This window comes from Camarhynchus parvulus, chromosome 27 (assembly GCF_901933205.1).
Source record: "Camarhynchus parvulus chromosome 27, STF_HiC, whole genome shotgun sequence".
NCBI classification, from domain to species: domain Eukaryota; kingdom Metazoa; phylum Chordata; class Aves; order Passeriformes; family Thraupidae; genus Camarhynchus; species Camarhynchus parvulus.
The window spans coordinates 945,179-1,014,772 of NC_044597.1; the positions used below are offsets into that span (position 1 = coordinate 945,179).

The 69,594-nt window shown below is 53.6% G+C and overlaps 3 protein-coding genes across 3 annotated transcripts; all 3 read left to right on the forward strand.

Annotated features, from left to right (window-relative positions):
• The first annotated feature begins 876 nt into the window (after positions 1-876).
• On the forward strand, positions 877-39,793 carry SCN4A (sodium voltage-gated channel alpha subunit 4). The gene is made up of 25 exons (XM_030966347.1): positions 877-1,140; positions 2,437-2,555; positions 3,495-3,584; positions 4,982-5,110; positions 5,189-5,280; positions 7,197-7,523; positions 9,111-9,174; positions 10,300-10,441; positions 11,235-11,447; positions 13,581-13,736; positions 13,929-14,052; positions 15,143-15,381; positions 17,874-18,047; positions 18,936-19,292; positions 23,380-23,811; positions 28,505-28,634; positions 29,322-29,476; positions 31,789-31,962; positions 32,620-32,742; positions 32,967-33,245; positions 34,622-34,675; positions 36,100-36,237; positions 36,779-36,883; positions 37,568-37,838; positions 38,604-39,793. The coding sequence occupies exons 1-25, from the start codon at positions 877-879 to the stop codon at positions 39,791-39,793; spliced, it is 5,541 nt and encodes a 1,846-aa protein (XP_030822207.1).
• Positions 39,794-44,220: 4,427 nt separating this feature from the next.
• CD79B (CD79b molecule) lies at positions 44,221-50,147 on the forward strand. Its single transcript, XM_030966348.1, is given in 6 exon segments — positions 44,221-44,314; positions 46,124-46,165; positions 47,845-48,156; positions 49,274-49,392; positions 49,666-49,707; positions 50,049-50,147. Coding segments are annotated over 6 exon segments (708 nt in total).
• A 5,008-nt stretch (positions 50,148-55,155) lies between these two features.
• LOC115914058 (somatotropin) lies at positions 55,156-59,427 on the forward strand. Its single transcript, XM_030966408.1, has 5 exons — positions 55,156-55,201; positions 56,084-56,247; positions 56,993-57,109; positions 57,471-57,632; positions 59,177-59,427. Exons 1-5 carry the CDS (start codon positions 55,192-55,194, stop codon positions 59,375-59,377), a joined length of 654 nt encoding a protein of 217 aa, XP_030822268.1. The 5' UTR covers positions 55,156-55,191; the 3' UTR covers positions 59,378-59,427.
• Positions 59,428-69,594: the final 10,167 nt, after the last annotated feature.

Here is a 69,594-nt window from a genome sequence, read left to right on the forward strand (position 1 = left end):
CCACCACCCCCCAGGCAGCCTCTTCCCATGCCCCATCTTTCTGGGAAAACATTTCTCCTGATGTCCAGCAGAAACTTTCCCTGGTGCAGCTTAAGGTTTTGTCCCCTTGTCCTGTCACTGCTCCTGGCAGCACCCTCCTGTCAGGGAAGTGTGGAGGACCAGAAGGTCCCCCTGGGCCTCCTCCAGCCTGAGGCTTCCCAGCTCCAGATGGGATTGGGGGTCTGGGAGGAGCAGGACCACCCGGAGTGCTCCGTGATCCATGCACAATAACCTTCCCTGCAAGGTCAACATTTCTGCCATAAATGCATTTGCTAAAACCCCGCTGAGATCCTGCCACCAACTGCCCCTGAGATGTCCCCAGCTGGTGTTCCTAAAACCCCAAACACCCCTGAGATGCCACCAAACACCCCCTGAGATGTCCCCAAGTGGTGTTCCTAAACCCCAAACCCCCCTGAGATGCCCCCAGCTGCTGTTCCCAAACACCACCCCCTGAGATGCCCCCAAACACCACCGAGATCCCCCCAGCTGGTGTTCCTAAACCCTAAACCTCCCCGAGATGTCCCCAGGTGGTGTTCCTAAACCCCAAACACTCCTGAGACTCCTCCAAAGGCCCCCAAAATGTCCCCAGGTGGTCTTCCTAAAACCTTGCTGAGATCCTGCCACCAAACAGGAGATGAGATGCCACCAAGGGCCCCCAAGATGTCCCCAGGTGGTGTTCCTAAACCCCAAACACCCCCGAGATGCCCCCCAAACCCCCCAAGATGTCCCCAGGTGGTGTTCCCAAACCCCAAACACCCCTCCTAAGGCATCCCCAGTGTGCTGCAGCCCCTTGTCCCCGCAGGCCGGGCGCGGCGGGCCCGGGAGCAGAATGCGAGCATGGCCGGCCTGCCGCACATCCCGGGCCCCGAGAACCTGCGCCCCTTCACGCCCGCCTCGCTGGCCGCCATCGAGCAGCGCATGGCCGAGGCCGAGGCGCTCCGCATAAAGAGGCAGCAGGTGGAGATGCCCGAGGAAGAGGAGCTCAAGCCCAGCAGTGACCTGGAAGCTGGCAAGAACTTGCCCCTCATCTATGGTGACCCACCCCTGGAGCTCATCGGGACCCCCCTGGAGGACCTGGACCCTTTCTACAAGGACAAGAAGGTGAGGCATGGAGCTTTGCCCGTGGTAGGTGTTTTGCAGAGATAGCTAAAAACTCCACAACTTTGTGAAAGTTGTAAAGCCGGTATGTTTATTATTTCAGCGCTGGATGCACGTGGAGCTTACTCTCCTTAAAAGACATGCGTACCTCTGGGAACTTCAGGTCCCTTTTTATCTTCTTCTCAAATCCATATGCATACAATTTCACAATAGTTTATACATATTCATTTTTACGAATTTCGCGTGACATTTGCCGCTAGTTCTTCTTTATCAGAAAAAATTCCTAGGTCAGGTTGAGCTGCTCTCACATCAGACTCTTTGTCTCTTTTTATCCCTCTTTGTCTCTCCTCCTTTATCTCTGTCTTTCATTGAATTAGTTTCTTTGAGCTTAGGCTTTGCAGTCAGGCTACATAGCTATGTTTTCTAACCACAGACTCACAGATGTACATTTCACCTAAATCAAAATGGATTTCTACTCTGGAGAATTTCTACTCTGTCTCATAGGCTTGGCCTTAGGGGTAAGTCCCGAGTAAAAGACCCAAGGAGGGACCTCCTGTCCTTACCTGAGCCCATCCTAGTGATCCACTCTCGGTTTCTCTGAGTCAGGATTGAAGGCACTTGAGACAGTAATTCATGTTCAGACTCAGGTGTTTATTATTTCCTATCAGTAAAACAGTCTCACTGCTGTGAGTTCTGCAGCAAGGCACAAAATGGCCAACAATCTCCTGTTACAAGGTCTTTTAAGACTAAACTACCCAATTAAGAACTGACACCTGGATTATTTTCGCTTTTAACCCAATATCTGATCCCAATGCGGACTTTTCTGCCCAATTACAAAATGCCACCCAAACCCATGAAGAAGAAGCATGAAAAAGAAATCCAGGAGGACACCCTGTGCCCTCCATCTTGCTTCCATCCACAACATACTAAAAATCCCAAAACCTCAATTTCTCACCAAGTGATACACCTACACTGCTCTCTATAATCCATTTCACACTTTTGTGGATTCCAGTCTATCTTGAAGTCTGGGAAACTTTCTCCTTGAATGAGGGTCAAAGTCAGCGCTCCCCTAGGGGTCAGGGCACCCCAGAGCAGACAGGGAAATATTCCCAGTGCCCTGGATTTCCACAATCCACTAGCCCAGACTGCTGTGGTTGCTTCTCTCCCAAAGCAGAGAGCATCTCCAAGGTTTTGGAGCTCCAAACACACAGAGAAATCTCCCCTGCAAGGGCAGCCCTTGGTCCCTGGTGTTTGGGGGGTGTAGAAGGACTAACCCCTCCTCCCCTCTTTTCTCCACAGACGTTCATAGTCCTCAACAAGGGCAAGTCCATCTTCCGCTTCTCAGCCACCCCTGCCCTCTACATGCTGGGGCCCTTCAACCCCATCCGCAGAGGAGCCATCAAAGTCCTCATCCATTCATATCCTTGGTCTCTGGGGTGCTGCTCCATGGCCAGCTCAAACCCCAGTGTTCGGAGCCCAAACAGCCTCAGGAGAGGAGCAAGAGAAGGGGTTGATGGTGGGATGGTGTGGAAACCTCCTGGGCCCCCAGCACAGGCAGGACCTGCTGCCCTGAGCTTTACTCCAAGGAGCAGGTCCTTGATGGTCACTTTGGAGGCACCAAAACCTTGTTCTGGCTGGAGTGGAATCAGTTTGGATGGAGAAGGGAAGAAGCCCAAGGGGTGAAGCTTCCTAGGGAGAGGATGAAGGGTTTTGAGGTCTGGGGAGACTTGGAAAGGAAGGGAAATGTTCATGGGTCAGATCGGGTCCCACTGGGAAGGGGGTGAGCAGGGGAGCTCCAAGGAGGCTTTGGGAGAGGGAAGCAGAGCAACCAGGACAGAGAGGGAAAGGCAGGAAAGGAGCCCAAGAGCACGACGGGCATTGCAGGGTGGGTGGAAGTGATCCCAGCAGAGCTCTGGAGGAAGTGGGGAATCATGGCCATGAGGGAAGAGGAAAATAGGCAGAGGGGGCTAAGCCTAAGAGTTAGAGCTTTCTAGAAAGAGATAAAGGTTTTTGAGGTCTGGAGAGACTATGAAAAGAAGGGAAAGCTGTATCCAAAGGTGATGGAGAGGAAGGAGCACAGGGGACAGAAAGGGAGGAAGGGCCAGCACCACAGAGCTGGGAAGGAAGGAAAAGAGCAGAAAGGAAGGAAAGGGGCTGGGACCATGCATGGAAGCAAAGAGGAAAAGAGGGAAGTGTGAGCACAGGAAAGTGAGGCAGGAGAGCAGCAGGAGGAGCAGGGCAGGGTGAGGGACCAAGGCGGCAGCCAGGACAACAGGAACAGGGACTCTTGGCTTCCTGACCATGGGGAGGGGGGATCCAGGCACCATCCAGAGCATTTGTCCTTGACCAGGTTTTAAATTATTCAGCATGTTCATCATGATCACCATTTTAACCAACTGCGTGTTTATGACGATGAGCAACCCCCCGGCGTGGTCCAAGAACGTGGAGTGAGTGCTGAGACCTCCCCTGGCCACAGGGACAGCCCAGCCTGGCAATGTCCCTCAGGGGGGACAAGACCAAGGCTGAGAGAAGGGAGTGGGGATCCAGGCACCTTTCAGCACAGGGGAGGTGTCACTGGGAGGTGCTGGTGGCCCTCAGAAGGGACATCCACACTCTCCATAGGGCATTGAAGAGTGAGAATGTTTCAGAGCTGCCCAAATTCTGGTGGGGTTCCCATGTCTGGAGAGCTCTGAAGAGCAGGTTAGGCTGGGCTGGGTCAGCACTGTCAGTCTGGAGAGGCTGAGCTGATCCACCTGTCCAAGGACCATGGACAACCCAGGGGAGAAGGGAAATCCAGCATTTTCTGCTGTGGTTCTGCACGGTCAGGCCTCAGCAGGGAACATGGGGGTGGTGGGACATCAGCAGGGACAGAGGTGATGCAGAATGGTCACCAGAGGGGTTGGTACTTCAAGATGTCCTAGCCCACCTCACAAGGTGAGGAGTATTGGAATTTAGCAATATAGCCAGACGGGACGTGCCTTGGCTTGTCTGGCCCTGCTGCTGAACCAAATACCAGCAACTGTGGTGTTTCACCCCACAGACACTTTGGGCTGGCTGGATGTGTGGTGTTTCACCCCACAGACACTTTGGGCTGGCTGGGTGTGTGGTGTTTCACCCCACAGACACTTTTGGCTGGCTGGTGTGTGGTGTTTCACCCCACAGACACTTTGGGCTGGCTGGGTGCTGCAGCTGGGCCCGTGGGGACAAGTCCAGGCCTGCAGGAGCTCTGGTGGTGCTGGGATGGAGCTTCCCCCCATAACAGGGGCTGCTCCTCAGGTTTCCCTCTGGCAGAGAAGCTTTAAGGCCATGGTGAAGGAAAGGAGTCGGTTCTGATGAGGGTTTGGATCCAGAGCTTTATTCTGGCCCACAGGCCTCTGAATGCAGCACCAGCTCCAACAGAACTCCCTGAGCCCGTGGTTGCTGCTCCTTTAACCCCAGGAGAGGGGCAGGGAAGGGGTAGGGAGCCACCAACCAGGGACAGGAGGGGAGGGACAAAGGGACAAAGGACACCTGGATTGCCCAATGCCCCCCAGGGGTAGAGGGCATCCTTTGAATCTGCCAATCACTGGATGCCCTTCTGGAATGCCAGGACTGATAGACAGTGCTGGGAGGGGAAAGGAGAGGGGATTGACGCACCTGGGAGGGAATTATCAGGGGAGGGACCCAAGGTTCTGAGGTAAATCATGAAATCACAACGCAACAGAGGAGAAAACCTCTCCCAGTGCTGAAGCACCCCAAAAACCCATCAGGCCCCAGAGCCAGCTCCTCAAGACATTCCCCCTGGGACGGGTGGGCAAACCTTGGACCTGCGCAAGTGTGTCCCAGGTGACCAGTCCTGTTTCAGATACGCCTTCACTGGGATCTACACCTTCGAGTCTCTCATCAAGATCCTGTCCAGAGGCTTCTGCATCGATGACTTCACATTCCTGCGTGACCCGTGGAACTGGCTGGACTTCATGGTCATCTCCATGGCGTGAGTCCTGTGGGATGGGGAGGAGCGAGGATTGCTCTGGGCAGAGCCCCTGCAGCTCCTCCCTCTCCTGTCCCACAGCTACATCACCGAGTTCGTGGACCTGGGGAACATCTCTGCTCTCAGGACCTTCCGTGTCCTCCGTGCCTTGAAAACCATCACGGTGATACCAGGTGGGACTTAGAGGAGGGGCCTGGCCTCTGTGCCTTCCCCTGAGCTCAGGTATTCCCACCGTTCCCAGCAATTCCTGCTTCTTTGGGCAGCTCCAAGAGAAAACAGAGGAAATGAGGTAGTCCATAAATATTCCATGTAAATTCAGCTTTTGGGCCAGGTCCTGCTGATTTTACATCTTGAAATCAGCTGCACTCATCAGGTTGTTTGGCAGCCCCTGAAGAGGCAGATGTGATGTTTTTAAGGTTCCTTGGAGATGGATTAAGGGAATCCCAGTGGATTTATAGGTTTGATAAACCAAATCTCTCCATTTTTTAAGCTATTGACTCAGTTTTGTGTCCATTGTTGGCTGTCTGGTGCTGAGGCTGAGGTATTTAATAGGTATTGGTTTAACATCATCCAAAACATCCAGACTCATGTGAGGAGCACCTTATCAAATCCCTCTGATTGCTGATTTCCAAATTTGATACCATTTCAACACTGTGCTTTCAACACCTGGTACAAGCACAGAAATCTGAAGTGTGAGATTGAACTGAAAATGAAAATTCCTTCTGGTGAATAAATCCTTGTGGTGTCCCTACAGGCTCCAGATCATGAGGGTTCACATTTGAATGTTTTTTTCCTTCATCAAACAGGCTAAAAATTGCATTGAGCAAAATGTAAACTGCTGCTTCTTTCTGGAATGACATCCCCAAGGGCTCTGCAGAAATAGCAGTGGCAAAAATAAGCTGGTTTGGAACATCTGACCTTGGTCAGGCCCTTGGAGAACAGGATTTTACTTAAATAGTTTGGGGAGTGATGACCTGGCAGGAGGGCAGGGCTAAAAGTCATTTCCTTGGAGAATTTCTCCATGTGAGAAAGCTCTGGGCTCAGAGAAGTTCTAAAGATGAACATTGGGATTTCCCAGCACTGCCCATCATCCATGTAGACCTTGGCTGACAGGAACCCCATCCTCCATGGAAAGACCCCACTGAGGATCTGTGGATGAGCCTCCCTGAGGAGGGATCAGTGATGTTGTGGGGAGAGATGAGTTAATCCAGTGCAGGTGTCACTTTGTCACCTTCACTGGGGCACACCAGGGATTTGCCAGTTTGAAGGGATCAGGATGAGGGGTCTGGCAGGGCTCCCAACCCCCCAGGTGTGACCGTGTTCACAGGGGTCCAAGGATGAGGGAAGAGACAAGGATCTGACTCCATGTTTCAGAAGGCTTGATTTATTATTTTATGATATATATTATACTAAAACTATACTAAAAGAATAGAAGAAAGGATTTCATCAGAAGGCTAGCTAAGAATAGAATAGGAAGAAATGATAACAAAAGCTTGTGTCTCATACAGAGAGTCCAAGCCAACTGATTGTGGTTGGCCATTAATTAGAAACAACCACATGAGACCAATCACAGATGCACCTGTTGCATTCCACAGCAGCAGATAATCATTGTTTACATTTTGTTCCTGAGGCCTCTCAGCTTCTCAGGAGGAAAAATCCTAAGGAAAGGATTTTTCATAAAAGATGTCTGTCACACCCAGGGACAGCAGTTAGGCCACGGAGGCTTTTCTGGAGCTGGGAGAGGTGCACAGCATCAAACAGCTGGGCCAGCAAAGAGCTTCTCTAAGTCCCACTCTGAAATGCTTCACTCCACTGGCTTGGTACAAAAAAATGCCAGATTTAGGGAAAAAAAAGAAAATACAAAGGAATTGATGGCTGCCAGGCTGGGGTGGGCTTTGGTTTGGCTATCCCAAGGGTGGGATGGGGAAGTCACCAGCACCAACCCAAGGGTGACAGCCATGTGTGGGGACAGAGCTGGGCTGTGATGTGAGCACAGAGCTGGGGCTCACTCAGGAGTGACAGCCAGCACCTTTTGGGGACACCACAAGTAACCAAGGAGCAGCCAGCTCAGTGTTGGTGCCTCCCCCAGGGCTGAAGACCATCGTGGGGGCCCTGATCCAGTCGGTGAAGAAGCTCTCGGACGTGATGATCCTCACGGTTTTCTGCCTGAGCGTCTTCGCCCTCATCGGCCTCCAGCTCTTCATGGGCAACCTGCGGCAGAAGTGTGTGCGCTGGCCTCCCCCCAACAGCACCTTCCTGCAGGATCTGGGGCTGGACAACGACACCTTGGCCAACTCCACCTTCTACGACTTCATGGATGATTTCACCGGGAACTTCACCGGGAACTTCACTGGGAATTTCACCGGGAACTTCACCGGGAGCACCTTTGACTTTGAGGCCTACATCAGTGATGAAGGTAAAGCTCCTGCAGCCCTTTCTCCTCTGACCTCCACCCTGGTTTGCTCCTCAGTTTCCTGCTCCTCCTGGCCACGCCAAGGTTTGCTCACAGGGACCTTCCTGCCCAGGCTGTGCGCCCTCACCGAAGGGACAGATGGGATCAAATCCCCCTGGACAGGGACAGTGAGGTCCACTTGGGCAAGCTGAGCTCTTCCAGGAAGGTTTTACAGCAGGAAGGTTGGGATGGACCAGAGTCTCCACCTCTCTCACTTGCTGGTCAGGGCCAATGTGGCATCAGGGGGGTTACAGCAGAGAGACCAACCCCTTTGGGTTCCACCTGCTCCTCTGGAAAACCAGAGGAAAAGATGCAGGAATGACATTTTGAAGCCACTTTTCACTATCTGGATCCTTCCACAGTGCCCAATGAACCCTTTATGCAACACCACAAAAGCCACAGGAGGGGAGGGAGGGAGAGGTAGGACCAGCACAGCTCCCCAGGAAGGTCTACTCTTCTCTTTTCTTACCCCTTCTTTGAAAATTTTGCCCAAAGTTTGGTGGGTTTTTTGTTTGTTCTTTAGTTTTGAGTTTTTAAACTCCACAAGAATGTAAAAAACTAGCAAATCTGCCTGGTAGAGCTGCAGGGTGCCCCACAGATATGCCCCACATCTCATTCAGGACACTCAGCAGAGTTCAGAAGGCCGGGCTGGGTCTCAGCTGAGCTGCTTGGCCCAACAATCAGCTCCAGCATTCATTACAGGCAGGTTTTGGTAGGGAACAAGTTCCATCCATAGGATCTTGGATCTTCCATCCATGATGAGCTCCAAGCAAAGAGGAGCTGCCCGAGGCCACGAGTGCAGCAGAGCAGCTGCTGGGACCAGCCCAAACCCCTGGAATTGCACAAACAGGATATTTCCTCCCTGAGCCCCCACAGGATAAAGATAAACCCCATGGCAAGAAGGCAGGCAGGGCCAGGGAGGACCCAGGAAGGCCCAGAATCCTGGGAGGGCTGTGCTAGGTGATGTCCAGGACTGGATCCAGCTGCCCTCTGCCTCATCCAGGTGTGGGTGTCTGCAGGTGCTCCTGTGTCCCTGGCAGGTCACTGTGGTGGCACTGCTTGGCAGCTCCTCTGGAGCCCTCAGGAAGAGCTGTAAGGACCCCTGGGGTCCCCACCAGCCATGGGAGCAGCAGGAGGAGCTGCAGCCATGGAGCAGGAGCATTTCCCCAGGTTTTCCTGGGACTCCTGCCATGCCCCGTGCTTGGTGCTTCCTGCCAATGCCCCAGTTTCCCAGGAAAACAGCCCAGCCCTGATCCTTGGACCTCGTGTTGACCCATTCTCCAGGTGGCCAGGCCCTGGCCAGATCCAGAGGGATTTCCAGGCTTGGGAGGGACCTGGTTGGGTTGATGAAACAATCCCAGGAGCTCCCTGAGACAGAGCCAAGACATACAACAAAGTCAACAGAGAGTAGATAACCACGTGCCTGACTGGGATTCAAGGAATTTCCCTGACAGCAAGTTGCACCCAAGACTTTGAAATCAATGTTTGTGCTTATTTATTTATTTATTTCTTCATTAATTTTTATTCCTTATTCTTTCCCCACCTGCAAAGCCAATTACTACTTCCTGGAGGGAGCCCTGGATGCCCTGCTCTGTGGGAACAGCAGCGACGCTGGGTGGGTGAGACCCCCTCCCTCTGCACCCCTGGGAGGGCACAGGGAGCTGGCACAGCTCATGGGACCCCTGGGGCTTGGGATGGGGCTGGAAATGTGGCTCTGCAGGGGAACAGTCCAGGAACCCCAGTGGGGCAGCTTGGGGAGCACCCTGAGGGTATCAGCTGGATCACCCCAATGGTACCAGCTCGAGGGGACCAGTCTGGGCATCACAACTGTGTCAGCTTCAGCTGGAAACAGTTCAGGCACCCCAAATTTATATTATTTAAAATGAAATAGTACGTATCTATTAGTAGTAACGGGAGGAGATTAAGGTATTTTCATTAATTTTTTGCCTTAATTCACTGTAATCAATTTTTTTGTGTGTGACGGGGAAACTAATTTTATTATAAGAAAGAAAGAAAGAAAGAAAAGAAAGAAAAGAAAAGAAAAGAAAAGAAAAGAAAAGAAAAGAAAAGAAAAGAAAGAAAGAAAGAAAGAAAGAAAGAAAGAAAGAAAGAAAGAAAGAAAGAAAGAAAGAAAGAAAGAAAGAAAGAAAGAAAGAAAGAAAGAAAGAAATCCCCAACAAAACACCTCTCCCAAAGAAATCCCCAACCCTTAAATACCTCAGTGTACAACCCAATCCCAAGCAAAATGTGTTTTCCCACTTTAAATAAATACGTATACTTACAGCTTGAGGGGTTTCAGTCTGAGCCCCCTGCCTGTGTCAGCTTTGGGGGGTGTCAGCTCTCACACAGGGGCAGGTGCTGCCAGTCCAGGTGTCCGACCTGTCCCATCCTGGAGGGGAGGGTCCCCCTGCGCCCCCTCCCTCAGGGATGGGTTTGAGGGGAGGGTCCCCCTGCGCCCCCTCCCTCAGGGATGGGTTTGAGGGGAGGGTCCCCCTGCGCCCCCTCCCTCAGGGATGGGTTTGAGGGGAGGGTCCCCCTGCGCCCCCTCCCTCAGGGATGGGTTTGAGGGGAGGGTCCCCCTGCGCCCCCTCCCTCAGGGATGGGTTTGAGGGGAGGGTCCCCCTGCACCCCCTCCCTCAGGGATGGGTTTGAGGGGAGGGTCCCCCTGCACCCCCTCCCTCAGGGATGGGTTTGGCTGTGGGGCCCTGCCAGGGTCTCACCCCTGCTGCCCCCCTGGCAGGAAGTGCCCCGAGGGCTACACGTGCATGAAGGCCGGGAGGAACCCCAACTATGGCTACACCAGCTACGACACCTTCAGCTGGGCCTTCCTGGCCCTGTTCCGCCTCATGACCCAGGACTTCTGGGAGAACCTCTTCCAGCTGGTAGGCACCGCCCCTCCACCCCTGTGCCAGCCTTCCTCTTGTCTCTGTGCTGCCCCTGAGGTGAAAAGTCACTGACTGGAACCTCGTGGGTCCTTCTGAGGTGAAAAGTCACTGACTGGAACCTTGTGGGTCCTTCTGAGGTTTGTGGACCCAGCCAGGATCAGCGGGGGTGGGGATGGTCCCATTTACGGCTGCCCTAACATGGAAGACACTGCATTTCAGTGCAGTGTATTTCCCAGGGTGCTGCCAGCTCTAGCATGGAAATCAGGGATTTATAAGATTGTCCAGAGCACCTCTGGCTCATGCTGCGGGACAGGAGAAGGAGGAGAAGCCAGGTCACTTGTCCCCTCCTTGAGTTTTCCTCTAGGGAGACACCACAAAACCCAGCTGACCCCAGCTCCAGAGGCTGGCCAGGTAAAGGGATCCCACACCTGTGGCTCCCCCTGTCCTGTGGGAAGGTTTGCCCAGATGATCAGAGTCAGAAAAGGACCATGCTGTCCTGAAGGTGAGCCCTGAGAAGGTGAGGGCTGAGCAAAGCGAGTCAGTGATGGAATATTGGCCCCACCTCCATCACTCCCAGCCCTCAGGAACCTTGGGAACCAAGGCTTCTCTCTGCCTCCCTCCAGTCAGCCCAGTGCCAGAGCCTGCAGGAAGGTCCATTGGGCAATGACCAACCCTTGGAGAAGACAAGAGCAAAATATTTCCCTTCCTACCACAACTAGGAGGGGCAGCACCTTCTCTTGGGAGCGCCACCAAAGTGACATGGTGACATCTCTGCCACCTCTTCCCACAGACACTGCGGGCAGCAGGGAAAACCTACATGATCTTCTTCGTGGTGGTCATCTTCCTGGGCTCCTTCTACCTCATCAACCTCATCCTGGCCGTGGTGGCCATGGCTTATGCTGAGCAGAACGATGCCACTATGCTGGAGGAGCAGCAGAAGGAGGAGGAATTCCAGCAGCTCATGGAGCAGCTGAAGAAGCAGCAAGAGGAGCAGGAAAGGCTGGTGAGTTGGAAGCCAAAATGAGAGGTCTTGTGGATAGGGAGAGGAAATGGAGGTAGCAACAAGCGTGGTGTAAAATCCAAATAAAAACTCCATCTGGTCCATAGGAAGTAGAGAAAAAATGGAGTAACTATTTTGGGCATCACATCTGAATCAGAAAACTGAGATACTATCATGGGTGGGGACAAAAAAAGGCTGAAAAAATCAAATTTCCACATCCAAATCCCAGCCCAGGGTGTACTGGGAGGCAGCAGAAAGGAGCAGCGCAGGGATGTTTGAGAGGAGGTGGTGAGGGACATAAAAGGCCTCAGAAGTTCCAGAGGATCTCCTGCAGCACATCAGGAAGGCTGTCAGGAGCCCAGCTCAGTGTCACCAGGGCAAAAAAGGAGCACTCAGGGAAGATGGGGCAGCTCAGCTCAGTGTGTCAGCAAACCCTGGGCTTTGGAGGCACAACCAAGGGCTTGGGACACCCTGACTCTCACCAATGAGCTCCTGGTGCCCCTGTGGCAGCCAAGGAAACTGGAATGGTGGAAGTGTCCGTGCTCATTGCAGGAGGGTTGGAAACTGATGGTCTTTCTGTCCCTTTCCCACCCAAACCACCCTGGGATCCAATGAACACCAGGTGGGAAGGGACCTCCAGGATCATCTGTTCCAGCCCTGCTAGGCCAAAGCACAACCTGGACAGGAGATGTCCCATTGTGGTGCCAGGATTTTACCTTCACCCCTTTGCCATCCTTGGGAATGTTTTTCAGTATAACATCCCTATAAAAACACAGCCAAGAGCCCCTGGTGCTACAGCCCAGCCATTTTCCAGCTCTAACCATCCTTTTGGTCCATGTCAGCAACATCCACAGGAGACATCCCAGAAAATTTCTTTGTCTGGCAGGTCATCACCTCCCTCATGTGTAGAGAGGCACAAACCAATGTTTGACTCTCTCCAGACCTCTTATCTCTCTTCTCTTATCTGTGCAGAGCTACAGCATCCCTTGGGAAGTGGCCTGCTCCTCTCTGGCTGCTGCTCTTTGCAGGAAGGGTCTGAGCCAGCCCTGCCCGAGGGTCAGGCTGGTGCTGAGGCCCCTTTCCTGAGCAAATCCACCAGGGAAGTGCCCAAAGGCTTTGTTAAGGGATGCCTTCCTTTAGAATCACACAGAGAAAGCAAAAAGACTGAGGGAATTAAGCTGAGAGTGAGGGCAAAGCACCTACAAGAAATGGGGGCTTGGAACTATTTAATATCCCATGAGTAAAGGTGGAAAATGTCCTGGATTTCAGCAATGTGCTGTGAGAACACAAAATTTCCCAGTCTGCTGTGGGAATCTTCAATGCTACAAGGGAGTGTAATAAACTTCAAATTTTAGTAGTGTTGTTGAAAAGAAAAAAAAAAGGACAAAAAAAGACCAAAAAAAATTTTTTGCCTGCAAGGGAAATGTGATAATACAACATTTAGTGCAAGTGCAAAAATCCTGGAGCTCACATTTCAGCAAGAGCCTTGAGGATTTTGCTTCCTCATTATTGATGGGAATTCATTGCAAAGGGCAAAGTTTCCTGCTTGAAGAACCAAGGTTTGCTCAGTTTTATCCTCAGGAATTATTCTCCCTGACCAAACCTGAGCAGACCTAACTCAGCTGTGGAGAGCTGAGTGCAGGGGGTGCAAAGGAAAGGGAAAACTGTAATTTGTGTAATTTTGTGTAAAACTGTAATTCTTTTTTATTTATGATAACAGAAATGGATAGAGGTGGTGTGTAGTGGGAGGTCAGTAGTTTTGGTGATTATAAAATGGTGTTTGTTGTATTGGGTATGTTTGGTATTTGGGGTTGGTTTTTTGTTGTATGGTAACATTTTGTAAGGAAAAGGGAAAAGGAAAGGAGAAGGAGGAGGAGGAGGAGGGGGGGGGGGAAGGAAAAGGAAAAGGAAAAGGAAAAGGAAAAGCTTGGAAATCCAGGACAGCTTGGGTTGTAAGGGACATGAAAGCTCATCCAGTCCCCCCTGCCATGGGACACCTCCCACTAGCCCAGGCTGTTCCAAGCCTCCTCCATCCACCACTTCCAGGGAGGGAAGGAATTTTCCCAGCCCCTGGAGCCCCCAGCCACCATGGGATGTCCCCATGGCTGCAGGCACAGGGGTGACAGGGTTGTGCAGTTGCAGGAGCGCTCATCCAGCAGCAATTCCCTGCCCAGCAGCGTGGCCGGGAAGGGGCACGACTCAGATCTCAACAGTGACCAGGACAAGGCCAAGGACTGCAACGGGCAGGTGGTGCCCAAGATCACCCTGCAGAGATCCGACACCGTGGTTGATGTAGGTGCCAACTCTGCCCCTGCCATCCCTGAGGGGCCAGGCTTGTGCCCACCTCACCGTGGGTTGGCTCCTACAAGCCTTTTTTGGGTGCCCACCTTGCATTCAGAGGTCTCTTCAGACCATTCCCTGTTTTCTGCCTGCTTGGCCTTTCAGAGCATGGAATAACTGCATCCCTCCCTCCTCTCCTCCCAGTTCAACTCCACCCATGAGCCAGAGAAGCCAGACCTCAACCACCTCACTGTGGGCAACCAGGATGGGCCAGGGCTGGAGAAGAGGGTGGGAAGTGCCATCAGTGTCATCTCCAACGCTGTGGAAGGTATGTCCTGCTGGGTGAGGGTCAGTGCTGGAGGGCCTGGGTTGGTGACAGTGGCTGTCCCAAATTCCCAGCCCCACACAAGGGATGGCTCCAGCCCTGGGGTCTCCATATGGGGTCAGTGATGCTCAAGCCAGACTTTTCATCCCAGCTCACTGGGATGAAGCCTGGAGGCAATAATCCAATACCTCACACAAATTAAAGGGATTGCAGCTGGTCAGAGGAGTTTTCAGACCCAACTGGGAACTGCTGAGCAGCTTCCCAGGAGCTGCAGTGTCAGCTTCAGCAAAAAGCACCATGAACTCAGCAGTTCATGTCCCCTGTCCCCCCGAGAACAGACAAGAAACCCCCTGGTCAGCCCAGAGCAGCCCCCTTGGGTGTCCTGGCAATCTCAGGGTGGCAGGGACACCTCAAATTCTGCCCAGGGGCAGGGAGCAGGATTGGATCCACAGTTCCCTGGCTGATCTGCCTTTCCATCCCTCTCCAGTTTGGAGGGCCAGGTCTACATCATCTCCATGCCTAGGCATGGGAAGGCTCCTCCTTTTAGCCCCTGAATTTTTTGGGTGCCACAATACAAAAAAAAATCTAGAAGATCTAAAGCTTTTTAAAAGTGTCCAAAGGAGGGCTAAGAAGATGATGAAGGATGTGGAGGAGCCCCATGAGGAATGGCTGAGGTCACTTGGTTTGTTCAGCTGCAGAAGAGGAGCCTGAGGTCAGATCTCAAGAGGCAGCTCTGATCTCTGCTCCCTGGGAATAAGGGAACGAGCCATGCCAGGGGAATTTGGGATGGATATTGGGAAAGGTTCTTCCCTCAGAGGTGCTGGCACTGCCCAGGCTCCCCAGGGAATGGTCCCAGAGTTCCAGGAGGGTTTGGACAGCACTGCCAGGGATGCTCAGGGTGGGACTGTTGGGGGGTCTGGAGCTCGATCAATGATCCCTGTGGGTTTCTTCCAGCTCAGGCTATTCCATTATATTAAAATCATAGATCATCCAGACCTGGACCAGGGCCTCAGGAGAACTTCTCCTGAGGGTCAGCACTTGCCCACCCAGGTGAGGACAAGATCATCCCCCACTTTTCCTTTCCCACCCTCAGAGCTGGAAGAAGCTCACCAGAAATGCCCTCCCTGGTGGTACAAATTCGCCCACACATTCCTGGTCTGGAATTGCTGCCGTCCCTGGGTGAAGCTGAAGGAGTTTGTCAAGCTGGTGGTGATGGACCCCTTTGTGGACCTGGGCATCACCATCTGCATCGTGCTCAACACTCTCTTCATGGCCATGGAGCACTACCCCATGACAGAGGAGTTCGAGAACGTGCTGAGCGTGGGGAACCTGGTAGGGAGCTCCATCTCCCCCTTCAAACCCCCTCCCCAAAGGCAGATCCTTCCCTGCTGCTTGTGACACATCCCGGGGCTCTGCCCACAGCCTCCCTGAGCAGGGCTGGGCTCTGGGATGGCCCAAGGGCACTGATGGGATTGGATCCATCATTCCCTGCTCCCCTCCTGCTGCGCCCTGAGCCACCCTCTGCACCACAGCGCTGGGTGACACCACAGTGTCCCCACAGAAATGTTAGGTGGCCACGGGGCAGAGCAGAGGGTGTTCCAGACTGTCCCCACTGAGCAGGAAGCAACAATCAGCATTAAAATTTATAATAATCAGGGGTTTGTCCAGTGGAATCACTGCAAATCTCGGCTATCCTGATTTTATAGGTGCATTTAGTGGCTGCTCCTGCTTGGAGCTGGTGGCAAAAGTCTGTGGTGGTTCTTCACTCGGGGTCACTGAAGGTGATGTGTTTGTAGGTGTCTCAGTGTCACAGACATGTTTTATGGAAAATCCTTTCCTTAGGATTTTTTCTCCTGAGAAGCTGAGAGCTTCAAGAAAAAAATGTAAACAATGGTTATCTGCTGCTGTGGAATACAACAAGTGCATCTGTGATTGGGCTCATGTGGTTGTTTCTAATTAATGGCCAATCACTGTCCAGCTGTCCAGACTGTCTCAGTCAGTCACAAGCCTTTGTTATCATTCTTTTTTTTCCTATTCTTAGCCAGCCTTCTGATGAAATCCTTTCTTCTATTCTTTTAGTATAGTTTTAATATATTATATAGCATAAAATAATAAATCAGCCTTCTGAAACATGGAATCAGATCCTCATCTCTTCCCTCATCTTGGGACCCCTGTGAACACTACCACATCTCGGGACGAGGGAAGAGATGAGAATCTTGACTTTATGTTTTAGAAGGATGATTTATTATTTTATGATACATATTATATTAAAATAAAATTATGTACTAAAACTATATTAAAAGAATAGAAGAAAGGATTTTATCAGACAGTTAGCAAATAAAAGAATGGAATGAATAATAAAATCTTGTGACTGCTCACAGCCTTGACACAGCTGGCTGTCATTGGTCATCAAGTAAAAACAATTTCACATGCTGGGTAAACAATGCTCAAAATCACATTCTAAAGTAGTAAAACATGGAGAAGCTGAAGTTGAAGCTGAAGCTTCCCAGCTTCTCAGGAGAAAAGATCCTGGCAAAAGGATTTTTCATAAAATATGTTTATGACAAATGCCTCTGAGCTGGATGGAGCTGGTGGGACAAGCCCGGAGCGCCCTGGCAGGGGTGGAAATGCCCTGAGGATGGGAGCGCTCCCATCTCCTGGGCTGCCGCAGCACCTGCGGGGCTCTGGAGCGCAGCCCCGAGTGACAGACGCCGCTGTCTGTCCCGGCGGGCGGGGCCGGCTCCGGTTTCGCTCAGGAAATACAAGGGGATTAATGGGCCGGGGCTCAAGGCACGGCCGGGCTTGGGCGGCTCCAGGGCTTCCTCCGAGCCAGGAGCGGATCCCGGGGCTGATCTGCCGGGGAAGGGCCAGGCGGGGATGGAGCAGGCGGAGGAGACGCCCCTAAACCCCCTGGGCTGCCCCACATCCCCTCCCGTGCCCGGGGGGAGCTGCCTGTCCCACCGCAGGGTTTGCGGGACAGGGCAGGGCCAGCTGGGAGGGGCAGGACAGGGGATGTTTGTGGCCATGTAAAGGACATGCGGGGACAATCCCCTGGGACACTGGAGTAGGACAGGGGATGTTTGTGGGGTGACATGATGGGGACACGTGGGGACAATCCCCTGGGATACTGGAGCAGGACAGGGAATGTTTGTGGCCATGCTGGGGACACGGGGGGACAATCCCCTGGGATGCAGTAGCAGGATCAGGACAGAACATTTGTGTGCTGGCACGATGGGGACAAGCAGGGACACCCCCCAGGATACAGGAGCCTCCCTGCTGCTCCTCCCTGCTCTGTGAGGGACAGACCTGCCCCAACACCATCTGTCACCAGGGCCTCTGCACGTGCTGTGCCGTGGGATGGCAGCAGGGATGGTGACTGTCACCTGGCTGAGCCCGGTCTGCAGTGACACAATGCTGCAGGTGCTGCTGTGCTCCCAGGAAAGGAGCAATGTCTAAAACCCAGCTCAGCTCTCCCAGGGCTCAGCGAGGGACAGGGGCATCCCAGCAGCAGCCCAGCTCCCAGTGCTGGGATCTGTGATTTCCCAGTCATTCCAAAGGTGTCTCCTTGCCAAGGAAATTTTATTTTTCATTTTCAGCTGCCAACACTCACCTTGGTGTCCCTCCAGAGGAATCAGTCACCAGTATTCCCAATCTGGCTTTACCGCCCCACTGGGCAGCACCTGGGGAGCTTGTTCCCAACTGGGACTGGCCCTAACAGGGTGAAATACTTTAGGAATACCCCAAAAGAGAGGGATGCTGCCCATCCCACCCCACAGCTCAGTGCTGGTTTATGAACAAATGGTCATGGGTGCTGCTTCCCACAGGTCTTCACAGGGATCTTCACAGCAGAGATGGTCCTGAAGCTCATTGCTCTGGATCCCTACGAGTATTTCCAGCAGGGCTGGAACATCTTTGACAGCTTCATCGTCACCCTGAGCCTGGTGGAGCTGGGCCTGGCCAACGTGCAGGGGCTCTCTGTGCTGCGCTCCTTCCGCCTGGTACGTGCTGGGGACACCTGGGTGGTGACAGGGACAGGGGTGGCTTGTCCAGCCTCCTTCCTGGCAGGGGCTCAGCTTGGGAGGGCCCAACTTGGCTCCTGTTAAAGACAAGACTGAGTTAAATATTCAGGGAAGTTAGAGTCAGAGCAGGTGTGGTCTCAGGGCTTCTGCTGGTCAGGGTGACCCCGAGATGTGTCACAAAGTCTCTTTTTCCCAGCCTGGCAGTCAAAGAAGGAGTCAGAACTCTTCAGTTCTTGTTCTCAAGGTTGTTTATTGTTTCTTATCTATAAAATTCTTTCTCTGGCCTGCCGAGGTCCGTTCAGCAGGTCAGACAGAGGCACACCGGTGTTATCTTTTTGTACTAAAAGCTACATGTACAATATTTACAATTACTTCCCAATACCTATCACCTGTGTTAGACAGTGAGCTTCTACTCTAAACCAATCCAAAAGTGTCAGCATCACAGCAGAAGATGGAGGCCAAGAAGAAGAAGGAAAAAGGACAGGGTACACCCAAATCCCTCCATCTTGAGACTCCAAGCCCCCATTCTAAAAACCCCAAAAAATCTATTTTTCACCCCGTGACAAACTAATTATTATTCTACTTAGACTTTCGTGGCTTGCAGATCCTCATATAAGGTTGGTAATTTTTTCCATGGGTCATGATCAAAATCACAGGTGTCTTGGGCTCTGTGCCAGGGTCTCTGAGCCCCCTGGCAGGGGTTTGGGCAATCCAGGACAGCCAGAGGGATGTCCTCAATTCCAACAGTGTGGGTTTAACCCCTCCTGCCTTGGCCAAACAGCCCCAGGAGGGTGCAATGGCAGTGGCACAGCCTTGCTGTGGCAATGGCACCCCCAGCCACCCCCCTTCTCTCCTTGCCCCCCACAGCTGAGGGTTTTCAAGCTGGCCAAGTCCTGGCCCACTCTCAACATGCTCATCAAGATCATCGGCAACTCCGTGGGCGCTCTGGGCAACCTGACGCTGGTTCTGGCCATCATCGTCTTCATCTTCGCCGTGGTGGGGATGCAGCTCTTCGGCAAGAGCTACATCGAGTGCGTGTGCAAGATCTCTGTGGACTGCACCCTGCCCCGCTGGCACATGCACGACTTCTTCCACTCCTTCCTCATCGTCTTCCGCATCCTCTGCGGGGAGTGGATCGAGACCATGTGGGACTGCATGGAGGTGGCCGGCCAGACCATGTGCCTCATCGTCTTCATGATGGTCATGGTCATCGGCAACCTCGTGGTGAGCCTGGGGCTGGGGACACGGCGGGTGCTGGGCTGGGGACGCTTCTGGCCAGCTCAGGGCTGTGCCTGTGGCAGGGTCTGGTTGGAGCTGTGGAGAGCACAGGGATTCTCCTCCTTCCCCAGGCCTTTCGGGTGGGCTGTGTCAGCTCCGTGTGAGACAGAGGGAGGAATGGTTCCTGAGGGACCCCCAGCTGAAACCAGAGCAGGAACTGGGGGGAAACTGAGGCACAGGAAATACAAATGGGCTTTAGACAGAGCAGGAGCCACTCAGGGATAAAACAGAGCTCAGCTTCAAGCTGCCCTGTGTCTTCCACTTGGCTTTTCCAGCTTTCCTGCCCCATTTCCCACTCTCCTGATGAGGGATGGAGGCAGAGCTCCATCCATCATCCATCCATCATCCATCCATCCATCCATCCATCCATCCATCCATCCATCCATCCATCCATCCATCCATCCATCCATCCATCCATCCATCCATCCCACTCTTTGCTCCAGGTGCTTTCCCACAAGGTTCCCGCAGATCCCCAACCTCCCCAGCCCTCACCGTGCTCCAGGTGGCATCTGCTGATGGCCAACCTCCTTCCCTGTGTCTGTGGGACCCCCTGCTCCCCACACCCCTGCCCTACACCCCCCCTCCCCACTCCCCCCGGCTGCCTGTGCTGCCTGAGCCACAGGTTTGCGAGTTCCAGGCGAGCGTGAAATCCTTTCTAAACTTGGTAACCCCATTGCTGGCAGCTCTGGAGCTTGTTTTGCAGCCTGCGTGGGCCCTGCTCTCCCTTCTTGAGGAGCAGGGCAGGGGAGGGAAGCACCGACTAGCTCCTATTACTTGCCGGGGTTGTGTAATCCCTTTGGAATTTGCTTTGAAAACCTATCTGCCCCCGGGAGCCGCTGAACCCTGTCCCCAGGGAGGCTCTGAAAGGAGCCCGAGGAGAAGCCCAGAGCAGCCCCCAGCTCGGGTCAGCTTGGAGTGTCCCAATTTGACGGCAGAAAGTTGGGATTCGGTTGCCTCTTGGCTTCTGTGGGATTTGGGGCTTTGAAGGGAGAGCCGCTGGCTGCAGCCCCTGCCCAGGGAGGTGCTGGGCAGAGAGGGGTCAGTCCCGTGCCCACCTCCCACCAGCCAGCAGAGGCTGGTGATGCCACCTCCCCAGGGGATGGTCAGACTGAAAATCACCCACAGGGGCCCCCGTAAGGAGCAGGAGCCTGTCCAGAGCCATCTGCAGGGAGTGCAGGAGTTTGGACTGGGAATTCCAGCTGGGGCTCCCTGCAAAGCTCTCCCAAAAGCAGCTCTGGGAGGTTTCCCTCTTCTGGAGCTCATTTTTGGGGCAGCACAGTCTGCCCACCTCTCCAGGGCACTGCTCTGGGGAAGAAACAAGGGTGGCACAATTGCAGCTGGTGGGGTCAGTGACAGCCCTACCCGAGGTGCCATTGTCCTCTCCCAGAGCTGCCATTGTCTCCTCCCCGAGGTGCCACTGTCCCCATCCTAGAGGTGCCACTGTCCCCATCCTAGAGGTGCTATTGTCCCCATCCCCGAGTGCCATGGTCCCCATCCCAAAGGTGTGGGTGTCCCCTCCCAGAGGTGCAGGTATCCCCTTCCAGAGGTGCCATTGTCCCCATCCCAGAGGTGCCATTGTCCCCTCCCAAAGGTGCACCCCAGCCCTCAGGGCAGCTCTGCAGCTCCTGCAGGGCTCCATTTAGAGCCCAGCAGAGAAACACGGAGCACAAACACGGCCAGAGCCCTCTGTGCCCTCCTCCTCCTCCTCCTCCTCCTCCTCCTCCTCTCTGCCAGGCTCTCCTGGCCGTGCCTCAGGTATTTCCGAGGCCTGGAGCCCGTCCCAGAGGCTCCCAAGGCTCCCCGTGCAGGGAGGTGTGTGTTTCTCATGCAGGAAGAAGGTGACCTGTCCTTTGCTCTTAATGACACTTTGAGCATTTCCTTTGGGGTTATTCAGGGAAAAGGGAGGAAGTCAGTCGGGTGACAAGGTAACAGAGTCCTGTCCTACAAAGCCAGCGGCACCCATTAACTGTAACTGGTGCTTAATGGGGGCATTCGCCTGCTGGGCCCGCGGGGATTTATTTAAAGACGTGCTTTAAGGCACATGGCATGAGCCATGTGAAAGCGGCAGTGTCCTTGGATAGCAGCTAATTCCCGTCTCAGATGCGCTGCTGGCACCACGGCACAAACACCGACAGCTGTGGGCTGGCTCCGGCCCTGCTCTGCCCCTCGGGGTGCCCATCCCACCCCTCTGCTCCTGCTCCTGGCAGGCAGCAGCCCCAGCTGTGCCAGCAGAGGCTGCGGTGGGCTCCAGGCACGTTTTGGGATGGTGAAGTAGAAGGGGAAGAACACGAGCCTGTGCCTGGAGTTACACTGAGCATTTCTTGGCTTATGCTGGGGTGAAACATGGCTTTGATGTAGCAGAGCAGGGATGGGATCACAGGGATGGGGTCACAGCCAGTCCAGGCTCCTCCATGACCCTGGGGTGTGGGAGACCCTCAGGAGAGTCCATGATCCATCCTTGCTGGGAATTGCTGGGGCTTGCTGGGAATCTGGGCTACCAAAGCCAGGGAAGAGGAGAGGAAGAGCTGCAGCTGAGAGGACAAGCAGGAGGTTTCATTCTGGGGAGAGAAGGGACATAACCACAGAACCATGGAATTCCACACTGGTTTGGGTTGGAAGGGACATTAAAGAGCCCCACCCTATGACATGGCCAGGGACACCTTCCACCATCCCAGGCTGCTCCAAGCCCCATCCAGCCTGGATTTGGACCCTTCCAGGGATCCAGGGGCAGCCACAAGAGCTGAGTTGCATCCCTGGGGGTGATGGGGAGAAGCACCAGAGGCTTGAGGAGCCCCCATGGGATTCCTGGAGCTCCAAGAGACCAAAGGGACGCATTCACAGATCCACAGCAGAGCATGAGAGGAGCTGAAACCATGGCTGGCAACACTTGCAGAGGGATCTGCAGGACTGTGGGAGCCCAGGGTGAGGTGGAGGCATCAGAGCCCAGGGGGTTTGAGGAGGAACATGTCCATGCCCTCCAGGAACTGGGACTGGCATCCCAGAGCTGGTAAGGGCAGGCCAGAGCCCATGAGGTGCTCAGTGAAGGGATTCCTCCACAGCCGCCAGTGCTCCCTACTGTATTTCTGTCGCCCTTAGATGAAGGAAAGAAGGAATGATGAATCTGACTCCATGTTCTCAGAAGGCTAATTTATTATTTTAAGATACTATATTATATTAAAGAATGCTATACCATACCATACCATACCATACCATACCATACCATACCATACCATACCATACCATACCATACCATACCATACTAAAGAATACAGAAAGGATACTTACAGAATGCTAAAAGGATATTAATGAAAACTCGTGACTCTCTCCAGAGTCTGACACAGCTTGGCCCTGATTGGCCAAAGAGTGAAAACAACTCCCAACAGAATCCAATGAAACAATCACCTGTGGGTAAACAATCTCCAAACACATTCCAAAGGAGAAAAACACAGGAGAAGCAAATCAGATAATTATTGTTTTCCTTTTCTCTGAGGCTTCTCAGCTTCCCAGGAGAAAAATCCTGGGCTGTCACAGACATCTTTTATGAAAAATCCTTTCCTTAGGATTTTTCCTCCTGAGAAGCTGAGAGGCCTCAGGAACAAAATGTAAACAATGATTATCTGCTGCTGTGGAATGCAACAGGTGGATTTGTGATTGGTCTCATGTGGTTGTTTCTAATTAATGGCCAATCACAGCCCAGCTGGCTCGGTCAGAGAGCCAAGCCACAAATCTTTGTAACCATTCTTTGGTATTCTATTCTTAGCTAGCCTTCTGATGAAATCCTTTCTTCTATTCTTTTAGTATAGTTTTAATATAATATAGATCATAAAATAATAAATCAGCCTTCTGAAACATGGAGTCAGATCCTTGTCTCTTCCCTCATCCTGGGACCTCTGTGAACACCATCTCACTGGGCAAAGGGATTTTTCCAGAAAATGTGAATGCCACAGAAAATGTGATCCCTGCAGCTCCAGAGGGAGATCCTGAGGCTCAGCACCTGCTGGAGCTCAGGGCTGGCGTTTGCTTTGTCCCCCAGGTGCTAAACCTGTTCCTGGCTCTGCTGCTGAGCTCCTTCAGCGCCGACAGCCTGGCAGCATCAGACGACGACGGGGAGCTGAACAACCTGCAGATCGCCATCGGCCGCATCACGCGCGGCATCGCCCTGGGCAAGGCCGCGCTGCTGGCACTGCTGCGCCGCCTCTGCAAGGGCAAGAAGGTGGCACCCGAGGAAGAGCAGGAGCCTGGCAAGAGGGACAACCCCGCGCTCAACCACGTGGACACGGCCCTGGAGCCCAAGTTAGGGTACCTGGACGGCATCACGGGCAAGGAGCACATCTTCATGGATGAGCTGGAGCACATGAACTTCATCAACAACCCCAGCCTGACGGTGCAGGTCCCCATTGCCTCCGAGGAGTCCGACCTCTATGAGGAGACCAGCACCCAGTCTGACACCGAGGACACCAGCAAGGTCAGCGAGGGGGTGGAAGGGAAAGGTTTCACCCCAAAACTGGGGCTGGCCCATTCTTGCTGTGCTGCCCAAAGAGTGATGTTGGTTTGAGTCGCTTTCAGCTTTCCCACAGAGTGTGGCATGGGCCAAACTTGATTTTTTTCCAAGCTGGCATCTCCCAGTGTAAGCTGGAGCAGGAGGGGAGGGTCCAAGCAGGATTTTGGCTGGTTTGGGTCAGGCTGTGGGGTTATTGCTGATGCCAGAGGGCCCCACAGGGGCAGCACAGGGGCAGTGCAAGGGTCAGAGCGCCCATCTGGGGTTAAAGATGTCCCAGAGGAACCCGATGCCGGGAAATCTGCTGATGGCACTATCATTGGATCCACTGCTAATGCCTCAAGAAACATCGTCCTGGGGCGGCCCAGACCAGATGGAGGAGCTTAGCAAGGGTGAACATGAAGCGAGGGCTGGGGGATCCAAAGCTGAGACAGCTGAGCCTGATCTCCAGGGGACTGCTGGGGTCCACAGGGGGACAAGAAACTTGGGAAGACCCAAGTGGACACAAAAGGGTGAGGGTGTGGTGGAAAATTACTGCTCACCTCAAGGTCCTGGGGACACAGGGGGCAGCTGGAGGTGCTGAGGGGGACAGGAGCAGGTGCATCAGCCTGGGAAGGGGCTTTGTTTGGACAATAGGACAGCTCTGAGCAGGGATTTGTCATGACTGGATGGCAAACGTGTTCCAGGAGCTGAGGGAACTCTGGAAAGCTCCATCCCAACCAGCCCTGCCAGGCCCAGGAGGCACCTGGATGGGACTGCACAGGGAGCCCAGGAAAGGCTGGAAAATGAAGCAAGGCTCCCAAAGCTGCAGAGCCTCTCACCTCCCTCCCCTCTGCAGGCTCCTCACAGCTCAGCACGGTGACAGGGACCCAGCTTGGCACAAAATGGGGCAAGGAGAGGGGACAGTCATGATTATTTAGTGTTATCTGGGGCAACAGGGAGATTTCAGCCTTTGGGTGCAGAGGGGAGCAGGAGAAAAGTGAGGCTGGCCCCTGTCACTGCCCAGCCCTACAGAGGGGACAAAATTCTTGGTCAAGGGAATGGGCCAGGGGGGTTACTGCTCTCAGTTCCCTCACGGTTGCCACCAGCAGGGCTGAGAGTTGGCATTTCCCCCCAGACTTTTCCTACTCAGCCCCAGTCCCGCAGCAGCAGTGCCCAGCACACGGCAGAGGTGATGCCAGTGCCAGCCTGGCCACAATGAGAGGGGACACACGTGGTCCCCGTGGACCTCAGCTCCCTCTCACCCCAAAGTGCTTCCCAGCAGGTGGGAAAACCTTGGGGTGCAGCCATGGGACCTGTCCTGGCACAGCTCTGGGCTTTAGGGTGTGTTCACAGAGAGCACCCACCCCAAACACTGCATGGGAAAACTCTGAGCTCAGCAAAGGCAAAGGGCACCTCTCAACCAGTAAATACCAGTTCAGCCACTCAGGGCTACTGGGTTTGGTGCCTAAATTCAGCCAAAGCTGACTCAGGTGGCAGCCAAGGGGGTGCATTAAAAACAGGGGCCCTGCCCAGGCAGGGGGAATGATGGGCTGCAATTTATCATGAAATCACAAATTATTTGGTTTGGTGAGAGCCTCAAAGGCCATGTAATTGCAATCCCTTGCCATGGTAGGGACGCCTCTGTGACAGTGTTCACAGGGGTCTTAGGATGAGGGAAGAAATGAGGATCTGAAGGCTTGATTTATTATTTTATGTTATATATTATATAAAAACTATACTAAAATAATAGAAGAAAGGATTTCATCAGAAGGCTAGCTAAGAATAGAAAATGAAAGAATGAATAACAAAGCCTTTTGTCTCAGACAGAGAGTCCGAGCCAGCTGGGCTGTGATTGGCCATTGATTAGAAACAACCACGTGAGACCAATCACAGATGCACCTGTTGCATTCCACAGCAGCAGATAACCATTGTTTACATTTTGTTCCTGAGGCCTCTCAGCTTCTCAGGAGGAAAAATCCTAAGGAAAGGATTTTCCATAAAAGATGTCTGTGACACACCTTCCTCTATCCCAGGCTGCTCCAAGCCCCGTCCAGCCTGGCCTTGGACACTGCCAGGGATCCAGGGGCACCCACAGCTTCTCTGGGCACCCTGTGCCAGGGCACAATTCTTCCCCAATATCCCATCCAGCCCTGCCCTCTGGCACTGGGAGCCATTCCCTGGGTCCTATCCCTCCATCCCTTGTCCCCAGTCCCTCTCCAGCTCTCCTGGAGCCCCTTTAGGGTCTCTGAGCTCTTCCAGCCCCTCCCCATCTCCAGGCGAGCACCCCAGCTGTCCCAGCCCGTGTTCACAAGGTGAAATGACAATGATTTAATTCAGCACTCGGGTGCTGAAGGGAAGGAGCCCTGCTCTGTTCCGGGGCTGGTGCCGGGTGCGTTCACAGCCGGGTTCGGCTGCAGATGGAGCCAGAGCCCCGCGCAGCGCCCGCTCCGCTCCCACCGCCGCCGACCCGAACCGCCCCGACAAATCGCCCCACGGCCAGAGCAGCTGCTTCCCAAGGAAAAGCTTTTTTCGGGGAAATGGCAGGGGCAGGATCATCGCAGCTACAATCGCAGCTGGTTTCTCTTGGCAGCTCAGAGCAGGGAGGAGCTGCCAGCCGGGACAGGGCTTGGAGCAGCCTGGGACAGTGGGAGGTGTCCCTGCCATGGCAGGGGATTGCAATTACACGGTCTTTGAGACTCTCAAATTTGTGATTTCATGCTAAATCGCAGCCCATCATTCCCCCTGCCTGTTTTTAATGCACCCCCTTGGCTCCCACCGTGTGGCTCTGCAGAACCCGTGCAGGGCTCAGGGCTCTTCCAGGGGCTCCTCCCGTGGGGATCCCACCCTGCTGGGCAGGGAGGTGTGTCCTGAGACGCTCCTGGCTCTGTCAGTGGGGCTGAGGGAGCTGGGAAGGGGCTCAGCCTGGAGCAAAGGAGGCTCAGGGGGGCCCTTGTGGCTCTGCACAGCTCCTGCCAGGAGGGGACAGCCCAGGGGTCGGGCTGTGCTCCAGGGAACAGGGACAGGAGCAGAGGGAACGGCCTCGGGCTGGGCCAGGGGAGGTTTATGTTGGATATTAGGGAACATTTCTGCATGGAAAGGGGTGTCCAGCCCTGGCACAGCTGCCCAGGGCAGGGCTGGAGTCCCCATGCCTGGAGAGGTTTAAAAGCCCTGTGGATGTGGCACTTGGGGACATGGTCAGTGGTGGCCTTGGCAGTGCTGGACTCGATGGTCTCAGAAGGGTTTTCCAACCTGGACAATTCTGTGATTCTCAGGGCTGTGGATTTTGGGGTCACAGGGTGAGTCAGGGTGGGACAGCCCCAGGCAGGCTGGAGATGCTGTGTGAGGTGTGGGATGGAAATTGCCCCCCAAACCTGCTGGTTCCAGGGGTGGGAGGGCTCAGGAGCCCCCAGGGATGGGTTTTATCCCTGTCCCCTCCCAGCAGAACCTGCCCTGAGCTCCACCCACAGAACTCCTGGGTTCTGTGAGCCATCCAAGGCCCTTTTGGACCTTCCCCCACATCTCCAGGGCAGCTGCACTGGTTTGTCCCCTGACCCTCTCTAAGGCTGTCCTGGAGGCAGATGGCTCCTGTGTGTCCTTCTCTGGGGTCACAGCTTGCCTGGCTCCGTGCTGAGCCTCCCTAATCCCCCTGGCCCTCCTGTCCCTCCCCCCAGGCTGAGGGTGGTCCCAGGGGTCACTGAGAGCCACCAGCTGAGAGCTGGTGCCACCCCTGCTGCTGTGTCCTCTCCTGCCTGTCCCCAAAGGTCCCACAGCCACATCTTCTCTGTGGCCCCTGCAGCTGTGGGCAGTGACTGTGCCTCAGTTTACCCCAGGGGCTTTTCCCTGGTTTTTGGAGGTTGGGGCAGCTCCTTTATGGGTTACCAAAAGCAGGAGCAGCCTGAGGGGAGGATTATCCCCTTCCCATGTAAGCCAACACCTTCCTGTGCTGGAAATAGCATCCTGGACCCTCTGGTTCTGCTGCTCCCAGGCAGGATAGGCAGGGCTGGGGATCTGCTCCTTCCTCAAGTGTTGCACGAGGCCTTCTCAGAAAGCCAAAAAAAAACCAGAGGAAGAAGAGTCCTAGGGGCTTGCCAAGGTTGTCCCTTGTTACCAGCCCCTGTGGCCTTGCTGAGTGGTGTCTGGGAAGGCAGCCAAGCTGAGCTTGGAGCAGGATGGAGCTGGGGAGAGGAATTTGGGATGCAGGTTTGGAACTGGGGTGAACCTCGGGCTGAGGGCCCTGCAGCACGAGCTGAGCCAGAGGGAGGAGAGAGCAGAGGCTGCTTGGGTTTCTGCACCAAAGGGGGGTTGGCAGAGCAAGGCTTGGATGGGGACAAAGAGGAGGAGGAGGAGGAGGAGGTGAGAAAATCAGAATCAGCCTGAGGTGGTGGCACAGGTGGATGGGAGATGGAGCTGCTGTGCTGGGAGGAAGGCTGGGATCAGGGCACCTTCTGTTCCTCTGAACCTGGATGAGAAGCAAAGCTCAGGTACCAACAATCCTCCAAGGTTTGCAGCCCTGGATGATTCAACAGCTTCTGGGCTGTGTGCCCATGGGAGGGGGACTCGGAACATCCTCCAAACAAGGGGGTCCCACCACCCAGGAGTCCTGCCTGGGCTCTCTGGGACACGAGGAGCATGGCAGGAACTGCCCAGGAGCCTGGCCTGAGCTGCTGTCCCCCTGCAGAACCCCCTGAGCAGTGACAACGCCTCGTCCGTGTGCAGCACGGTGGATTACAAACCCCCTGCACCCGAGGAGGAGGAGGTGGCAGAAGAGGCTGAGGAGAGCAACGAGCCCGAGGAGTGTTTCACTGAAGGTGAGAGCAGGGCTGGAGAACCTGGGGACACGGGAGATGGGTGTGGAGAGGGGAAAATGGGGCTAGAAGGGCCTCTGCCAACCAGTTCTTGCAGCACAGGGACCCCCAGGCTCTCTGAGCTCAGCTCCAAATCCTCCTGCACCACCCCAGAGATGCTCCCCATGGAGCTCCCCTCGTGCACCCCACCTAGACCCAGCAGGATCCCTGTGACCGTGTTCACAGGGGTCTTAGGATGAGGGAAGAGATGAGGATCTGACTCCATGTTTCAGAAGGCTGATTTATTATTTTATGATATATATTATACTAAAACTATACTAAAAGAACAGAAGAAAGGATTTCTTCAGAAGGCTAGCTAAGAATAGAAAAAGAAAGAATGATAACAAAAGCTGTCTCAGACAGAGAGTCCAAGCCAGCTGACTGTGATTGGCCATTGATTAGAAACAACCACATGAGACCAATCACAGATGCACCTGTTGCATTCCACAGCAGCAGATAACCATTGTTTACATTTTGTTCCTGAGGCCTCTCAGCTTCTCAGGAGGAAAAATGCTAAAGAAAGGATTTTTCATAAAAGATGTCTGCGACAGATCCCAGTCCAACTTCCGCCAGGGAGGGTTTAAAATGCCAATAAAACCAGGAATAGTGGGAACACCCTGGCCAGGAGTGACCCCACCCCTGTGTCCCCAGGCTGTGTGAAGAGATTCCCCTGCCTCTACGTGGACATCACCAGTGAGAAGGGGAGGATCTGGTGGAACCTCAGGAAAACCTGCTTCCGCATCGTGGAGCACGACTGGTTCGAGACCTTCATCGTCTTCATGATCCTCCTCAGCAGTGGGGCACTGGTAGGTGCCACCTTCCCCTGCCCCCAGAGCTCTGCAGCAGCTTCCCAGCCTGGGGGAGCCCAGGGAGGGTTGCAGGAGTGTCAGGTGGTAGCACGGTGGGGATGGATGGAGACAAGAGATCTCTGCAGCCAGGACTTGGAACTTGGCGTTTATTGCAAAGGGCCTGGGTGCAGGGCCAGAAGAGAGGGGTAGAGAGGATGAGAGGGTGAGAGAGTAAAAGGGTAAGAGAGTGAAGTTCCCATTCCAATACAATAAATCTTCTGTGTTGAATATTCTAATTCTCACTAACCAATCTGGTACAAGATACAAATCCTATAGCATTTCCATACAGCCTATAAGAATCATTACATTACCATCCTGTGTTACATTTCAAACCCTAAAATCTCCTCTTTGGGCCCTTTCTGCCAAGCTGTAGGTTCTGCTCTGACCCTTGGGCCTGTCTGCAAGCAGAGGGTGTTGTTCCATCAAAAGGGGATCACCTTCAGCCAGCCACACCATTGTTTTCCAGTTGTTCAGTAACTAAAGTATCTCAAAGCTTGCTTTCATTTCAATCTCACTTAGAGTTTCTATATGCTCAAAATCTTTTGCCAGACAATCATATTTATAAAGTTTTCCTCTTTCATCTTCCCCAACGGAGGGTGTTATATTTACCTCTTCAAGCCAGGTCTCATAAGCTCTTGGAGGCCTATAACACACCCAAGATAGCTCAGCTACCCTTGGAGGCATAAAAATCAGCAGAATGGCTTCTGTTGCAGTGTTGGAAATAAAAAGGTTTTATAAAAGGCAAAATAACAAACTGAAAAACCGAGCCAAGTGCCAGACATTCTTGCTCCTAGTAAAACACTCTACAAAAGCCATTCGTTTCTTTATTCACTTCTTTTTCTACTAAATTGCCTTAGCAAAACTTTTTAGCTTTTGTCCAATTAGCTTAATTGGACAGAAGCTAAATCCTTAAAATCCTTAAATTTGAAGTCCCCCGAGTCCTATGAGGTGTCTTTTCACTTAATCGAAGATAAAAACTTCTAAACTTCTTTCCTTTTAAGAAGACAAAAGACAGTTTTGTCACCCTGTCAACAGAGAGCACACTCCTACAGGAGGGGACAGAGCCCAGGCTCTGGGCATCTCCTGTGCCAGATGATCCAGCTGTGGGCAGATGTTTGATTTCAAACCCCGTTTGGCTCAGGTCTAACACCTTCCAGGAGCCCTGGTCAGCCTCCCCAGCATTCCTGGACCATCATCAACAGGCTAGGGTCCATGGCTTTAGGGGACGCCACTGCCCACAGCCCCCACTGCTGCTCTTAAAGCCAGCTATGAACCATCTGAACCATTTACTGAGCTTCCTGTGGTTCCTCATTTCACCACCACCATCATCGGCTGTCAGGAGGTGCTTGACAAACAGTTCGTGGCTTTTATTTGGCTGTTCAGCACCTCCATCACTGCCTGGTGCCCCCTCTCAGAATCTGGGTGTTCTTTTAAATCAGCCTAATACATTATCAGTGCTGGCCTGGTGCTCTTCTCCAAGTGTGTGCGCTGGATTTAACTCAGGAAATACCAACTTCTCTGCAGGTTTGGAGGTGAAGAGAGAGGGAAGGAGAACAGAGGGACTGAGAGGCTTGTCAGACACACTTTACATGTCTGCAGCTCGCTCTGAGGTGGTTTGGGGATGTCTGAGGTTGTAGCTGGTGCAGGAATTGACAGCTGTGCTGCCCCAGCTGTGCAGCACCTGGTCACCACACCCCTACCTCCAGTGCTTACTCAGCACGTGGGTGTGGCACTCACCCAAACTCCTCAGGGCATTTTCAAAACTCCCGAAGCAGCCCAGGGTGTGGGTTTGGTGTCCTGGCTTTGAGCTGAGACACCTGGGAGCTGGATGGAGCTGGACCTTGGCTTCAGTGAAGCTCTACTTTGGGGCCAACCCCACAAAGCCAAGCAGGAGCTGGACCCCAGGTGGATCAGGTCCTCATGGACCAGCCATCCTTGGGCTTCCAGCTTCCTGAGCCCTGGAAGGCAGGGCTGGGAGGAAGGCTGGGATCAGGGGACCTCCTGTTCCTCTGGACCTGGATGAGAAACAAAGCTCAGGTACCAACAATCCTCCAAGCTTTGCATCCCTGGATGATTCAACATCTTCTGGGCTGTGTGTCCATGGCAGAAGAAGGCAGGGAGATGTCAGCAAGGGTGTGCTCTGGGATGCCACAGGTCCTATGGAAGGATGGGACTGTCACAGAGCTCTGTGGGGTCCCACAGAAGGATGGGACTGTCACAAGGGGTCCCATGGAAGATGTGACTGTCACAGAGCTCCGTGTCCCTTGCAGGCTTTCGAGGACATCTACATCGAGCAGCGCAAGGTGATCCGCACCATCCTGGAATATGCAGACAAGGTCTTCTCCTACATCTTTGTCATCGAGATGCTGCTCAAGTGGGTGGCCTATGGCTTCAAGGTGTACTTCACCAATGCCTGGTGCTGGCTGGATTTCCTCATCGTGGATGTACGTGATGGGCAGGGCCAGGCCAAGGGGCTTGGGGCGTTAGGGGCTGCTGTAAATGCACCCAGATTGTATTTTAGAGGATAGAGGGGTGGCTCTGGAATGAGGGCTTATAGCATTGCTTAAAATAATGGTCCCACACAGGAAGGAACACTTCATTCCTGGCTGCAGGAATCCTTTCAAACCCTCCTATTATACACCCAAGCCAAGAACAGCCCCTGCAGTTCCACCAACCAGGTCCAGCAGAGCTGTGAAGGGACACAGGGTGTTCCAAATGGTCCATGACAGAGCAATCTGTCCTTTCTGTGCCCACATCAATTCCACTCACACACTCAAGAGGTGTCATCCTGCCCCTGGATCCCTGGAAGTGTCCAAGGCCAGGTTGGACAGGGCTTGGAGCCCCCTGGCACAGTGGGAGGTGTCCCTGCCCATGGCAGGGGTGGCACTGGATGGGCTTTAAGGTCCCTTCCAACCCAAATCATTCTGGGATTCTGTGGCCCTTGAGGTGTCTGGTCACCAGGGACCCCAAGGACTCAATGTCCCTGTCCCAGGGCTAGAGGATGACCACCAGCCTGAGGGACTGGGGAGAGAGGGAAGGGCAGGAGCTGCAGCTGTGTTTGCACCTGAGGTGCTGCTGATCACTTGGGCTGCTCCTTCCAGGTGTCCCTGGTCAGCCTGACTGCAAACTGGCTGGGATATTCCGAGCTGGGAGCCATCAAATCCCTGCGGACACTGAGGGCTCTGCGACCCCTGCGTGCTCTGTCCCGCTTCGAGGGCATGAGGGTAAGTGTGTCCCCACGTGCTGCTGGCCCTGACAGGGACATGAGAGCCCTCAGCAGTCCTCTGCATCGTGAATGGTTTTCAGGGGCTCCAGACTGGTGGGATAATTGCTAAGGTACCTTTGGTCCAGTCTGACCTCACTCAGGGCTGCTGGGGCGGGCAAGGTTGGGCATGGGGACATATGAAGGTCCCATCCAGGTCCCCCAAGGTCTTTTCTGTCCTTGCAGGTGGTGGTGAATGCCCTGGTGGGTGCCATCCCCTCCATCATGAACGTCCTGCTGGTCTGCCTCATCTTCTGGCTGATCTTCAGCATCATGGGGGTGAACCTGTTCGCAGGGAAGTACTACAGGTGTGTCAACACCACCACCGGGGAGCTCTTTGAAATTGACGTGGTCAACAACAAGAGTGACTGCATGGCCCTGCTCCACACCAACGAGGTCAGATGGGTCAATGTCAAGGTCAACTTCGACAACGTGGGCCTGGGATACCTGTCCCTGCTGCAGGTGGTACGTTATGACATCGGGTGTCACTGTCCAGGACACGTGGAGCAGGGCGGTGGGATGAGCATCAGGGCTGATGTGGGATGGGGTTTCTTAGCTGCTTCTTAGCTCCAAAGCTGGTTTTTAACACCAAAAAAACCCTTAGGAAAGGAGGGAAACTCCTAGCCAAGAGGAAGAGGGATGGGGTAGAAGATGGGGAAGGTTTCACCAGGGAGCTGCTGCACACATCTGCAGCACCAAGGCTGGCACTGCAGAGAAGCCCGTGCCCAGCATGGGCTGGTTTTTAACACCAAAAAAACCCTTAGGAAAGGAGGGAAACTCCTAGCCAAGAGGAAAAGGGACGGGGTAGAAGATGGGAGGGGAAGATTTCACCAGGGAGCTGCTGCAGATGGGTGCAGCAGCACCGAGGCGGGCACTGCAGAGCAGCCCCTGCCCAGCACGGGGTGCAGGAGTCAGGAGGGGAGGCTCTGGTGCCCCTGCAGCCCTTTGGGAAGTTCAGCCCGCTCCAGCCGTGGGTTGTGGGGCCGTGCGTGGGGCAGGTGACGACTGGAAAAAGGACACACGTGTCCCCTGGGGTAGCTGGGTTCCACTGAACTCCCCACAGCTGGGCCAGGCAGCAAAGGGGAACTGCTCACCACAGCTTTGATAAAAATATAGATGTGGGCTCCATTATTGGGCAGGCTGGGGCTACTCCCATCAGATCCAGGGGAACTGGTGGCTGCAGAATCGGAAAACAGCCCCAGCTGATGACCCTGCTTCTAAATTCAGGTTCCTCTTCAGCCTTGTTGTTCCATCAGATTCAGGAAACAAAATGTGCAGAGCTTTTGTTTAACAAATCAGCAGCAAAAGGCTGTAAGGGATGCAGGGGAGACCCTGTAAAAGACTTGGTGTGGTCCCCCCACCCTGCTGGGATGGGAATCCAGCAGAAGCAGAGGCAGGATGTGGAAGTCAGGGCTATGGAGGTGGCACAGTTTGCGACTGGAAAGGAGGCAGCTGGCCCTGGCACAGCTTTGCCTTTAGGAAAAGGACTTTGAAGAGAGCAGAAGGGAGAAAAGAGTCAATTGCTTCTTTTCCCTACTTTGTTTGCAGTGGTGTTTTGGAAAGTCACTGGTAGCCTCAGGCCCAGAATGGTCCATGCATATTCACCTGGTAATTTCCATATTTCTGGGACATTTTTCTTGTGGATTCAACCTCCATTCCTCTCCTGCCATTCCCACAGAGAAGCCAGAGTGCTCAGAGCTAAACCTCAGACACGTACCCATCACCTTCCTTTTGTTCCCAGCCACAAACAACTCCCAGAAAATACATTCTCTACTGCCACAGAATCACAGAATCCTTTGTGTTGGAAAAAACTCCAAATCTGACCATTCCTGTTCCCACAGGCAACCTTCAAAGGCTGGATGGACATCATGTATGCAGCCGTGGACTCCCGTGAGGTGAGGGGCACGCAGGGCTGACTCCAGGGCTGGGTTCCCCTTGGCGCACTGGGAACAGGAGCCCAGAGCTGAGGCTGGGATGGATCCTTGGCTACAGCATCAGCTCTGGCTCTGCCTTTTGATGCTGCATCCCACCCATGATTTCAGCCAGGATATGAAGGCTACAGGGTGGAGAAACCCCCAAAATGTATCAGACCATGGAATCCCAGCATGGTTTGTGTTGGAAGTGACCCTAAAGCCCATCCATTGCCTCCCCCTGCCACGGGCAGGGACACTTCCCACTATCCCAGGATGCTCCAAGTTCTGTCCAACCCAGCCTTGGACACCTGGGCAGCCACAGCATCCCCCTGCTGAGGTGCACAGCCTCAAAGAGGGCAGCCATGTGTCCCTGTGCCACCCCTGTCATTGTCACCTGCAGCCTGGCCCCACACTGGGCTCCCACCCCACCCCACAGCTGGGGCTGAGTCTGCTCCACTCAGCTTCAGTTCCAGGGGCCAAAATCCCCATTCTGCTCCCACTGCTCCAACCTGGAAGGCTCATTCTTCTGCCTGCTGTGACACGGTGTCCTCTGGGACCCCTCCAGCTGGGAAAGTTCATCCCACCCTGGAGAAAGTACCTGGCTTGCCTTGAGCAATCAGTGGGTTATGAGAACAGAGCAGCCAGTGTTCAGCCATGGGGTTCAAAGAGTTATTAAAAAACCCCAAGTGTTTGAAGAGTGACGTGCAAAGGCTGTTGCTACTGTGACCCACCCCAAAAGTGTCCCCACAGCAGAAGGGGTTTCCTACTGTTCTCCAATGACACTGAGGGTCACCCCACACACCTACAGGCCTGAAGGGGTGATTTTCATTGCCTTTTTTTAGGACCCTTTCACCACCCTCTGAAAATCCCTCAGGCCTCTGCCCCACCTGGGGCAAAGCTGGTTTGGGAGAAAATCCTCCCTGTTCTGCCAAGAGCTTTCCTCAAAATTTTGGAACCCAATGTTGTCACCTTGGGGTGTCTCTGGTCAAACACAGAGCAGGATTAAGGGATGCTCCTTGGGATGAGGAGCGTTGCCCAGGGATGTCTGGCCTGTCACCCAGCTGGTGTGACAAATTAATCCACTTTTCCTTTCCCCTCTCAGATATATTTAAGCCCTTGGAATGCTGATTATAGGGAAGAAACTCATCTGCTCATTAATATCACTGTAAAATCCTTTCCCATTCCCCAGCCCATGCTGTGGGATCAGGGGGCAGCATGTCCTTGTCCCTCAGTCAGTGTCACAGGGATGTCCCTTCCTGTGGCTGCTCCCATTGGGAACGCACACCCAAAAGTTTTGGAGCAGCCACGCCCTGGCTCTGTCCAAACACCACAAACCCCTGTCTGGGGGCTTGGGGACACCTTTTTGAGACAGGGTCAGCCTCACATTTCCTGTCTCTCCTGGCCAGATTGAAGAGCAGCCAAAGTACGAGATCAACCTCTACATGTACATCTACTTCGTCATCTTCATCATCTTCGGGGCCTTCTTCACCCTGAACCTCTTCATCGGCGTCATCATCGACAACTTCAACCAGCAGAAGAAAAAGATGAGTATTTCCTGTCTCCTGAGGGGCTGCTCTAGGCTGGAGGGGGCCAGCACAGCAGTGGGGTGATGGGACCGGGCCACCATGCCCAGGACTAGGATGGATCCCAGGATTCTTATCCATTAGTGGCTTCCTGCACTGGGCAAATGGCACATGGAGCTTTGTGTCCTGGTCACAGCAGTTACAGAGGACTTCATTTATGGGTGCAGAGGGAGGGAGCAAAGGGAGGCTGTGTTTTTTCTTGCCTGGGCCGTCACTTTTATTTTCTTTTCCCACCCTGGGATCATTTTCCCATGCACGAGGTTGAGACTCAACTTCTCCTTCCCTGCCAGCAGCTCAGGACTGCCAGCCCGGAGCAGGGGAGGAGGGTGGGCAGGGCCAAGCACACTGGTGGTGCTCAGCAGGGTCTGCAGGGCACAGAGAGGACACCTTGCTCCCAGCAGGATCTCAAAGGGGCTGGAGACACTTGGTGGGGAGGGACATGGTCAGACACACTTGGTGGGAAGAGAATTCCCGAGACTAACAGCAATGATTCCCTTTATACTTTGGAGGCAAAGACATCTTCATGACAGAAGAGCAGAAGAAATACTACAATGCCATGAAGAAGTTGGGCTCCAAGAAACCCCAGAAGCCCATCCCCAGGCCAGCGGTATGTTGGGTTCATCCTCCTGGAGTGGAGCACACAGGGAGCACTTCAAGCTACCAGCTGTCCCAAAGGGAACAAGAAGGATCCAGGGAAGACCACTTGCCCCATTGTTACTCTTCTGACAGGACCTGGCCAGAGCTGGGGCTTCAGAAGAGTCTGACATCAGGCCACTTCCTTTGGGCCTGCCTTTTAGCCCTTGGTCTGCTGGCAAGGGCAGTGATGGGGTTTCTTTGGCAGGAATTTGGGTTTTTTCCTAGTTCGGCTCCCAGCTCCTCTCTGGCTCTCTTTTCTCTCATGGAAAGCTCAGTTTTAAACCCCCCAGAAGGGACCCTGGTCCAGCCAAAACATTCTTAGTTGTGATTTGGGTTTTGTAGCCCTGCACAAGGGAGATCCTTCCCATGTATTAATTTGTGCCCTGTGGGTGTAATTAGCAAGTGGCTGTGCCCTGTGCCCACTCCTCCTGGCTGTGGCGTTCCCAGGTGTGCTCCATCCTGAGAGGCGCTGGGAATCCTCCCCCCATAACTTTTGGGGCTGTGAGAGCCGTGCTGGCCACAGTCCTGAGGTTTCCCACACTTGTAAATATTGTTCTGTCTTCTCTTTCTGCTGTGTTTTTGTTTTGCTGTGTTTGTCCTGTGTTCCCACCTCTTCTCTGGTGCTCCATCGTTGCCCTTGTGTCCCTCACTGCAGAACAAAATCCAAGGGAAGGTGTTTGACTTCGTTACCAAGCAAGTGTTTGACATCACCATCATGATCCTGATTTGCCTGAACATGGTGACCATGATGGTGGAAACAGATGACCAGAGCGAGCTCAAAACCTCTGTCCTCTACAAGATAAACCTGGTCTTCATCGTCATCTTCACTGGCGAGTGCGTGCTCAAGATGTTTGCCCTCCGCCACTACTTCTTCACTGTGGGCTGGAACATCTTTGACTTCGTGGTGGTTATCCTCTCCATCCTAGGTGAGTCCTGCTGCTCCCGCCAGTCCCTCAGAGATCCCACAGGACAATGATGAGTGGATGTGGTCTCACCAGTCCACACCCACCGGGCTGTCACTGGACCCTGCTTGCACCCATCCTTTGAGCATGGCCAAGCCAGCAGGACCCTGGGGCATGACAGATGTGAAGCTACTCCAGGCTGGGTGAGGGGCTGGGAATATCTTTATCGTTGTAATGGGCCCTGGCCAGGTAATAATTAGTATAGACTCTATGATTCACAGAAGGTTGATTAATAATAATCTTTATTAAGAAACTTATTGTTCTTATAGATAGTTACAATACAGTTGGACTTAATTGGTCCTCTAATTCAAACACCATCACCACTGGCTAGTTAAGAAACCACCCTTTGGTAAACAAATCTCCATAACACATTCCACATGCTCACAATACCAGGTGCAGCAAGATAAGAATTGTTTCTTATTCTTTTCTTTGATCTTCTCACAGCCTTTTCCCAGCATGATGCCTGGGAAAGTTGTGTTTCTCTCTGTGGCCAGTGCTGCCACACTCCTTGCTGTTATTTCCCTTGGTGTTCTCTTTCTCTGAAACAGAGCAGCCAGAGTTTAACCCTTGGATCTGTGCTCAGAGGTTATTTTTTAATGTTTTTTCTGTCAAGGGAGGAGCCTTCAGGGTGGCCTCTACTCACTGTGTCTGCCCAGGTGGAGCCGAGCAGTTCCCCTTCACCTCCCATCGGTGGCACAGCAAACTCATCTGCCCTTCCTCCCTCCACAGGTATCGTCCTCTCAGACATCATCGAGAAGTACTTTGTGTCCCCCACCCTCTTCAGGGTGATCCGGCTGGCGAGGATCGGCCGCGTGCTGCGGCTGATCCGAGGAGCCAAAGGCATCCGCACGCTCCTCTTTGCCCTGATGATGTCTCTGCCCGCCCTGTTCAACATCGGCCTCCTGCTCTTCCTCGTCATGTTCATCTACTCCATCTTCGGCATGTCCAACTTCGCCTACGTCAAGAAGGAGTCGGGGATCGATGACATCTTCAACTTCGAAACCTTTGGGAACAGCATCATCTGTCTCTTCCAGATCACCACGTCAGCGGGGTGGGATGGGCTCCTCAACCCCATCCTCAACAGCGGCCCCCCGGACTGCGACCCCGAGCTGGAGAACCCCGGGAGTTCAGTGAAGGGAGACTGTGGGAACCCCGCCATCGGCATCTTCTTCTTCTGCAGCTACATCATCATCTCCTTCCTCATCGTGGTGAACATGTACATTGCCATCATCCTGGAGAACTTCAGTGTGGCCACAGAGGAGAGCAGCGAGCCCCTCTGTGAAGATGATTTTGAAATGTTTTATGAAACTTGGGAGAAGTTCGACCCGGACGCCACCCAGTTCATCGCCTACAGCACCTTGTCTGACTTTGTGGACACCTTGCAGGAGCCACTCCGAGTTCCCAAGCCCAACAAGATCAAACTCATCACCATGGATCTACCAATGGTTGCTGGGGACAAAATCCACTGCCTAGACATTCTCTTTGCCCTGACTAAGGAAGTGCTGGGAGACTCGGGAGAGATGGATGCCCTGAAGGCCACCATGGAGGAGAAGTTCATGGCTGCCAACCCCTCGAAGGTTTCCTATGAACCCATCACCACCACCCTGAAGAGGAAACACGAGGAGGTGTGTGCTACCAGGATCCAGAGGGCGTTCCGGAGGTACCTCCTGCGGCGCTCGGTCAAGCAGGCGTCCTACATGTACAGGCACAGCCAGGACGCGCTGGGCGAGGACGCGCCCGAGAAGGAAGGGCTGATCGCCACCAAAATGCAGGAGATCTATGGGAACTCTGGGACAGATGTGGAGACAGCCCCTGCCCTGGGCCTCAAGCCCATTCCCAGCTCAGAGACGCCCCAGGATGCTCCTGAGGAAGCACAGGTTTGGCGTAAGGAACACGTGGTGAAAGAGTCGCTGGTGTAACACGAGGAGGTTCCACCTCTGGCCCAGCCTGAAGAGACTTCATTTGTATCTCCTGTTCAAAGCTCTTCCATGCACAGATCTCTAGATCTTAGATATTGAGCTAATTTCAGACATTTCAAGCAATCATCTTGAATTTCAAAGCAGGATCTCCTCCTGATCCTGGGTTTTACAGCCCACTGCACTTACAAAGAGTTAAATTCTTTTTCTTATGAGAACTCAAATGTGAAATCTGTTGTTGGTGAAAGAGAAACAAGTTAGTTTTGAAATCATCTCATCACGGTAACGATGGTTTTCAGGCGTGAACAGAAGAGTATGGTTGTCCTTTCACTTAAAGTAATTATTTATTAATGTTATTTCACAATTAAGAGATTTTCTTGTATTCTATTCTTCCAGAGTGCAGCCAAGCAACCAGTAAAGATGAGCCAAGTGAAATAATATTAAGAATAATTACGGAAAACAGAAGGTTTTGTGAACAAAAATCTCCAAAGTCTTAAAGCAGCACCTTTCTTTTGAACCTCTGAATAAGCTTGATGATTATTTTTTTGTTACTTACAAGAGAAAGTGCAATTATGTCTTAAAAATTGGTTTGCAAAGCCAAAGCAAAGCATCTGCAGATTTGTTCTCAGGGTTAAATATCATGTTTTCAAGGTCTCTGAATATGCATTGAAAGCAGAAATCGTTCAGGTCTCTGTAGGACGAATGTAAACACTATTTATAGTCAATATTTTTACTCTGTTTTCCCATTTCCGTCCAGGTTTTGTGGCAGGAAAGCAATGGGCAAAGACAGGATTTGGAAAACGTCCTCCAAGAATCCCCAGTCCCCAGGACAAAACTCTCCAGGGTTTTTTTCTAGCCCTGTTGCAAGAGGAACTTTCCCACTGGAGTGCTCTTGGTTGGCATTCCAAATGTCCTCTTCATTAGTGTTAATTAATGAGTGCACCCCCAGGGACAGGGGCAGATGTTTGAATGATCCTTTCCACAAGCTGCCTTAGGGGTGCCCAAAATCCCACCCAAGCCCCCAGGTGGCTGCATGGAATAAACGATCCCACTGGGGTGTGAATCCCAAAATCCTCAGGCAGAGCATCCTTCCCCTGGTTGGGGCTGCAGAGAGGCCCTGGTGGCACATTCTGGATGGGCCAGGAAGGTCCTCGCCAGGAAACCTCCAGGGAGAGGAGCGTTTTCCCAGGGGAAAAGGGATTTGCTGTTCTTCACACAGGTGAGCAAAATGAAAGTAAATCAAGGAAAATGGCCTGGGCACAGCTGTGGCTGCCCTGGATCCCTGGCAGTGTCCAAGGCCAGGTTGGACAGGGCTTGGAGCAGCCTGGGATAGTGGGAGGTGTCCCTGCCATGGCAGGGGGTGGCACTGGATGAGCTTTGAGGTCCTTCCAACCCAAACCATTCTGTGATTCTGTGAAAAATGGGCAAAAGGCCCCGAGTTCACCTCTGACCACCTTCTGCCTTCAAAAGGGAAATAAAAACCCCTCTTGAGATCAAAACAAACATGAACCAAAACTCTTCCGGTTCAAACAAGGCTGTTCCTGAAGCCAAAGGCTCTGATTTTTTGTACTCTGATGATTCTCTTCTCTTCCTGGGCTGCTTTGGGCACTGCCACCCCAGGTGCCCCACGGCCAGGCTGGCCGGGAGCGGTGCTGAGCCACTTTTCATGGCCAGCATTTCCATGGGAAGCATCCCTGGCACGGCAGCCCCCGCCCGGCCCGCGGTTCACAATCGATGCTGCTTCTACGTTTGTGTCGTCAGGGATGGGGAAATGCCCCAGAGCAGGGTTTGTGCGAGCTAAAGCCGTTTTTCTTTGTACATTTCTTACAATAAATGACTGTAAATGATCTGTTATTACGGTACCAAGTGTGTTGGAGCGTCTTGGGGGAGAAATATATTTTTGTAGTGCAGAGCTTTAGTGCAATCTTTGTTGATGGCTGCTTGAGGGCCCACAGTATAATGGCTACTAGGAGGAAGCCAGTTGAGAAGGGGAGTCAAGGAGATCCCAGGGGGTTGAATCCACATTCGTATGGGAATAGTTTTTCTGAGTCGGGGGTTATTTGGGTGAGTCAAAAGTTTAGTGCAGTTAGGAGGATACTTAGGGTCAGTGATAGGGCCAGTATGAATAGGATTATGTTTATTACTCTTCTCTGGGCTTAAACCAGATTCTAAGGATTGGAAGTTGATTGTAATTAATATACTAGAAGAGTAAGATCCTCATATTTAGGGAAGTCAATATTTATCCGCTCACAGAGATTTATCCGCCTTTAAATTGCCCTTAATTTGCTTCATTAGGGTTTGTGGGTTTTCCTTGGAGAAGAATTAAGAGTGAACTTAGATTCGTTTCACAGGCAACATCCTCCAACACCCCTGTGCTGGGAGGGCTGAACACCCCTTCCCTTGGCTCCCTGTGCTCGGCCAACCTCAGCAGGACCAGGGGGTCTCATCCTGCACAGGAACCTCCAGGGCTGTCCCCTGGGACCTCCAGCCCAGCTCCCAGAGCTTCTGCTCCTGATCCCATCCCTTGGAGCCCTCGGTGCTCACCAGGAGCCACAGGAAACACTGCTGTGGGCACCGCCAAGGACAGAGGAGGGTTTGGAGGCGTGCGGATGTGGGACCCTCCCTGTGGGGCCATCAGGTTCCCCTACAATTCCTGTCACGCTGTGAGCACAGGGGTGACTGAACCCCTCAGTGCCCTTCAGGGGTGCCAGGGAACCCTCGGGCAGCACAGGGGCTGATTTGGCCACTGTCACTGCAAACCCTCTTCAGTTTGTGCCCCACTCCTGCTTTTACCTCCCAGGGCTTTCCCAGGCGCCTCCAGCAGCCCAGCTTCCATCTGCAGCCCCAGAACCCCATAAAAACCCCTCCAGTGCCTGCCAAGTATGTGGGCATCCCTTTCCCCTTGCCCTGCTGGGATATCAGGGCCAGGCTCTGCCCTTCCATCCAGACCAGGGGTAATGGCAGCAGGGACTTGGCAGCGCTGCCCCATATACAGAACCAGGAGAAGGCACTTCTCCCATCATCATGCCCTCATGGAGCCAGTTTTTCTCTGGAAAATTTATTTCTCTTGCTTCCTGCTCCTTTGCATGTAAAGTCAGGCTGGGGCTGGTACCCAGCACCCACCAGATGCTCAGAACTGGCAAAAACCCCACCCAGCCTGCAGAAGATGAAGGTTTGGGGAGGCCCCGGGCAGTGGCACCAGGCTCTGGGGACCAACAGGACTGGCAGAAGTACCCAGAGGTGTTTTTCACTGGAGTTACAGTTCAGTGCTCACCCAACGAGCAACAACGGGGGGGGGGGCAGAGCCTGGGGGAAACTGCTCCTGCAGCAGAGCTCACCTCGGGGGCCTTGCTGTGCTTCCCTGGGGCCTGGCTGTCCCAAAGGTCCCATGGAGATGGATCTTGGAAGTGGAGAGCGGTGGGAATGGCTGGTACCCAAGTGACTCCTTGTTTTCACCTTTCCCCATCTCATCTTCTCCCTGGAAGCACTCAAAAAATGTAGATGTGGCACTTGAGGACATGGGGGGGTTAGTGGTGATCGTGGTGGTGCTGCTGAGCTGGTGCTCCTAAAGGTCTTTTCAAACCACGGTGATTTTGTGATTGACTCATGCTTCTCTGATTTTAGATTTCTGGACTCCCTGGGATGCAGGGATGGGAGCTGAGGGACCCATCCCACAACAAACAACCCCACAAACATCCCCCATTCTTATCCCATTCCTGCTGCAGCTCTTGGCTTCTGGGCCACCATCAACCCCTGCCCATCCCCTTCAGGGCCAAACACCCTGGGGGGATCTGTGGAGCTGGGGGGAAGCCCTGGGGATCACCTCCATCCTGTCCTGTCCCCCAGACATGTGGCCAGGCAGCACCCATCCCATTCCCTGGGCACATCCCGTGCTCAGCCAGGTTTGGCACCTCCTGCTTTGCAGATGGGCTCATCCCCAGCTCTGCTGCAGGGCCAGCCCTGGCCACCCCCAGGGAATATTGGCACCACAGGGAGCCAGGTGGTGGACAGTGCCCAGGGACAGGGAGTGGACAATGCCCAGGGACAGGAGGATCGATGAAGCCCAGGGACAGGGAGATGGACAGTGCCCAGGGACAGGACAGTGCACAATGCCCAGGGACACAGAGATGGACAATGCCCAGGGACATGGAGAGAAACAATGCTCAGGGATGGGAGGGTGAATGAAGCATAGGAACATGAGAGTGGACAATGCCCAGGGACACAAGGATAGACAGTGCCCAGGGCCCCGAGGCTCACAGGATCCCCAGCGTCTGCACCACATTCAAAACCAGCCCCGAGGGAAAGTCCCCGGGCGGGGAGGATTTACATGAGCAGGAAAGGGGCCGTGCACAGAGCAGCAGCTTTGCCATTTTTAGGTCCTGGGGCCAGGGTGGCGGAGCAGCCGCTGTTTCTGCAGAAGCACAGGTTGGATGTTTTCCTGCCCTGGGCACTGAAGTATGGCTGCTCTGGGCACGAGGCTCTGGCTGCTCCCGGTGACCCTCTGGCTGCTGCCTCTGCTCACAGGTAGGCACCAAACGGGCTCTGCTCTTCAGAGCAAGGAGCCAGGACACTGCCCTGGGCTGTGTCCCCGGCTGGGGGTTTCCCCCAGCTCTGCCTCTCAGTGCAATAATTTTAAGCTTTGTGCTGGTCTCTCTCTGTCCTGTTCTGTGCTGGGAGCCTCACGGGGAGCCCAGGAGGGCACACAGGGCTGGGAGCCCAGTGCCTGCCTGGGGTCTGTGTTTTGCTTCCCGTGGGGTGTGCAGGCAGGTCACATTCTGGGGCAGGCCCATGGCTTTGGCTGAGCGGGTGCAGAGCCAGCCTGGCTGGGGCTGCAGGTGGCAGGAAAGAAGGGTGGTTGAGGTTTATTAACCATTTATTATTCTCCGAGGCCTGGGGATGGGGCTGGCACATTGCCAAGGCTATGGCCTCTGCTCTGTGGGGTTCAGTGCCCAGGAGCAGAGGAGAAATGGGATGAAAAAGGCTTTTGGGGTGATTTGTGGAGTTTGTGTGAACATGCCTGTGCTGCTCCCCTTGGAGAAGCAGTAGCAAAAGCCAGGATGTGGCTCCTGTCCCCTTCCAGCTCCTCTTGCCTGGTGCAGGGACAGCTACAAGAACTTGCAGCAGATCTCACCCTCAGAGGGAAACGTGTCCCCACGGGACAAAGGGCATTTAAAGGGCTCCTCTGGTGGCCACATAAGTCCAGCATGGATTCAAGGCTGTAGGGTTTGAACGTGGCTCTCATGATGATTTTGGGGGAGGACAGGGGAAGCTCAGCCCACCTGTGGCTGCAGTGGAACTCCTGACTCAGAGGGGTGTGAGGCACCAGCCTGGTCTTCCTTTAGAAACACCAACAGAACCTGGGGAGCAAAGCCTTGGTTGGTGGCACTGCGGGTGACAGGGACACAGCCAGTGCCCAGCCAGGACAAAGGGCATCTCTCAGCCTGGAACAAAATGGAATGGGGCAGGAAGGAAGGATTTGCCTGCAGAGGTGTTGGTGCTGAACATGGACAGGGCAGCAGGGACCTGGAAGGGGCTCTGGGGCAATGAGAGGAGCCCCTGCCCAAGCCAGGAGTCTGCAGGAGGGTGGCACAGAGCTCAGACTGGGGAACTGAACCTTTCTTCTTTTTTTGTTCCTTCTTCTCCTTCTGGAGATGGGGAGGTTGGCAGCTGCCCTGCAGGGAGCTGCTGCAGCCCCACCTCGTGCCAGCTCCTGCACCGGGTTTGGTGAATCTCCATCGAGAGGAGGGAACTGGGCACTCAAGCGGGGCAGTAAACAGGGCTGGGGCTTCCTGCCCAGCTGCAGCAAGAGGAACCAGCCCAGAGGCACTGGAGCTGTGGGAAGGGCACCCGTGGGTGCTGGGGGGGTCCCCACCTCCCCCTGCTTCCTGCACTGCAGGGCCCACAGCACCAGCCCTTGTCCCGGGGGGCTGTGTGGCCACAGGATCTGGGAACACCCCTGGCCACCACAGGGCTCTGAGCCAGGAAATCCCAGCAGGGAAGGGTTTCTGGTTGGTTCGGGGAGTGGGGATGCAGAGCTGGGAGTATCTGGAGCCCTCCTGTTAGGCCCCAGCCTCAGGGACATCATAGAAAGCAGATTTCACTGGGGTATCAACCAGAAAACAACCTGGAAAACTTTCAGGAGACAGGACGGAAACCGAAGGGTTTCTACCCAAATCTGAGCTGCCCCAGGCCCTCTGAGCAGAAGGCAGTTGCTGTCCTGTTGTTGCTCTATCCCCTATAGAGTGGGCAGGAAGGGACAGGACACATCCATCCCTCTGGGGACATCCTGGTGGGCTCCTGGCCATGATCTCAGGCCCTTCTCCTGTCTTGCAGGTGGGACCCCAGCAGAGAAGAACAGCACTGGGAACAGCACAGGTACCCCCAGACCCGCTGGGCTCTTCCCCTCCGTGTGTCCCCGGGGTCCTCCTGTCCCACAGAGCTGCTGTTCTACCCCCCATGGGCTTTTCCCTCCCAAAGGCCATTCCCAGGCTGTGACATCCCCCATGGCCCATCCCCAATCCTGCTCCTTCCTCTCCCTCTGCAAAGCCAGATCTGCTTTGTCTTTCCTGAGCACCCACAGGTTTTCCCTCTGCATTTGCTGCATGGACAAGTCTGAGACCAGCACTGGCCATGTGCCACAGCACTTCTGCCACTGTCCTTGGCCATTCCCACCCATGGGGTCCTAAGGGTGACCTCTGCAACCCAAACACGCTCCACTCTGAGACTAAAGTCACCACTCTGGGACTAAGCATGGCCAAAAAATATTACAAAATAAAGCAAAAGGCCAAAAAATGTGGAAGAAAAACAGAAACCAGCTGGGATTCCACAGGCTGTAATTTTGGAGCTGGGATTAACTAAATGTGCACAGAGAGGGGTGGGAGCAGGACAGAAATATTGCAGCAGAGGTATTCCCACAGAAAATTGGAGTTTCCATTATGATGTCTTGTGAAGGCTGACCTAGAACAGAGACTAGACAGAGCTGAAGAATATCAGGGCAAGCCCAAATCTGGGAATGATTGGCATCTGACTCCAAGGCTTCAGAATGCTGAACTCTCCCTTTATTAAAACTATACTATATGACATCACAACTATATTGAAGAGATACATACTATACTATATCATACTTATTTCTAACTACTGAAAAATACTAAAGAAAACTCGTGACTGGCTCCCAACAGTCAGGACACAGCTTTGCGTGATTGGCCAAGGAAACAAAACAATCCTCAGCAGAATCCAATTACCAAATCCCTTCAGGTAAATAATCTTCCAACACATTCCACATGTTCACAAACACAGGAGCAGCAAATGAGATAAGAATTGTTTTGATCATTCTTTTCTCCACTTCTCTCACAGCTTCTCTCTGTTCAGAGGGCATGTGAATACCACAAAGGTTTATTAATTGGAAGGCCTCAATGGATGCACCTTGGGCAGCACAAGAGGCCAGCCAGGGCTGCACCCCAGGTGAACCCAAAATGGTCACAAAATGTCCCACTGATCACAGGGTCTCTCACTTTTATAAGTTCTGCTCCATTTGCATATTGGAGTTAATTGTCCAATTACAGCTCCAGCCCATGCAGTCCCATCCTGCTTGTTTTTCTCTCTTCAGCCCACAGTGTTTGTGCTCTTGGGCCTGAGATTTGGATCATTTGTCCTTGGTCCCCAAAGCCACTGGGCTTCACACTAAAGCAGCACAGAAAAATATAAAAGTTAAAACCTGAGGCATCCATTAAAATCAGACTTCCAACAAAAGTCTCAGATCTCATAGAATCACAGAATATCCTGATTGGAAGGGACCCCCAAGGACCATCCAGTCCCACTCCTGGCCCTACCCAGACACCCCAACAATCCCACCCTGGGCATCCCTGGCAGCGCTGTCCAAACCCTCCTGGAGCTCTGGCAGCCTCAGGGCTGGGACCATTCCCTGGGGGTCTGGGATGAGAATAACTCACCAAAACCAAGCTGGATGCTCAAAAGCAGCATGAAAACGGGAAGCTTTTTGTTAGAGAGGTGCCAGGGGGTCTCATGGGTGGCAGTGACAGCCTTGTCCCCTGCAGATGGCCCGATGTGTCCCTCGGTGCACCAGAACGTGCGGTACGTGGCCGTCAAGAAGAACATGCCCATCTACTTCATGTGCTACTCCATGGAGCCCCAGGTCATGCAGTGGTACAAGACAGCAGAGGACAGGGAGGACCTCTCTGTGCTGGATCAGAACACGACCAGGTACCACGTCGAGAGGACAAACACCTCCATCAACCTGACCCTCCTCAGGACCAGCTCCGAGGACAACGGGATCTATGTGTGTGACAGGAAGGGCCTGGTGCAGAAGGAGAAGCTGCACTCGTGTGGGACAGAGCTCCGAGTCATGGGTGAGTGAGTGGCAGCTCGGTTTGGGCACCAGTCTGTAAGAACGTCGGGGGGTAGGAGGGCCAGGATGGATGGAGATGAGAGATCTCTGCAGCCAGGTCAGGAACTTGGGGTTCATTGCAAAGGGCCTGGGTGCAGGGCCCTGCTGGGAGCTGCCAGCCACAGCTCAGAGCAGGCTGAGAGAAGAGAGGGGGAGAGAGGATGAGAGGGTGAGAGAGTAAGAGGGTAAGAGCATAAGGGAGTAAAAAAGGTAAGAGAGTAAAAGGGTAAAAGAGTGAGGTTTCTGTTACAATACAATAAATCTTCTGTGCTGAATATTCTAATTCTCACTAACCAATCTAGTACAAGATACAAATCTTATAGCATTTACATACAGCCTATAAAAATCATTACATTACCATCCTGTGTTACATTTCAAACCCTAAAAACTCCTCTTTGGGCCCCTTCTGCCAAGCTAGCAGGGTCTGCTCTGACCCTTGGGCCTGTCTGCAAGCAGAGGGTGTTGTTCCATCAAAAGGGGATCACCTTCAGCCAGCCACACCATTGTTTTCCAGTTGTTCAGTAACTAAAGTATCTCAAAGCTTGCTTTCATTTCAATCTCACTTAGAGTTTCTATATGCTCAAAATCTTTTGCCAAACAATCATATTTGTAAGGCTTTCCTGTTTCATCTTCCGCAACACTCTCCCATTTCCCCCTCCATGTGAACCCCCCATAGTGCTCTCACACCTCCTCCTCTCCCTGTGCTGGTGGGACCCTCTCCAACCCAACTGTGGGTGCTCTGTGGCACCCCAGAGGTTCCATCCCTCACTGCCAGCCCCAAGGAGCAGGACAACCTCCCCGGGTCTGCCCTGGCATAGCCATCCTGCAAAAACCAGGGACATGTTCCTCTAATAAATCAGATTTCTCCTGCTCCTGGTGACTGGTGTCCCATCCCAGAGCTGGTCCCTGATGCCAACGCTGGGGGCAGCTGCAGTGCTCTGGTCTCTCCCAATGCAGAGGACAGGTCACCCTGGTCCCCACATGCCCCCTTGGTGACACACTCTGGCCTTGGTGAGCTCAACCCTCCCCTGCAGCCTGGCACAGAGGTGACCTGGGCTCTCCCTGTGTGCTGCTCCCAGGTACCAGCAGCATCAAGCAGTTCCAGAACAGGAACACACTGAAAGATGCCATCATCATCATCCAGTCCATCCTGCTCGTCATCTTCATCAGCATTCCCATCCTCCTCTTCCTAGATAAGGCAAGTGACAGTGCCTCCAGCAGAGGGGATGTCCCCAGCTGGGCTCACAGCAGTGTCCTGCAGTGCATCCCAGGCAGGCCAGTCCTGGCCATGGGATGGGTTTGGGGCTGTGGGTGGGAACGTGGATATCTGAAATGGGAACAGACCCATCTCAAATGCTGTGTGGGGACTCCATGGATGTGCCTGTGGAAGTGGTGGGACCTGGCCTGGGAGAGCAAGGCTGGGGACAGGGGATCCTGGCGGGTGCTGACACCAACCTGTGACTCTCCACAGGGTGAAGACAAGAAGAGCCCAGAGGAGGACCACACCTACGAGGTAATTCATGATAGCAGAACCTCCCTAACATCACCTGAGCCTTCACACAGGGGGTTGTGCCCCTGCTGGGTGTCTGCTGGGGGTCACCTTGTAGCACCTTCCTTGGGAGGAAAATCAGGGCACCTTCCTCCCAGATTACACATCAGCTGAGCTGAGCTGCCCATGGAAGCACCCAGTGCACATCCAACATCCAGCACCCAACCATGCCCATCCTCTGTCCCTGTCAGAAGCTGCTCCAGGCTCAGGGGGAGCAGCCTGGGAGGGTCCCCAGCGGGTATCCTAAGGGATGTGTCGTGGCTGGAGCCTCCTGCCATGTCCCACCCTCCTTGTTGTTGCTGCAGGGGCTGGAGGTGGAGCAGATGGCCACCTACGAGGACATCACTCCTTTCCGGGACGTGAAGGCCAAGTGGACGGTGGGGGAGCACCCAGGTGAAGAGTGAGGGGTCCTGTGCCCCCTGCCAGGCCCTGCCAGCACCCTGCCAGCCCCCGTGGGGACAGATCCCCTGGAGCACGGCTCTGCCCGGATCCCGGGCTGCCAACACCTGCACATCTCAGGGCTGGGAGCCTGTCTGGGGTGCTCACATGTCTGGGCTGTGTCTCCGAGGCTGCCCCACCCCACTGTCACTGTCCCCACCCTGCTGACTGACCCCTAAAGCCTCTGTAGAAATTAGGAGCCACCTGTGATCCCCCAGCAGCAAACTGGTCACACAGCCCAGGCAGCCCCAGCACCGAGCTCCAGCCTGGGCAGTGCCAAGGAAGGACTGGGAATGAGGGCTCTGCTCCAGCCCCACCACCCCGGGAAGGACAGGACCAGGCACTGCAGGGACACTGCCAACAGCACCGTGGGGCTGTTGTGAGAAGTGAATTTCAGGCCACTCTTCAGCTGCCAAAGCCAAGGCTGTGTCCACAGGCCCAGCTGGCAGAGGTCTGAGGTGCAGGAGCCCCCAAAAGCACCTCCTTTTCTCCAAAGACTATGGAAGAGCTGGGGAGAAAGGTCTCTCCCAAAGGCTTGCTGCTCCCCAAGCAAGAGCTGGCCCCTGTCACGAGGTCATGCCCGCGGTGAGGGACATGTGTGACCTCAGAACATCTGGGAAAACTGTAAATTGTGAGACACAAACCTCCAACTGCTTTTGAAGTCCTAATAAAGGTAATGGGTGAATCCTCATCCTGCTCCATCCTGCTGTGTCCATTACGGGGGTGTCCCATAACCCTGGTGCTGATTTCCTGGCAATAATGAGCAGTTTTTTGGGTCCAGCTTAGCTGGAAACCAAACTTCACCTCTTCAGACTTCACCCAGAGGGCAGACAGGGATGGAAAACCAAGAGCAGATGTGAGGCTACCCACGGGGACCTCAACAGTGCCAAAACATCAGCTTGGGATGGGTCAAAGAGAATCACCAGGATCCAGAGCAGGAGAACAGGACCAGCAGCTCCACTCTCAGCTAGATCTGGGCTTGAAGGAGAAGCTAAAAAACATCTGGAGATTGGGTTTGTCATTCAATTATCTTGGCATGGCAGCAACAGCTGAGGGTGGTGGGCTCAGGGCCAGCTGGGCACCCAAACCAGGGCTGGGGGCACAGTGGGCATGGGGGCTTGGCTGGACAAGGGTGACAAGGACATTGTGGCTCAAACTATCCCCTCTCACAGAGCCCAAGGCCTCTCTGTCCTGGTGTTTCATGATATTTTGGGCTCCAAGCAGCTCCTGCAATTGCTCTGCACCCCAAAAACAGCCAGAGAAGGGTAAAATTCTAAGCAAAAAATGCTTTTCAGAAGTAACAGGACAGTTCTTTACCAGTAAAGCAACTCTGTGGAAAACTGGAAGTCAGTTTAAACAGCACAAAGACCAGTATTTTGGAATTGATTTTTACTAGTTAAATAAAACTACCCCAAATTAGTTCTGCCACATATATATATAAGTTATTTAAGCATATTTTACTTCTAAAATTCGTTAATTAAAATAAGGAACATTCACAGGGAGAGAAAAGAACTGGCTGTTCCTGGTTTCCATGTTTGCCAGGATTTTAGGACTAGCAGATCTCATCCCTCCATTCCTTGTTTTCAGTTTCTAAATGAAAGATGGAAGTTTTTTCTGGCTTTCCCAGTTTCAGATTCCTCAGGCCTCTGTAAACAACTCACTCAAGTGTCTGAACAGAATAGTAGAAAAAAAAGTAGAAAATTTGCTGTTTGCACCTGGTGAGGAACCACTTGTGTCAAAAGCAGTTTTTGTGACCCCAGTCCTGCTTTGCTGCTCCTTCGGCCCAGGGCTTTGGCCTCCTTTAAAATGGCAGAAGCAAATAAATGTTTCTGTGGCGTTGTTGGTTTATTTGAAATGCTTGGAGTAGTTTCTAAGGAGCCTGGAGATGCCTGGGGTTCATTTCATTCTATATTGAGAGTGGTCTGTGTTTAAAACACATTTAATGTAAATAAATATATCAGTCTATACAGCCCAGGTTCTGTATTTTGTCCTGGTTTCTGTCATTGAATCATGGAATCACACAGGCTGGAAAAGCCCTCTAGGATCATTGTGTGCCCCACCACTAGCCCCTGTCCCCAGGTGCCACATCCACACATCTTTTAAATCCTTCCAGGGACGGGGACTCTACCACTGCCAGGGCTGGACAACCCATCCAGTAAAAGAATTTTCCCTAATATCCAATCTAAACCTCCCCTGGCATAGCCTGAGGCTGTTTCCTCTTGTCCTTGTGAGAAGAAACTGACCCCCATCTGGATACAACCTCCTTCCAGATAATAGTAGGGAGGGAAATTCCGTTTTCCATAGGGATGCTCAGGCAGACAGGTGGGGTTGCCTGGGGAGCTGCACCTGGGGGTTCAGCCTCATCTTTTCACAGGAGTTCAGTGAAACCCAGCAGTTCCTCCTCTAGCAAATAATCCCCATAAATCTGACGTAGAATTTCTCCTTGGAGCAGTGAGTCAGGAGAGAGAATCCCCACAGCCCGAACCTTCTGCAGAGCTGGGCTGTGGCTTAGCGACTGCTCCTCGGTCAGGATTCCCCGCGCTGGGGATCACCAGGAGCCCGGGAGCACACCCAGGAAAAGCTGTTTCACTTGTTTAAAAGCTCGGGGAAAAGTGGGTGGACACGGAGCCATCCTGAAGAGAATGCAGGGATTTTTTCTTTTCCGAGGAATGTGGAAATCATGGAGTGTGGCGCTGCTTTAGATGGGTTGGGAATGCAGGAATTGCAGAGCCAGAAATTGGCCCGGGTCAGGTTTGGGAGCCGCTTATGCAACCGCGGCTCTGCCCGGCCCGGCGCTCGTCATGCGCCGCTTCTGCCTCATTTACTGCGAGACAGCGCCGGGGACAAAGCCAGCCTGGGGGAGCGGAGCGTTCCGTGCCGGGACAAAGCCAGCCTGGGGGAGCAGAGCGTTCCGTGCCGGGACAAAGCCAGCCTGGGGGAGCAGAGCGTTCCGTGCCGGGACAAAGCCAGCCTGGGGGAGCGGAGCGTTCCGTGCCGGGACAAAGCCAGCCTGGGGGAGCGGAGCGTTCCGTGCCGGGACAAAGCCAGCCTGGGGGAGCCTGGCCCGGTTCAACCTGGCTCCTCCGTGCCGGGACAAAGCTAACCTGGGGGAGCGGAGCGTTCCGTGCCGGGACAAAACCAGCGGGGGGAGCGCTCCGTGCGGGGACAAAGCCAGCCTGGGGGAGCGGAGCGTTCCGTGCCGGGACAAAGCCAGCCTGGGGGAGCGTTCCGTGCCGGGACAAAGCCAGCCCGGGGGAGCTTGGCCCGGCTCAGCCCGGCCCCTCCGTGCCGGACCGTGCGGGTTTAGCGCGGCTCTGACCCAGAGCTGCGCAGGACGCGGGAGCTGCAGAGACACAGTGGCGTCATCCAGGGCTGGGCTGGGCTGAGCCCTGACAGATTTAAACACGAGCTGGAGTAGAAAACATAAAAACACGTCCAGATGTTGCCGCTGTGGGGTGACGGGACACCTGATAGCGGCAGGACCCGCTGTTCCCTCTGCTGCCGGGACTGACATTTCCCTGTGACACCACCGTGTCTCCAGCAGCAACACCCGGGGGCTTCTCGGAACAGCCCCGCTCTCCCTCATGTTTATCGAGCAGCTCTCCTCTCTCTCCTCCCGCAGCTCCAGCGGCTCCGGGGGTGATGCTGCTGCTTGGAAACCAGAGCCACACACAGCAAACTGGGGCCTGGGTGAGCCAAATCACCTCCGGATACAGGACATCCCCTGAACACCAGACAAAGGCCAAACCAGTCTGGTTTGGAGCTTAATGCGAAGTAAACGTCCTTTAAATACACCTGGAGCTGCCCATCCCAGGTTCTGTCTTGTTTTTCTCAAAAGCAGGGATGTGTGGGCTGTGTCCTCTCTTCTTCAAGGCCAGGCTGGACAGGGCTTGGAGCACCCTGGGACAGTGGAAGGTGTCCCTGCCATGGCAGGGGTGGCACTGGATGGGCTTTAAGGTCCCTTCCAACCCAAACCACTCCATGATTCTCTGATTCCCTTCCCCATCTCCTCTTCCCCATCCCTCCTATCTCCTTTCCACACCATTCCTCTCCTTAATCCCACAGTGTTGTTTCACATTTGTATCTCAGGCAGGTTTTCCCACAGCCTTGACCAGCTGGGGATCAGAGAAAGTTCTCAGAGCTCTGGATTTGCAGTGGGCAGGCTGGAATCCAAACCAGCACCGGGTCGGGACAGCTCCTTGTCTCAACCGTGACAAACCAGCTCAGCAAAAGTGTTTGTTGAACTTTTGACATTTTGGGAGAAATTGGAAGCAATTCCTTGGCAGAAATAGGATTCGTCTGACAATATCCAACCAGCTCTATCCCCACAAACAATAGAGAGGAAAACATCACAGAATTACGAATCTTTTAGGCTGGAAATGTTTCTAAGATCATCAGTCCATTCCTCCAGCACTGCCAAGGCCACCACTAACCCATGTCCCCAGCTGCCACAAAGCATTAAATCCCTCCAGGGATGGGGACTCCACCACTGCCCTCGGCGGCTGTGCCAGGGCTGGACAGCCCTTTCAGGAAGAACTTTTCCTTAAGATCCAACCAAAACCTCTCCTGGTGCCGCTTGCCACTTGCTTTAAGCCAGAAATGTCCCAGGGTGGTCAGCCCTGTAGGCCAAGGTGGCAGAGCCAAGCAGGAACATCAGGAGGACACAACCAATCCCACCACGATCTGATTTGGGTCTTGCTGTGATGAGGAAACCTTTCATTGCAATAAACAGGAGAATATGGCGAAATCATGGAGCACTGGTCTCATCCTGAGGCAAACAAAGCTCCCCAAGCTGCACATCTGTGAAAACGCCTGGGATGAGGTAGCACCACCATGAACACTTATGCATTTATGCAGGGGGAAGGTGCAGAGCTGTTGTTGTGATCATGGACACGCAGATCCATTTTAAACAGACCCCCTGCTATATAAGGGGGGGGGCTCCACAGTTTCCTTCACCAGGTGAAAGAAGGAAACATTCCCAAGCCACACCTGAGCAACTCACCACCAGAAATGGCTCCAGGTACATTTTATTTCAGTTTTAAAGGATTTCCAGTGCTGGGTGTGTAGGGTGACAGGAGATAATGATGATGGGGTGGTTCTGTGGTGGGCTACACACACTTCTTACCATTCCTAAATTAAAATATGTCAATTTCTAAATCTATGAAAAAGAAAACCTTTCCCTGAAGTGTGACTCTAATCCACTAATTAATCTTTAACCTAAAGTGGGCAAGGAGAGTGTTGTAAGCTTAAAGAACAAGATCAAGCCAGCTGTAATAGTTACTATTACCATAAATGTTGGCAGGGATAATAAAACTCATATTCCAAACCTCAGACAGGGATGAGGATGATGTCTAATAATGTCCAAGTCCTACAGGCTCCAGGGCATTCCTCCTCCTAAGGGTCTTTGTTTCAGATGAGCTTTATGGTCTGCGTGAGCACAGGTGGACATTTGTGTTGGATGTCATGGGCTGAAAACCTTTAGGCTTGACCAAGATCACCAAATCCTAAAGGTGTGACCCAGGGACCAAAAGCAGCTGGTCACAGCACAGGTGATGCCACCAGCTCTTGTCCCATTGAGGGCAGGGACAAGGCCTAGGGGAAAACATGAGTATGTCAGGGAAAACCACAGGGACACCCCTTAATTTTCATGGAGCAACCACAATTCCAGCCAGAAAGACGCTGCTGGTCTCACTGGGAGCAGCCCCAGCCCCAAGGGCAGGTCCAGTGAAAGGGTCTCCCTCCATTTTGGGGAGGGCTGAGCCCACCCAGTGTCCAACAAGGCACCACGAAAGGTGAGCATGGATCCAGCACAGGCAGAACAGGCTGGGAATGAATTCCCAGGTGCCACCTCCTCCTCAGCACAGTCCCAAGGACTCCCAACATCTTCCTCTCCACTTTGCAGGGTCCTGGCTCTCTCCTCTGGCCATTGCTGTGATTGCCCTGGGACTGCAGTGGCCACAGGCAGCTGCCACCTTCCCGGCCATGCCCCTGTCCAGCCTGTTTGCCAACGCTGTGCTGAGGGCTCAGCACCTTCACCTCCTGGCTGCTGAGACCTACAAGGAGTTTGTGAGTGCTGTGGCCTGAGGGCATCTCCCTGTGCTTCCTGGATGGCTCCGGGACTGTAAAACTTCCCAGAGAATTCCCAGCTCTTGGTGTCTTTGCCAGCTCTCAGGGAGGAGAAGGAACCTTAACAGGATAGGGCAGGTTGTGTCCCACCCACCTGGACACTGTCACCTCTCTGTCCCCTCTCTGATGCCTCTTTGGGGCCATTTCCACCTGTGTCCAGATCCCCTGCACAGGGGTAGCTGGGAGGTGGCACAGATATTTTACAGGATTTCCCTGTCACCTTTGTCCCTGGGAGGGTCTGAGTGCTTAAATCCAGCAAGTGTCTGCTGCTACCCAGGAGCTGGCATGGGCTGTCCCTTTGGCCCAGGCTGTCCCTGGGGATCATCTCCTCCTTGGGAGAACCTGTCCCAGGTGTGTTCTGTTCTCCTCCTCCTGCAGGTTGCCTGGAGCAGTGTCTGCCCACCCTTGTGACACCCTGCTCCCACTGGTGACACTGAGTCACCTGCTGCCCACAGGCACAGCAGGCCCTTACTGAAGAGCAGCACCTTGCCCTAGGGAGAGGGAGACCTTCAGGGCAGCTCTTGTGCCAACACACAAACTCCTGTTTCCCACCCTGTCCAGAGGCACCTCCTGCCTCCCATTCATTCCTTGCAAAGAGGAATCGTGCAGGACAGCTCAGGAATTCTCTGTGCTCTTCTCCAGCCCACGGGCAGCAGACCTGAGTGTATCTGGGATGTCTCCACAGGAACGCAGCTACATCCCAGAGGACCAAAGGCACACCAACAAAAACTCCCAGGTAGCCTACTGCTACTCAGAAACCATCCCTGCTCCCACGGGGAAGGAGGATGCCCAGCAGAAATCGGTGAGTTCTGACCTGGGGCAGGCACAGACCTGACTGTGGAGTCCCCACTGCAGGATCAGAGGATGTCCACCTGTGAAACCTTTGGTGTTTTCACCCCCTCTCTCTTCTTTGCTGTTTAAACCCTGCAGACTCTTCTGGGTTACACTATAAATCATATTCCCAGCTCCAGCATGAGAACACTGCTGTCTGCACAGGACCTGGGGCTGTGTGGTGCCCTCAGCCTGCAAACTGGAGCTGCACGAGCAGGGTCCCTCTCTGGGTCACTCCAGGCTGCTCCAGAGGGAGCTGTTCCAGTGGGAGCAGGCCACTCCACCAAACACCACACTCACTCAGCTTTGACCCTTTCCTGCCTCAATTTCAGGACATGGAGCTTCTCCGGTTTTCCCTGGTTCTCATCCAGTCCTGGCTGACCCCAGTGCAGTACCTGAGCAAGGTGTTCACAAACAACTTGGTTTTTGGCACCTCAGACAGGGTGTATGAAAAGCTAAAGGACCTGGAAGAAGGGATACAAGCTCTGATGAGGGTAAGTCCCAGCATGACTGAGGAATAACAGAGATCTTCCAGGCATGGGGCACTCTCAGGGATCCACAGACCATGAGAAATCTCCCTGAATTCCACATCCTTTGGACTTTGTTTCCCTTTAGATAACAAGATCACGACCCCCAGTGCACAGGTCCCACTACTGAGGAGGGTAAGAACATAGGACAGGTATTACCACCACCCCTCAGGGAGCAGATTCCACCAGGAATCACAACATTCCAATCCAAAATCTTTCCAAACCCAGCACCAAAGAATTCCCAACATCAGACAAACAGCAGCACAATGTTTGTTACATCTCCAGGCAAAGTACTTTGAAACAGGCAAATTTTGCAAGGTTTGAAACCTCACAACATCTTATAAACACATTTTTATGCAGGGAAGGACTTGCTCTGGTGTTTCCTCTTCCATTAATACAACACTCCAAGCTGAGAGCTGGAGGGGGTTCCCTCCAAGGAAGATCTTGTCAGAGAATCCCAGAAAGGTTTGGGTGGGAAGTGACCTTAAAGCCCATCCAGTTTCACCCCTGCCATAGGCAGGGACACCTTCCACTATCCCAGGTTGTTCCAAGCCCCATCCAGCCTGGCCTTGGACACTGCCAGGGATGCAGGGGCAGCCCCAGCTGCTCTGGGCACCCTGTGCCAGGGCCTGCCCACCCTCCCAGAGAGGAATTTCTTCCTAAGACTTAACCTGAAAGTCTTCTCCTTTAGTTTAAAACCATTCCCCCTTGTCACTCTCCCTCTCTTTTAAGCCCCTTTAAGGTCTTCTTAATTTTGGGTTTGTTGTTTTAAATTAACTTGCCCATTATCTGCCAGGACACCCTTTAGTTATGCTTATTCTGTAAGTTTATCTGCAAGCATCACCCTGAAGCTGTAGCTGTGAGAAATGAGTCTGGGCCGTTATTTACATCTTCTAGCAGTTAAATAACTCTGCAAGCCAGGCCCTGTGAGCACACACAGAGCTTCTGTGCTGGAGTAAGGAGGCAAAGGAATCAGGGCCACTGCAGATTTTGCTCTGCATTCTATGTGTGTTTGGGCATTGGGAAGCCACACACTGAAATGACACAAATATTCCTTTTTCACCAATTGATGACACTTTTTACTTCACCAAAACCATTCTGATGCTGAGCACAGCAGGGGAGTGGCTCAGTACAGATCTCCAGACGGAGATGTGGGGCTGGATTAGAGCTTTGGGAAAGTGGGGGAAGAGAGAATTATTTGTGCAGTTCCCCATCCCTTTGGCTGGAGGGGCTGCAGTATTTCTCTGTGATTTTGCCTTTATTTTAAGCCCCCCCCCAGGACACTCCTGCCTCCCCGTGTGTGTCACTGGCACGCTCAGCGCGCCATCACCCCGCGGCACCACCTCCACCTGCGCGTTCTGCCGCACGCCCGCCCAAAACCACATCTGAAATCCCATTTAAGAGCGGGGGGCAATCCCCCTGACCTGTCCCAGAGCTCGGCAGGAGATTTGTCCCTGGGAGACGGCCCTGTCCGGCCCCGCCTCTCCCGGAATGTCCCCGTTGTCCCACAGGAGCTGGAGGAGCGGAGCCCGCGGGGTCTGCAGGTGCTCAAACCCACCTACGAGAAATTCGAGCTCCACCTGCGCGGCGAGGACGCGCTGGTCAAGAACTACGGGCTGCTGTCGTGCTTCAAAAAGGACCTGCACAAGGTGGAGACCTACCTGAAGGTGATGAGGTGCCGGCGCTACGGAGAGGGGAACTGCGCCCTCTGAGCCCGCCCGCTCCTGGGAGAAGAAACCGGAGAATAAAACCCGCTACTGCCGACACGAGTCTGGCTTTTGGGGGGGCACGAGTCTGGATTTTGGGGACACGAGTCTGGCCTTTTGGGGACACGAGTCTGGCTTTTGGGGGACACAAGTCTGGCTTTTGGGGGCACGAATCTGGCTTTTGGGGGGCACGAATCTGGCTTTTGGGGGGCACGAATCTGGATTCTGGGGGGCACGAATCTGGATTTTGGGGACACGAGTCTGGCTTTTGGGGGGCACGAGTCTGGATTTTGGAGGCCATATGGGATGTTCAGGGAGCTGGGAGGGGCGAGATGCCACATGAGGAGGTGCAATTTGGGGCTGGGGGGTGAGGGGTTGGTGCTGGGAGGTGTATTTTGGGTTGGAGGATGAGGATTTGGGGCTGGGGGGGGGGATTTAGGTCTGAGAACTTGCTTGAATTTGGAGCTAGGGGGAATTTGGAGTGGAGTTGGGAGCGGGGGATGAGGATTTGGGGCTGGGAGGTTGGATTTGGGGATAGACTTGGAGCTACAGGATGGAGCACAATTGAGGTTGAGGGAGGTGGATTTGTGGCTTTGAGGGAGATTTAGGGGTAGATTTGGGACTGGGTGGTGGATTTGGAGCTAGAGAATAAGGATTTGGGGCTGTGAGGGGAGATTGGGGAGTGGATTTGGAGCCGAACAGCAATTTGGGGCTGGGGTGAATTTGGGGCTGGAAGGATGAATTAGGGCTTGGATTTAGGGTTGAGGCAGAGTTGGGACTGAGGGGAGTGAATTTGTGGCTTGGGAGGGATTCGGGGGTAGATTTGGGACTGAGCAGCAGATTTGGGGCTGGGAAAGTGGATTTGGGGTCTGAGGAGGGTGGGGCTGGGGGGTGAATTTGGAAGGTGCTGAGTCCAAGGTGGTCTTGGTTGCTGGTGCTCACGAGGTGGGTGCTGGTGCCAGCCTTGGCACAAGCCCTGAGCAGAGGATTTTCCTGTCACCGCATTTGGGAACTCCACAGCTTCCCTGGGGAGGCTCAGTTTTGTGCCAGAGCCCACTCACCTCAGCAGGTACAGACACTTCTCACCACAAACCTCATGGCAAAGTGGGAAAAGCTGACAGCAAGGGAAGCCCTGGCCCTGCAGGGTCATGCTTTCTTATTGAAGCAGCTGAAGTGAGGGCACACAGAGGTGTCCCCAAATCCCCTCGGTTGTTTTAACTCATTCCCAGCGCTCAGCTCCATCAGTGCTTGTCTTTGTGGTGCCATTTCCTGAGACCCTAATGTGCTTCCATTTGTCCCACTAAAAGGAGGGTTTGCATTTCCTTGTCTGCTTGGAAGGAGCCAAGTCCAGGGTGGCTTTGGCTTCTCTGGAGCTGCTCCTGCCATGAGCCAGCCCTGGGCACTGCCCAGGCTCCCCAAGGAATGGTCCCAGTCCCCAGGCTGCCAGAGCTCCCAGGGATGCCCAGGGTGGGATTGTTGGGGTGTCTGTGCAGGGCCAGGGGCGGGACTGGATGATCTTTGGGGGTCCCTCCCACTCAGGATATTCTGACTGCTCCTGCAGTTGCCTGGAGCAGTGTCTGCCCACCCTTGTGACACCCTATTCCCTGTGGTGACCTTGAGTCAGCTGCTGTCCCTGGGCACGGATCCTTACTGAAGAGCAGCAGCAAAACTGGAGTATTTTGGGGTGTGACACAACCAATAGTATCAGATTTTTTGTTGAGAAGATGTAATTTCTGCTAGTTTGCTGTCTCCCCACACTCTCACTTGCAGGCCCTGCTCTCCAGCCCCTTCCAAAGCCACAGAGAGCTGACCTGGCCAGTACTGCCCCCAAGGGAAGGGAACAGCACAGTCAAACAGAAAGCTCTGTTCCTGCAGAACCATCCCTCAGCTCCCTGCCTGCTCACTTCCCTTGGGACAGGGTGGGAGGGAATTCAGAACCCACCCTCCACAAGGCACTGTCCAGCCCGATGGAAAGGGGAACAGACGGGATTTGGAAGGACTTGCTCAGGATGAGAGTGGCTGTGTGTCCTTCTGGCTCATTGCCTCGTGATGTCAGTCAGTCCTTCCAAAGCAGAAACATTCCCAAGTGGTAAATTCTGGGGAAGCTGCCCCTTATATATGACAAAAATATGTGCATAGAGATGAAACTAAAACATGTTGTAGAGAGGAATTTACACTTGATTTCTCTCCCAGGCCAATGAATTGTCTTTGGAACAGTTTGACCTCAAATAAGAAGTTTTGTTTGATCTCAGTTTTAATGATGCCACTGAATTAAAGCAGCTCTGTCTTCATCGTTTCTGAAAGTTTTGCAGTGTTTTATTAGGGATGAAAGTTTAATGTTATGAGACACCATGTGCGTCACATCCAATGTCTGCTTCCCCTCCAAATATGTAACAGCAACAGAAATGGGCAATAAACCTAAATGCTACTAAAATTAAGCCCCAAAAAAGAAATGATGGTTTTGGAAAGGATGTGTTTTCTTGTCAACTTATTGAGGTCAGCTATATCTGGAACCAGCAGAGCTGCAGGATTATTTAGACAGAGTATCAGATGTGTGCAGCACTTCCAGAACAACAAAAGGAATGAACCCTCCCTGCAGGAGCCCACGTAAAGCCCAGAGCTGCTCTGAGAAAACTGGAGGTGGAAGGTGTCCTACCAGCAGGAGTAGCTGTGGGACTCATCTGCACAGGCACTAGAAAAGTATTCCTCTAAGAAAAAAAAAAAAAAAGCCTTGTAATAAATGTGTTGAGCCACAAGAGGCTTGTGAACCACATGTGTTGAACCCCAAGTAGTTGGAGCATTAACATTACGTAAAACAAAGGTTCTTTCTACTTTCAAACATGTTTTCCATTAAATGAAATGAGATTTTGTAACCTGGTAATGAATAACCATCTGAGGCAGCTCAAGCAATGGGAAGGGACACCAAGCTCACCAAATCATGAAGGGACGGGGGTGTCTTATTTCATAACAAACTTCTGCCCAGGTATTTTGACCTTGCTTTGCAAAAAGAAAAGCTCAAGGATAAGCCACAGGAATGATGTGGGATCCCTCCTGAAATGAGAGAAATGTAGCCTGTTTAACAAAATAGAGAGCAAATGGGTGATTTGCTACAGGAGAAACCACCTGGCCCTGGCTGAGCTTGAACCACAAAGGCAAAGGTAAAGCAAAATCCAGTGTGTGGACACAGAACCTGGGGAACTCCAAGTGGGAAGATGTGGTGATTCATAAGGGAGTGACCAGGGAACCTGGCCTCTGTGAAGGTAAATCCCTGCTGGGGCAATTTCCATATTCTATTGACTTATAAATGCATCAAAATATGAAGTTATCACCATCCCCAGCAGTGTGATCAGTGGATGAGGAGGGAATTCTGCCCTGCTCAGGTGAGACCGCACCTGAAGAGCTGCCTCCAGTCCTGGGGTCCCCAACACAGGAAGGACCTGGAGCTGCTGGTATGAATCCAGAGGAGGCCATGGAGCGGCTCTGAGGGCTGGAGCCCCTCTGGAGCCAGGCTGGGAGAGCTGGGTGTGCTCACCTGGAGAGGAGAAGCTCCAGGGAGAGCTCAGAACCCCATCAGGGCCTAAAGGGGCTCCAGGAGAGGAGAGAGATTTGGGACAAGGGACAGAGGGACAGGACAAGGGGGAGTGGCTTCCCCAGGATATTGGGAAGGAATTCCCTGTGAGGGTGGGGAGGCCCTGGCAGAGGAGTGAGCAGTTGGGGCAGGGCTGGCTCCAGTCGTGGTAACAGAATCACAGAGTCAGTGAGGTCAGAAATGCCCTCCCAGATCATTGAGTCCAACCTGTGCCCATCTCTGTGGAAACCCAGAACACCACAGGGAATATTTCCCTGTCTGCTCTGGGGTGCCCTGACCCCCAGGGGAGCACTGACTGTGACCCTCATTCATGGAGAAAGTTTCCCAGACTTCAAGATAGACTGGAATCCACAAAAGTGTGAAATAGATTATAGAGAGCAGTGTAGGTGTATCACTTGGTGAGAAATTGAGGTTTTGGGATTTTTAGTGTGTAGTGGATGGAAGCGAGATGGAGGGCACAGGGTATCGTCCTAGGTTTCTTCTTCATGCTTCTTCTTCCTTCTTTTTCATGGGTTTGGGTGGCATTTTGCAATTGGACAGAAAAGTCCTCATTAGGGGCCCTTTGGGATCAGTTATTGAGTTAAAATGGAAAATAATCTTGGTGTCAGTTCTTAATTGGATAGTTTAGTCTTAAAAGACCTTGGAACAAGAGATTGTTGGCCATTTTGTGCCTTCTAATGAAAAGCTGCTGAACTCACAGTAGTGAGACTGTTTTACTGATAAGAAATAATAAACACCTGAATCCAAACATTAATTACTGTCTCAAGTGCCTTCAATCCAGACCCAGAAAAACCAACAACTGGTACCCCCACAATCCCTACTTCGTCCCCCAGCCCAGAGCACTGAGTGCCACAGCCAGCCATGTCTCAAGCACCTCCTCAGACAGTGACTCCACCACTTGGGCAGTCTATACCAATGTTTAATCCTCCTCTCTTTGAAGAAATTCTTCCTAAAGCCCAACCTAAACCTCTCTGGCACAACTCAAGGCCATTTTCTCTCCTCCTGTCCCCGTTCTCTGAGAGGAGAGCCTGACTGCCCTCCAGGCTACCCCTCATGTCAGGGAGAGCCTGAAGGTCCCCCCTGAGCCTCCTTTTGTTCAGGCTAAACAGCTCAGCAAGAGAGAAGAGAAACTGCTTTTACAAATACATCAGCAAAAAGGGGAGTAACAAGGAAAATTTTAGTTCAATAGGGTTTTCATAGTCAGTGGGGTTTGATCCACCAGTTCCACCCCGGGGTTTTAATCCTTGCCAGGTCAAATGTGAGTCCTGCTTCTGGCACCAGACACACGAGCACACACACATACACACAAAAACACATGCACAGCCCTGAACATACACAGATACTTCTTCCCGCTCACAGGACACTCTGGATGCACAAAAATAGCATTTATTAGGAAATAACCTCCAAGGAAAGAACCGTGAAAGAAGTAATATTCAATGAGAGTCATATTTCTTTAAATTCATATTTCTTTAAATATGAGTAAGGAAATAGCCTCCTAGGCAAAAACTGGGATCCAAGGAAGTAGACAGGGACCACTTGCCCAGAAGGAAACAGCAACTCTTGAGCTAACTGGGCTTGTTCTGGTTTTGTGGCACACGGATTTCTTTCCCAAGCAGAGCCCCTGTCCCAGCACTCTGGGCCTCCTGGCGGCTGGGGCTCAGTCCCACACACTCACAGGGTTTCCAAGCTCACTGTGGTCTGCAGCAGCTGCAGCAGCGTCTGCAGTTCACTTGGGTGGCACTCAGGTCTCTGCAAACGTTGGAAAGAGCTCATGAAATTCTCTGGTGACACTGCCACAACTCTGCTCTGAGAGCAAGCTCAGGGCCATGATGGTGGTGGTGCTGTTGGCAGAGGCATCCACTTCTGCCTGCTCCCAGAGAAGCCAGGGTAGTTGTGTCTCCAGCAGACTCCAGGCTGGCCAAGAGGGAGATTTGCTCCTGCACCATTTGTGCTGCTTTCCTGAGAACAGGGCACTCCAAGAGACACAGCTCTCTGAGGATCTGCTCCAAATGAGCCAATACTTACAGAGAGATCACTGAGGGCAGCTTGAAGAAGGAAGCATCATCAATGACAGCCAGCGGGTTGTGGCTGAGGATCCTGAGAAACAAAGAGAGCTCTGTCAGGGCTGATGGCAAGGATGTCAGCTGGCTGTGCCGGGCACGTGGGCAAGGCCTGGCGCATTCAAGGCAGCCTTGCAGGAGAGGAGCAGGGCAGGGGAAAGGGCCTTTGCAGCTGCACACCCTGGTGCTCCCTGGCTGGCATCCACAGGTGGAATCAGGACTTTCCCAAGGGCAAATCTGCTCTTGCCCTCTGACCCTGCAGAGACCCTGCGGAGACCCGCCCTGCCGTGCCTTTAGCCCTGGTGCCACTTACAGCTCCTGGAGGAACTGCATCCCATGCCAGGCCTGGAAAGTGTCGCTGCGGATCTGTGTGAGGCCATTCCAGGAGAGATTTCTGGGAAAGAGGAGGTCACACAAAGGAATCAGGCTGGCCCTAAGAGACAGGGGCAAAGAAGGAGCCCTTTGCAGGAAAGGTGCCAGTCCAAGGTGGAAGAGGGAGGAAACTGCTGCTTTCTCAGCGTTTGGAGCCTGCCCAGGAGGGGCAGCGAAGGGCACACGTGCTGACTCTATTTCTGTTCCAGGATGCAGCCAAGGCTGCAAGAACTGGCTGCTCTGATGGCTGTGTGTGGACAACCGTGCCGGGCTCTGTCCCCTGGCGTGGCCGCCCAGCCATCGGCATTGACCTCTGCAGCTCAGCTGGGCTCTGGGCAGGGCAGATGTGGGGACTGTGGGGAAAACAACTGGAGCATTTTCCTACACAGGAAGGGTGCCCATGCAAAGACTGAGCTACAACCACCAGAGAGAAACTTGATCACTCACAGAAACTTCAGGAAAGGCAGTGGCTCAAAGGCCCGTTCCTCAATGGACAGGATCTCATTGCAGGACAAATCCCTGCTCCAGGCAGAACAACAAATGTCACTTCCATTTGCCCTGTTGCTCTAACCTGCCTCTGCAGCCTGGATCCCAGGAGGGACAAAGGCCACGTGCCCGTGGCTGGGCTGAGCAGCAGGGCCCCAGGTTGGGGCAGGCAGGAGCCCCCACCGTGGGCGGGGCACAGTGCTTACAGGTGCTTCAGCAGGAACAGCCCCTCCAGGGAATGCCTCTTCACTGCCCGCAGCTCATTGTCCCTGAGCACTCTGCAAGGGGACACAGGGACCTTGTGACAGCGGCCACAGCCCAGCAGCAATTGGGATTGTCATGGGAAAATCTCCTGCAGCAGCTTGACTGAAGCATCTCTTTGGGGCACCAAAGCTGCAGGGATCGTCCCCACTCCTGGCCAGAGCAGGCCCTTGCTCCTGGCCGGCTGAAGCTGACCTCAGCTTGATCCCTGGGCAGACAGACACGGGGATGGTGCCCTGGCTGCAGGAGACTCAAGGCAATTCTTGCCATGCTGGGAAGCTGTGGTGATTCACACCCCTCCTGGCCGAGCAGCCGAGCTTTGGATTCCAACGGAAGCGGGTGGTGTGGGGGCTGCTGCTCCAACCCCAGACCAAAGGATGGAAACTCCCCAAACTCCTGACCCTTGAAATGCTGCAGGGCACTTACAAGGTCTCAGTCCATGGGTAGTGCTTCCAGGCTTGTTTGCCAACATCAGCAATGGAGTTGCCAGTGAAATCTCTGCAAAGCAACAAAAGACCCGGTCCCCCTCAGGAAAGCCCATGTCCCTGCCTTTTGGATGCTGAGCTGCAATTGGGCTTTGCCTGGAGAAGGCGCAGCGTGCCCAGCCTGGCTTCACCCTCATGCTGAGCTCCGGCCCCCAAACCCCCCCTGTCTCCGGCCAGGGAGTCCCCCGGGTGTCCCAGGCGGGGTTTGCAGAGCCAGGGAGCCGAGGAGGGGCAGCTGCAGGGCTCTGAGGGGCCGCAGGACTCACAGGAAGGCCAGGGCTTGGCGGCGGCTGGCCGGGGGCACGGTGGCCAGGCCGGCGTGGCCGCAGTTCAGCCGCCCACGGCCTGGGCAGTGGCAGGGCTCTGGGCAGAGCTCCTTGCCCACTGCTGGGGAGGGGGCCACTGCCAGCAGCAGGGCCAGCAGCAGCAGAGCGCGCACCAGACGCGTCAGCAGGTCCATGGCGAGGCAGGACTGGCTGCAGTCGCCTGGGACGCAGACCTGAGGGGCAGCTGTGGCAGCTCCTGTGTCACAGTGCTGCTGCCAATGTCACAGTGGTCCCTCTTATGACACTCTAGCAATGCTGTTGTCACTGTGATGGTGCTTGGCACCAGAGCTGGCAGCAAACCGCAGTTCAGGCCATGCTGTCACCAAATGACTCTGTCTCAGAGCCATCAATCTGCAGAATCATGGAATGGATTGCCTTGGAAGGTGCCTTAAAGCCCGTCCAGTTTCACCCCTGCCGTGGCAGGGACACCTTCCTCTATCCCAGGCTGCTCCAAGCCCCGTCCAACCTGGCCTTGGACACTGCCAGGGATGCAGGGGCAGCCCCAGCTGCTCTGGGCACCCTGTGCCAGGGCCTGCCCAGCCTCCCAGGGAAGGATTTCTCCTGAACACAGGATCTAAGCCTGCTCAGTGTCACTGTGAAGCCATTCCCATCTGTATTGGGTTGGTGTGTGCCAGGTTTTGGCATGGCTTTGTGGCTACAGGTGCTGTTGAAATTTCTTTTGCTTCTCATTATCCTGCTCTGATTTTCTTGGTAATAAATGTAATGAATATGCCCGAGTTCCGTCCGTTGTGTCCGTGACCGTGACCGGGGCGGGATGTCTCCCTCCCCTTTCTGTAAACTCATGAGCCTTTCGCTGTCCTTTTTCTCCTCTCCACTTGTGCGGAGCGGTGAGAGCGCCTCTGGCGGGCAGGCGGCACGCAGGCAGGCAGGGCCAAAGGCCGCCTGGCGCCGGGAGGGCGCGGGGAGCTTGCCGAAAGGCGGGCAATGTCGGGATGGCCGGCGGCAGAGGCTGAGGGAGCCGCGGCGGCAATGGCGGGAAGCGCTGGGAGCCTGAGGGGCGGCAGCTCCGCCTGAGCGCGCCGGCCCCGGCAGCGAGCGCCGTGCAAAGGGAGCCGCGGGCAGCTTGGGCAAGGCCGGCACGGCCCCGCAAGCAGCGGCCAGAGGGGCGGCCCGGCCCGGCGGGAAGCACGGCCGCTCCGCCGCGCGGGCAGCTGCGGCTCCGGGCAGCGGCACCGGCAGCGGCCGCCCCGGCCTGAGGGGAAACGCGCGGGCCAAGAGCTCGGGCCGGGCGGCTGCGGCAGCGCTTGCGCCAGGGCGGCCTCCTGGGCACGGGGTCATGAATATTCCTTCTGTTAGAAGCTGCTGGAAGCTTCCAGCTTCCACAATGCCTGGCAGAACCAATCCCTGATGGCTCTAAAGCTTGATGTCTACCCTGGAGCCCACTGGCATTGGCTCTGCCGGACATGAGGGAAGGTTCTGGCACCTTCTCAAGGCTGGCCCAATTAGAAATGGCCATTACACCTCAGTGGTAACAGATTTCAGAAGATACTGTGGTAAATAGGTATGATTCGTGCTTATAAAATTGAAAGAGTAATAAATATGGATACAGTAATCAATATTTGGAAATAATAAAACAGTTAAAAAGTTGAAATGCCAAAAGAAAAGCGAGAGGAGGGGCTCTACACCCCTTCCCTGCAGATGTTCAGGATAGGAGGAAATAGCAAGAGATAATGGTTACCAAAATTTACAAAAAGAAGGAGAAAATCTGGTTGGGTCCCAGGAAAATGCTAATTATAAGAGATTTATTGCTTTGATGCTAAAATATAGTAGAATGTTAGTTTTGGCTTACATTATATTGGCTTGCGTGCATGCTCGTAACCCAAAAGGTGGACAAAAGGACAAAAAGAGGAAGAGGAGAGGCCTTCATCAGGACGACCCCCAAAGACTTGTGCGACCACCAAAACGAGTGATGGAGCATGCGCCGTAAAGGTGGTGATGAGGGCGGAGACGGAAGAGCGATGAATCGAAAATGGGAGGAGATGATATTGACACCTGGCTTATAAGGGGTGAATCGTCCCTTGGCAAGCTCGTACGTGAGGTGGCCGGGGTCCAAGAGCCCTGCACCGCACCCCGCGGTTATCTTTTGCTTATGCGCTATTATCTGAACCAAATTATCCCTTATTTTAATCAAATTATATTGTCAAAATATATTCTCTAAATTATTCAATTAAAATTGCTGCTATCTTAAATATTGTTTGGTTTTTTTCTGAAGGGATAATTGGGCAAACATAACAATACAAAAATCAATTTGGGACACAGTTTTTATTTTGATTAGAGAAAAGCAGGAGTGAGAACATGTGAGGAGAATCACCTGCAGACTCCACAGGCAGTGGAGACTGAGGCTGAGGTGATGCTCCAGGCTCCAGAGCCGAGATTCCTCTGCAGGCAGTGGTGAGACCATGGTGGGGCAGCAGTGCTCCTGCAGCCCGCAGGGATCCACGGCGAAGCAGAGATTCACCTGCATCCTGTGGAGGAGCCCTGCACCAGAGCAGCGGGATGCCTGGAGGAGGCTGTGATCCTGTGGGAGACCTGTGGAGAGAGGGGCCCTGCTCCCAGGGTGGAGCAGCCTGTCCTTGGAGGACTGCACCTGTGGAAGAGTGACCCGTGCCGCAGCAGTTCTGGG

Coding starts and splice junctions, on each gene's coding strand:
- LOC115914058 (XM_030966408.1), top strand. Junction 56,248..56,992: donor CTGAGACCTACAAGGAGTTT/GTGAGTGCTGTG, acceptor ATGTCTCCACAG/GAACGCAGCTACATCCCAGA. Junction 57,633..59,176: donor GGATACAAGCTCTGATGAGG/GTAAGTCCCAGC, acceptor GTTGTCCCACAG/GAGCTGGAGGAGCGGAGCCC.
- SCN4A (XM_030966347.1), top strand. CDS start 877: ATGGCCGGCCTGCCGCACATCCCGGGCCCCGAGAACCTGCGCCCCTTC. Junction 2,556..3,494: donor ATCAAAGTCCTCATCCATTC/ATATCCTTGGTC, acceptor ACCAGGTTTTAA/ATTATTCAGCATGTTCATCA. Junction 33,246..34,621: donor ACCTGTCCCTGCTGCAGGTG/GTACGTTATGAC, acceptor CTGTTCCCACAG/GCAACCTTCAAAGGCTGGAT.